The sequence below is a fragment of the Eucyclogobius newberryi genome, unplaced genomic scaffold (assembly GCF_026437365.1).
Source record: "Eucyclogobius newberryi isolate DKJ021-1_F unplaced genomic scaffold, fEucNew1.0.hap1 SCAF_8, whole genome shotgun sequence".
Taxonomy (NCBI): Eukaryota; Metazoa; Chordata; class Actinopteri; order Gobiiformes; family Gobiidae; genus Eucyclogobius; species Eucyclogobius newberryi.
The window spans coordinates 7,731,869-7,803,957 of record NW_027316500.1 but is presented as its reverse complement, the minus strand read 5'-3'; the positions used below and the strand labels follow the sequence as shown (position 1 = coordinate 7,803,957).

General features: G+C 41.7%; 3 protein-coding genes across 3 annotated transcripts; 1 reads left to right on the top strand and 2 right to left on the bottom strand.

The window, feature by feature from the left end:
• The first annotated feature begins 26,160 nt into the window (after nucleotides 1–26,160).
• Nucleotides 26,161–28,897, top strand: nanp (N-acetylneuraminic acid phosphatase). Its single transcript, XM_072437562.1, has 2 exons — nucleotides 26,161–26,297; nucleotides 27,617–28,897. Exons 1-2 carry the CDS (start codon nucleotides 26,208–26,210, stop codon nucleotides 28,253–28,255), a joined length of 729 nt encoding a protein of 242 aa, XP_072293663.1. The 5' UTR covers nucleotides 26,161–26,207; the 3' UTR covers nucleotides 28,256–28,897.
• A 2,882-nt stretch (nucleotides 28,898–31,779) lies between these two features.
• On the bottom strand, nucleotides 31,780–47,108 carry polr1b (RNA polymerase I subunit B). Its single transcript, XM_072436531.1, has 15 exons — nucleotides 46,849–47,108; nucleotides 45,717–45,884; nucleotides 45,433–45,579; nucleotides 43,918–44,050; nucleotides 42,726–42,862; nucleotides 41,254–41,477; nucleotides 39,812–39,983; nucleotides 38,070–38,241; nucleotides 37,207–37,488; nucleotides 36,318–36,451; nucleotides 35,819–35,989; nucleotides 34,735–34,891; nucleotides 34,159–34,355; nucleotides 33,203–33,453; nucleotides 31,780–32,682 (listed from the first exon to the last, which is right to left on the bottom strand). Exons 1-15 carry the CDS (start codon nucleotides 47,023–47,025, stop codon nucleotides 31,800–31,802), a joined length of 3,405 nt encoding a protein of 1,134 aa, XP_072292632.1. The 5' UTR covers nucleotides 47,026–47,108; the 3' UTR covers nucleotides 31,780–31,799.
• Nucleotides 47,109–51,464: 4,356 nt separating this feature from the next.
• On the bottom strand, nucleotides 51,465–62,037 carry LOC140351140 (radial spoke head protein 6 homolog A-like). Its single transcript, XM_072436845.1, has 10 exons — nucleotides 62,005–62,037; nucleotides 61,107–61,237; nucleotides 57,602–57,824; nucleotides 56,771–57,091; nucleotides 56,705–56,707; nucleotides 55,852–56,130; nucleotides 54,756–54,923; nucleotides 54,058–54,196; nucleotides 53,766–53,883; nucleotides 51,465–51,690 (listed from the first exon to the last, which is right to left on the bottom strand). Exons 2-10 carry the CDS (start codon nucleotides 61,226–61,228, stop codon nucleotides 51,465–51,467), a joined length of 1,599 nt encoding a protein of 532 aa, XP_072292946.1. The 5' UTR covers nucleotides 61,229–61,237; nucleotides 62,005–62,037.
• Nucleotides 62,038–72,089: the final 10,052 nt, after the last annotated feature.

Below are 72,089 nucleotides of genomic sequence, written 5' to 3'. Positions count from 1 at the left end.
TGTAGACGTCTATATAAAATGTAAAATAAAATAATAAAATGTAAAATAAAACTCGAACATGCTGTTGTACCTCATGTTTTAAAACTTTAATGTATGTATTGAAAACCACGCATGACAGTCAGGCATTCCCTCATCAGGATGTGTGCTACTGGCAGCCAAGGGAACTGCCGTGGGGAAATAAACAAAAGCTAGTTTGGCTCGATAGTTGTAATGAACATGATCTGAGACAGAAATGCTCAGAACGAGTCTCACGTGGATTTATGGAGTCAAAAACAACAGGGGAACATTTAGCATCACAAATTTAGAACAATTGAAACAAAGTGTTTTTGATGTGAGAATAATGTTATAACATAATATTATTAAAAAGTACATTTTGCCGCACAACATGTGTGGTTTAATTACCGCCGCTCTCCCTGGCCCCCGCTGCGCCGTGTCCCCAAACATGTTGATTGTGTTGATGTTCCTGGTTAATGGTCTGAGACGTTTGTGGACAGGGACCCCAGCGCAGGTCCGGAGCGCAGAGTGGAGTCTCTGAATGGGGTCAGACCTGGAGAGTGTCTGAGTGCGTCCAACGGTCCACACACAAAGACCAGGACATGCTCTATTAATCCCATAATGAGAAGGACTTGTCTCTGTCTCCGCTTCAGGCTCAGGAGGAAGCATGGGCCTTTAGAGGGGACGTCCTCTGATTAATGAAGATGCTTGTTTTTTCTCTTTTCCTTATTCATTGACTTTTATTTGAGCGGGACCTCCCAGTGAAGCCCCAAAGCACCAGATCACGCACAGAACGGGCCCACAAAATCTGGTGATTGAACCATGGACCTTCTTGCTGTGAGGTCTGTGTATTAAGGCGATGTTAAGGTTTAATTCAGCATTGGCCTGAACAGTTCCTGTGTCCTGGTGCGCCATGGAAAGCTTTTTTAACTTCACAATCACATTATTACAGATGAGATGTTCTGTCCTGAACGAGACAGAAGAGACAGATTATACGAAATGAACTTTTATGAGCTTCTAATTATAATAGTGTCCCTTCTTAAAGTAGTATTTTGATTGGTTCCTGCCTGTTTGAGTAATCCTGTTTCTATAATAAAGTCGTTTTAGATCAGTTTTACAGTTTATAACGGACAAAACGCAACCTATAGAAGTCAATGCACCAATCACAGCGTGTGCATCATCAGAACTTTGTCAAAATTAACCTACCGAATATCCCAGATCTACCAAAATGTTTGAAGTCTCAACTAACACTTCAAAACGATGAGTGAGGTCAGCGTCTTTGGGTCACTGAAAAGCGCTATATAAATAAAAGTTATTATTATTATTATTATTATAACTATCTTCTCTCCATGTATACAATCTAATTCCTGCTCCACAATTTGTTTCTTTGTTTGTATTTTAAGACCTGAGCCTGACCTGAGAATACGTTGTGTATTTTATTGATTTACTAATTATATTCATAACTTCATGAACCCAGATTTGGCAAGAGAAGTGCACTTTCCCCTGTTAAAACCCCAGCTGATCCTAACACTCGATTACCTCACAGCGCCCTATGTAAAGACCTGTTTCCTTTTTTCTTTTGTCAATCGCCTCTCTCCACTCTCACCTCCTCAGTATTGTCCCGGTGTTGTGTTTCTATGGCTGTAGTGAGTTTCTGGCTCTGCGGTGTGGACAGGTGAAGTGCCTGTCACGGAGGATTACTGCACTCTCGGTGGGTCTTTGAACTGCACACTGACAGACACACTTCCTCCCTGTGTTCACATTGGCTCAAACAGACATTCTCTTTCCGCCACGTTCACCGCACCGTCCGTCCACTGGGATTCTAAAGATGATTTATTGTTCAGCTTGACTTGTATCATCTGTTTTTCTGTCGAGTTTAGAATTGATTTATAAATCCTTCTCCTGACATATTAAGGTGTAAATGCTCTGGCTCCATCCTCCATGTTCATGAACGTAAATGGTAATAATAATGAACAAATGTAAGTTTTAATGGTATTTACCTTATTTTGCCCTGTTATTTGCCACTTTTTGTAACGGATTGGCACTTGTAATGGCACTTTTGGTTAAGCGGGAACTCCTTTCATTTAAGTGGAGAGGGGAAAGTCTTGCAGCTACTTTTTAGTCTGTGTAGAACTTATTTTTTCTGCAGGTCGGCAGCACTATGTTAACTAATACAACTGGAAGAAGGATTACGTCGGATGGCGGTGTCCAAACGGGCTTCTGGAATAAGGTGAATAGGGTTCCATGTTTACCTGACAACCTGACAAATGTGTTGAATCCAGTTTCCAGAGAAAAGCGCAGACATCTCAGCACTTCCCTTAAAAATACTTGTGTGTCAAGGCAAAATGTCTGCACTACATGTGGCACAGGAGCTGGATTCTTGTTTGTGAAGTGACAAAGATTTTATGAGTGTGGGACTTTTGGACTTCGTGTGCCTTCATTTTCAACTAAAATGACATTGTAAGAGTTGATGCATGAATAAATCAGATGTATTGACCTATGTAAGATTAGACAGCAGCAGCAGCAGCAGCAGCAGCAGCAGCAGCAGCAGCAGCAGCAGCAGCAGCAGCAGCAGCAGCAGCAGACACACCAGATACAGCTGCATTTATGAATGGAATGTGACAGAGCCTCGTCTCATTCACAAATCTCTCTCTCTCACGCTCTCTTGTGTTTCCTTCTATGTTACTTTTGCACAGCACTGAACAAAAATAACATACAACTAATTCATTTTACATGCATACAGCTTATTCACAGCGCTATTGGGATTCGAGAGTTGTTTTAACATATTCGAGCACATTTAAGTTGCTTTTTTGCAGCGTCCGAGGAGCTGCGCAGGCTGTAGTTTACATTCCTCTGCTTCCAGTTAAAGAGAGTCAGTGTTAATGAAACAGACTGAACAGGACGGACAGGAAGAGGAGAGAGCAAGAGACACGCTTAAGGGAGAGTCGCACGCGATCAGACTAAAACACTGAGGACAATAAGTATTTGAACACCCTGTGATTTTGCAAGTTCTCCCACTTCATACAATGTGATTTCCAACTATTTTTTTTATTGTTTTTTTTTTAGATTCTGTCTCTCACAGTGGATATGCACCTACGAGTAAAATGTCGGACCCCTCCATAATTTGTAAGTGGAAGAACTGGCAAAATCGCAGGGTGTTCAAATACTTATTCTCCTCACTTGTGTGTCTCCAAGCCTGGCGCCATGGCAACATGCTGCTTTCAATCAGCTCACGGCAAATAATAAGGCCTTACACTCAAAGCCTATCAAAGAGCTGATGTCATTCATATTCTTTCATTACTCTGTGGCGTTGGTTTGGTCCATACAGATGTTTGACTTCGGCTTAATCAGAGCTAATGTTGAAACTAAATCATACGGACCAAGTTCAAATGTTGTCATTCCTTAACTTCAAATCAAAACTCAAAGGATAAAGGTCCAAACAGTAAAACAGTGACTCTGAATAGGAGTTTCTCAAAAGACTGTTGGCTCTTACTTGAGGCCTTTAATATAATAATAATAATAATAACTTTTATTTATATAGCGCTTTTCAGTGACCCAAAGACGCTGAACATAATAAAAAAGGGGGGGGTATTTACAGACAGGGGGGGACAACACGTACAGAACACATTAATATACAGATAAAATGAACAAGACAGAAGAAGTAGAGAGAAAAAGATGGGGATGTGACAGGGGGTAGAAGTGTAGGCAATGGGGTAGAGGAGGCTACTTGAGTAATATTAACTTGAAGTAACAGACGTAAATGAGTACAATGATCCACCTCTGCTTGACATATCTATTGAGTATCAAGTAAATTGTTATATTTTGTACAAATGAACTGGCACTAGTCCAAAGAAATATTTTTTCGCCCCGATTTAAAAATGGTCGTGCGTATGAGATTTCTGTCAAATTTAGACTGAAAATGTGTAGACTGAAATGACCGTCCCGAATAATAAATCATTTGTAAATCGTAACTTTACTTTGTAGTATTCAAACCAGCAACAGTCCATCCATCCAGTTTCTGAGTAAATGCAGCAAATATAGATTTAGAATTTTTCTGTTATGATTATTGTGAATAAAAACATGACCAAATAAATTTTCTTTCTTTCCCATTATCTACTAATTCAATGTTACTATTCGTCAAATCGGTGAAAAACTGACGGATAAAAACACTTTTGGACGATAGAATTAAAACTACCAAATTTAGCTTTAGTTCTTATACCTGTGCACCTGAATGATCATGATTATCGATGAAGCGAATAATCTGCACATCATTATAATTGGAGCAGTGTTTTGCCGTCTTTCTTTTTTGACTTATGTTGCATGTCAGTTTGACAATAACTTTTTTTTTTGAAAGCCCAAACTCTTTGAAGACTTTTCTCTGTCTCCTGTCACGAAATGCTCTGGAGGAGGATCACTGTGAATTACAGGCTGCTCTTGTCCTGTTTTGACATTCAGTTTAACCTTAAGTGTGATATTTGTATTTTTTTGTGCCTCTGCATTTGACCCATCCCACAATGCCACAGGGGGAGACTGTTTGGAGCCGAGGGCGACCGCAGAGCACCAATGACTGGTCAGGAACACCCTGTTTTACGTTGTTGAAACCAAAGTCCCTGGTTGAAACCCCCTCAGGCACAGGAAGTGTAAACTTCACACGCAAAGGAAGCTGAGAAACATTTTCAATAACCATTTTGTGACACATTGTCTCCTGCGCAATGACTTAACAGTTGACAATGACTAATGCACTTAAGTAAGATTGAGTTAACAGTATAATTTGGATATTAAATGTATTCATGCAGCACCTAGATCAGCCAAAATGTACACTCTTCTACATTATTTATAGTTTTAACTTAAAAAAAATGGGTAAGATCTAGTTTATTCAAGTACTAAATAAGATATCTTCAGTTAATTTCTTCTGTAAATAAAATGAAGCAAGTAAAACTATCCATTTTCAGATTTTTAAAACTATCCATTTTCAGATTTTTAAGGTCCTTAATACTGTATGTGCTATGTTTGTGTATTTATATACTGTATGGAAATGTTACAAGATGGTGCCAATGGTGATTTCCTGCAATGTCCACAGTCTGGTCCCTGTTTCTTGCTTTACTTTCAAGTCCAATAAAGCCAAAAAAGAAAAGAAAACATAAATATGGACATCATACACTACAAAATTCATGTCCTATTAAGAGTTTTTCACATTCACCTGCAGTGTCTCACCTTAAAATCTGATTTATAATTTCAGTTTTTGTAATTGGACGGACAAAACATGATTTTCAAATGAAAGACACAAAAATTAGAAGAACAAAATACTATCAGAAGGAAGAAACACAAAGGATTATCTTATCTTATCTTAATATTCAAATAATTTCATATTGTCAACACAGGTATGTCACTTGTAGATTTACTCACAGGGGGAAAGATGAAACTAAAACTAATGCAAGAGACTGTTACATTGCACTAAGTATCACTCAAGTAAAAGTAGGTTGCCTGGAAACAAGAAGCTGACATTTGCTTCACCCAGATCTACGTGACCTCAGATGTTACGTCTCTCTGGTGTTAAAGTCGACTGGTGGTGTGTTTGTGACGGCTCTCATTGCGTGGCAGGCTCTTCATTCCTCCGTTGTGTTGACATAAGCCTGCAGAACCTCACACTTCAGTCTCAACCTAGTGACAGTCCTTTGTTTTCCTGTGTTTTCTCGTTGCAACAACCGCTTTCCTTCCTCAGGTCTGCTCAGACAAACACAAAAGGATCAAACCGCAAAGTACAGGTGCTCTTTCCAGTTTACTTTGCAATTTAATGTAATTGTGAGAAGGAACATTATTATGGCATTTTAATGTTTAATGCGTGTTTCGAAATGGCACGTAAAAGGAACTTAAACAGCCAAAGAGGTGGAGAAAGGAGGAGCGCACGAGTGAAAGCCGGGACCACCAGGAGGACCCCGGCCACACACACAGGCGACACATCAGCCTGGGACAGCACCGTGATGTCGGGCACGTGCAGCGACTTAGTGGGAATATAAAAAAAAAAAGCTGTAGCCCACTTATTTTCAGTCAAATCAAACATTCTGGGATGAATCAGAATGTTTCATCCCAGAATGTGCTCCAAAAAAACTAAAATGCAGCTAAAATTAAGACACATAAACCATTTATTAGGACGTTTATAGGGATGAAATTCCTGGAATTTTGAACTTTATTACAAGTCCCTAACCCAACAATGAAATTTCCCCATGTGTGGACAATAAAGGATTATCTTATCTTATCTTATCTTAAACTAATTAATTAGTCAAATTAGCTTCAGTTTTGAAAGAGGAATTGTAAAAACCTAACCAATGTATCTGATATTCTTTTGTGCAGAGTTTGTGACCACTTAGGGATCATCTCAAACAAAATGGGTTGAAGCTGAAAAGACAAAAGACGTAATATTTTTCGTCCTGGGGGGGGGGGCGTGCGTTGTGATCATGGCGCGCAGTGGCCCGTGCACGGCACAGCACCCGCCCCGCTCCCCGCTCTGGCCACTGCGCGGACCATGTGGATTGAGTAAACAAACATGTGCAACAGGTGACATTATTTGGAGAATTCATAACTTCTACTGATAAACATACCAAAGGATGTTCAGGGATGTTCATTAGAGGTGAGCAGGGTCTATCAAGCTACTACCGTTTTATCAACGCGTTAACATTTTATGTGAAGCCAGTCTTTCGTCTTTTGAGGGGGGAGGGGGTCCAGAGAGAGACGAAAAAAATTACGTCTTTTCAGCTTCAACCCATTTTGAGATGATCCCTGAGAATAAATCAGACATCCAGGGCCAAAAAAGAGGCCAAAACTACACTTTGAGCTTCACAAAGAGTCAAGTCAAAGGAACAACTTCAGTTTGAAATGGGGTTCAATTTAGTCAGGCGTTTGGGGAAAATAGCCCTCTTGATAGTATGAGGTCTCAAATTGTCCAAGGCTTGATCCATGACGCTGAGGATGATGGAGCTGAAGACCAGACCAAGCACCTGTGATGTGGCCCTGAATTACTTGAGGAAATGGAGAAACTATATCCTTTGTTTGGTCTTTTAACAGACGACGTCAATGTGATGTTTACGTGATAAATAATTGCAGTTGTTGCGATTTGCCAATTACAACCATTCAAATTGCAATTACAGTTCAATTGCGATATAGTTTGTGATATGTGTCATATGTCTCGAGGGATGCGTGTTCTTGGAGTGTGCTGGCCTTGGTGTGCTGTGTGGTGCAAGGATCTGGTGGGAGATCATGAGTGGATGGACTATGAAGACTGGGTGTGGCCTGCCCTGGACGATACCAGTGTTAATGCAGCGTCCCCCCTTGACCGTTCAAACCTGTGTCTCACGTGTAAAAATATGTCACGTTCAAACACTTTCGCATTTACATAGTTTGTCGAATACGTTTCACTCTTGAGAAGCTTCTACGACCACTTCTTCTACTGGAGTGATAATATTTGGAGGTACTTGTGAAAACCTGCTGCTGTGTTTGACTCTACGTGAGGTTGCCATGCCTCTGTTTTGATTATGTCTCCACAGCTCTTATTGTGTATGAAGCACTGAGCTGGAGTCTTCAGACTGAAGTTGGGATGGAAAATTTCACTTCAAACAACAATGAGGTGCCACTTGGTCTGAATGCATTGATGCTTTATTAAACATTCTTTTTTTCCTTTTCCTGTGGAACTGTCAAGACAATTCCCAATTCCCCAGTGGAAAGTACAACTTTGACAAACGCGTACGTGACTGAGATGATAGTCCACTGATGATTACATCTTCCATTGCCTTTTTAGAACGTTCTGCACAGGATATTTGTATAATTTGGAAGGTTTACTCTGACAATGTTCAGTAGGAGTAGGAGAGTAGGAGAATTTGACTTTAATAAACAATTATAGTCGTATTTACTGCAGAGGTGTTGTGGTATATAATTTTCTCCTCTGTATTGGAGCTGCACATGTACAAGAATGTCTGGGATTTGAACCTGATGAGACTGTTTGCATGTTCTCCCTTTGTCTGCGTGAGATTCTTCCTTTTTTGTTTTTTCCCCCATCAACCTAAAACCTTTCTGGAGAATGTTCCAGACAGGTTTAACCCTGCCTGCACTGTTTGAAGTAAGTAAGTTAATAAGGCCGCAGGTATTTTATTACTTGGTTTACGGATTTTTTAATGAAACATATTGAACAGGCGGGCGAAATATAAATATGATTTCAATTTCAAAAGGTTTTTTCTTCCTTGTTTACCCAAAATGCACCACGGGGGGGCGTCTTCTCATGCTCTCCCGGGGCCATGCGCAGGCACGGAGCCGCTTCGTTCCAGACTCACGTAGGATTTTGACGAAAAATTGCTTCACGCGCTCTTGTCTTTTGCCTTGATGCTGCTTTTTATATTTCATTTAAAGCTATTTTGTGTTGACGGCGGTACTTTATTTAAAAAAAAATGATAATAATGTATTTTATTTATATTGCAGAAATCAATAATCTAAGTGCGGCGGATCCGTAAACCAAGTAATAAAATAACTGAGGCCTAAGTAAGTAAGTAAGTACATTTTATTTGTATAGCACGTTTCACAGACAGAAGTCACAAAGAGCTTCAGAAAAACACAGTATAACGCTCTATACACGCTGTAGTTGTTCTCTTCAGTGTAACATTCTTACCTTAGCCCGCCACAGTTTTATACATTCCTTTTGGATTATTACAGGATGAATTCAGGTTTAAAGGGTCAGAAAAATGTCTTTGTTGTAACCTTGTGCTAAACTTTTGGGTGACTTCTCCCTAGTGTGAAATGTTTTAGAACTCTGCCCTTTTACAAACTGCTTGATTCATTTATATTTATCTCACCAAATAAAGTCAAAATGAGAAATTAAACCTCTCATACACACTTTAACCTTAGTTTGACTCATTCTGTCACTGAAGTTTGTATCGCAGTGAAGTGATGGGATAACAATCACTGCAAGTTGTTTTTCAGTGACAACAAATGTAATGATCATTTTTGTCCTTATTATTCAGTGTCGACATCTGTGTTGTGTCATAACACTGCAGAAGTCAATATTTTCTTTAGCCAGAGACATTTTACTATTAAACCTGTTTGCATCATCATCATTTGAACAAAACAAACAGAAGATGGCTGTGGTCAGTGGGTCTGTTGATCAGCTGCAGCCTCACGTTTCTCCAACAACACTTCATCTATTTGCGTTGCTAGTTATGCACCATTTTTCTGTCCATATACTGTAAATTCAGTTAAAGTCTGTTTTTATTTTACACCTTATTTTTTGCATGTCCTTATTTTCATTTCAACTGAAATGATTTTAGTAACACCCAATGAAGAGACTGTGTCGGCCTCTTCAACATAGACAGGAGCTGATTCCATAACACAGGAGCTCGGTGGCTAAACGCTCGACCTCCTACTGTGCTTTTAGAGACTACCAAAGTCAGAGTAGGATTTTTCATTTGATTCTAAACTCGACAGGGAGCCAGTGAAGAGACTTGAGCACCAGCCTAATGGGCTCTCTTCCTTTAGTCCCTGTTAGTAATCTTGTTGCTGCTTTTTTAACCAGTTGCTTTATATGGAGCTTTTTGGACATGTGGCTAGCAGGGAGATGTTACAAATGCATGGAAACGTTTTTCAGCAACACTGACATTGTCCAGTGCGACTACCTGCTCAGATAAAGCTTCTCATAGACGTTTAGGGCCTAGTACAATGACCTCATTTTTTTCAAGGTTAAGAAGATAAATGTCATCCAGGTTTTTATATCCTTCGCTGAAGCACTGTCTCTCTACTTGATTGTTCTAATTGGGTTTCATTGATAAATACAGCTGAGTGTCATGCTTTCTGATAATGTTATCAAGCGGCAGCATATATAGAGTAAACAGAATGTGACCAAGTACTGAACCCTGTGGCACACCGTAGGTTACTTTGGAACAAGGTGATGAGCTCTGGTTTATATTTTTTAAACCAGCTGAACCTCTGACGTCTACATTACATTTGATCATACTTTATATTTTACTTTTTTTTTAAACAGTTGGTTTTACAAGTTTAAACAAGATAGTCTTTAAAGCTAGATATACTCAGTTACATTTTTTCAAAAATAGTTACTATTTATGTTTGATGATGATGATGATGATGATGATGATTATTGACCAATCTCCAGCGGGGCATGAGACATCTAATCCTTCATAATGTTAGGTAAGAGAACCTGACAATAGTTTCACCTCAACCGCGTCATGGCCATTTTGACTAATTTCTTCAGTCACAGAGTTGTCTCATGCACTAAACCCACTGTCCCAAACACGTTATTATCAGATTACTCAGCTCCCTTGACCTGACTCATGGAAAGATCAGCTCGCAAACTCTCAGCGTGCCCCGGAGTCACACAGATTCCACACGCCTTCGATCCCACACGCTGTTCTTATGTGTGCAGCTATTGCAAAACACGGACTGTTGCAACATCGAGGGATAAACCAGGAGTCATTTTTTTCTCTTTGGTTTCATTTTGGTTTTGTGCAGTGATGTCATAATCTGCCATTTATATCCACATAACCAACATTTGTGTCATTAGTCAGAGTCAGAAAAAGCTTTATTACCGTTTTGAGACAATGTCAATAGATGTTTTGGTGCAAATATATAAGTAACTATAATAATAAAACTAAAACAAATACAATACAATAAGAGGCATTCATAGTAAAGCAAAATAATGAAGGATATAATAGATTTAAATATAAAATTGAATATGAATGCAGAAAAAGTATGGAATAAATATGGAAAGTTACAATCACTTATGGAGAGAAAGGAGGAAAGAGAGGAAAGGAATTGGATTTGTTGAGCTTCCGGTTGTTTCTGCTGCATCAAGACACTATTTGTCTAAAATGTGTTCAAAATCCTGAAATAATGCGTTATTTATGGAATTACAACTAGACATTTTTTCCGTGGTACATACTATTAAACTATAACATTCTTATATTAAACTAAATCTTTTAAACAACTTAATAATGTAGAAGATGACGTCAGGTACTTCTCAGACAAACATCCCGACCACACAAACATTGGACAATTAAAAATGATGCTAATAGAAGTTGTCCCTCATGATATCAAAGGCAGTGAGAGGTTAAAAATGAGACACATTCTGGATAGAGGTAATAAACACAACTTAATTCCCTGGTCTTAACAAGGACACACACAAAAACACTTCATTACTTGCCTTTTTTTCTTTTAGCCAAACTGTCCTGCCAACCAATATGTGCAATATTCAAGCAGCAGGTGTTTTTTTCCCTTCACATAGACTTCAGTTCGTTCAAAGATTCCACTGTTCTTGTTATAAAAAGCCAGTCTCAGTCCAGAGGTGGTCCAGGCCCCACCACAACAACCCCCCTGTGTGTGAGGTCAAAGGGCGTCTGATTAAAGTCTGTCAGCGGCTCTTATCACAGCCAGAGCAGAAGAATGTTACTGTTTATCAGGAGAACTGTGCGAGGTGAAGGTTTGTGCGGCTCCATGGTGGGATTTATGACTATGGAAAACACTGGATTCAATGTTATAGAGCTTTTTGAGAGTTCAAATTCAAAGGCACTTGACCAACCTTCATTTAACTATAGGTTAAAAAACAACAACATTGAGAATGAAATTAAGCAGCAAACATGATCGAAAATGACATTCAGACGGGACTAGATTTGAAAGCACAGACGATGTTCGTAGGATTCTTGAATTGAATTTTTTTCATGCAATGTTTTCCTAGAGAAATAAGACTCTTCATATGTAAAAACAGTCAAAACTACATATATATTAAGGAGATATAAATCTGAAATATTGATAGAGCCAAGTTAAAATTGTGTTAACATATTTGACGAGGGGATTTTGGATTTGAGTAATCTAGACTTTACTGAAGATTGGGGTAAAAATTCAGATTTCTCCGTATTGCTTTGTGTATAAATTAAGCCTGCGTAAATTCAACCTGGAAGACCTAACTCCATCCATCTACGTCAAGGCCACCATGGAAGGACCCCTCTCCCCAGCGCATCATTGCACTCAAGCGGCGTCCGCCTGTCCGTCTGTGAGAGTCAGATCCCTCACTTCACCATGGACTCTCCCAGGTTTCTGCGCTTATCCCAAAGAGGTTATGCAGTTTTTCCTGGCCAAAGAAGTAGGGTGTAAGGACAGAAGGAGGGTGAAAGGACAGAAGGAGGGTGTAAGGACAGAAGGAGGGTGTAAGGACAGAAGGAGGGTGGAAGGACAGAAGGAGGGTGAAAGGACAGAAGGAGGGTGGAAGGACAGAAGGAGGGTGTAAGGACAGAAGGAGGGTGGAAGGACAGAAGGAGAGTGTAAGGACAGAAGGAGGGTGGAAGGACAGAAGGAGGGTGGAAGGACAGAAGGAGGGTGGAAGGACAGAAGGAGGGTGAAAGGACAGAAGGAGGGTGGAAGGACAGAAGGAGGGTGGAAGGACAGAAGGAGGGTGAAAGGACAGAAGGAGGGTGAAAGGACAGAAGGAGGGTGTAAGGACAGAAGGAGGGTGGAAGGACAGAAGGAGGGTGAAAGGTCAGGGGGCGTCTGTACCATGGCCCTCGCACCTGCTCCTCATCCCCAATCATCGCTCTCAGTGACTCCTCCCCGCTCCCAATCAGCACCAGGCGGTCACATTTAAGCCCTCAGGCAGATGGCTCGGCCGCTCAAACCGTACTGCGACCCACCACCTCCCCTGTTCCTCCTCTGCACCTCCCCAGCTCCTCCTCTGCATTCCCCTCATTCTCTACCTCCTCTTAACATCTACCACCACCAGTCTCCAGGCTCCGGGGGGGGACATCTAATACAAATAGATCATGGAGTGCCCATGATTGCAACGTCTTCCGCCGGGGTCTGAGCGCCAAACAACTCTCGAATAAAGCTTGCTAAACAGTCCATTCTCGTGGTCTCTTTGTCTCTCCAGGGTGAAATGTATGTAAATCTGGCTTAGAATTAGACATAAAACAAACCCTTTTGTACGATCCATCAAAATCTTGATTTCAGATTGGGCAATGTTGCTGTTTCTAGAGAGGTAATCTTATCGAACGTGCCTTTATTTATTACTAAAAAAAAGTACCTGGAAAAGCATGCATTCTTTCTGTGAGCAGTGTATTTTCACCACATATCTGACCAGTAACTCGACCTGGTACTTGTTTCCATGGAGATAGATAAATGTAATGCCTTAGTGTTGAATCCTCTCACCAAGAGACCAGGAGGAAAGTGCACTTAGCTAAACGAAACGATGCTGTTAGCGCATTATAAACACATCCACTTCTGCTTTACACCAGATTTTGTCGTCTGAACCTTGTGAATCTTGTGAATGAAACTTGCTGAGCTGTTGTGTTGTAGGTGCACCAGTGATTAGCGTGTTAGCGCCGTAGTATGCTACACATTTTTGGCACGCCTGGCTGAAACTCGCTATGTTTGTTTAGTTCAGGAAGTACATGTGCCTGGGAACTACTGTGTGCACCTGCTGCTGTCACGAAAATGTATTCTATAAGATAATGTAGGTCACAAAACTGGGCAGCGACACAGTGATTAACGATCATAACATTTAAATCATAGTGATCGGAATTTTTATATGAATGATATAATGAATGAATGAAGATTAGTCACATCTTATAGTAACTCAAATTAAAGGGGCTAACAGTAAGAATGCATTTATTTATTTATTTATTCTTCAGTTTTGAGAAAAAAAACACAGAAAACAAAAAGAAGACACAGAGTCCAGCGTAATTGTCCAAAATCATCCTTTTGACATGAACGTCAGGTCTAAAGCCAGTTCTCCGTGCATCTGTGAAAGTGGAGCAGCTTCAATGCAATTACATAAAGAGAGAAACTGAGATTATACCAACAGACTAATGCAGGGAGGAGCCGGGACATGGAGCACCAGTAAAACTAACACTGCGCCGCATGCCTTCTGCTCGAGCTATGGAGAGTGAAAGAGAAATAATGAATAGAGATTGTCTTGCTAAAGGGCGGTGCAATTGATGATATTTTTTTTGTCAAATCGTGACTCAGTGGTTAGTGGTTTAAATCATCAACGATCATGTGCTTCTTGGATCTGTAGAAGCCTCAGGGGTCAGAGGGTGTCCGGTTTGGGGACCACAGGATCGCATCTCTGCTTTTTGTTTTGCTGTTTTTAATTCGTTCATTTATATTCTACTTTCACATAAGGGCAATGGGGTCAGTACTTGTACCTTGATATGAATGTATTTTGGCCATAGATTTACATAAACCAATTCAAAATGTACTCATGTGAAGTGTCATTGTTTGTCTAAGCCGTGCTGCCCTTCATGTCAAACCCAGGCCTCTGGTGTTTCTGGCACAAGCCTCGTTCTGTCATCCACACGTGTCCAAAAGGCTCTGGAAAAACATGTGCCAAACAACTTCACGTTGCACCTGACTTTTTACTCATCAAATTCAATGGGGGCAGTTCATATTTTGGCCGCTCCGTCGTGGATAATACAGGCTCCATGTGCAGCCGGTCACTGCATCATCATCTGAATCCAACAGCTAAATGTCCTTCTCTCTCTCATCCTCATTTCAAGTCTGTCCAAAAAAAGCAAAGAGAGCGAGAGAGAGGGAGAGCGAGAGAGAAAGAAAGAGAGCAAGAGCAAGAGAGAGAGAGGGATAAGGAAAGAAAGAATTGCACATATAGTTAGTAGAGTAGTTTAAATCACATAAATCGTTTGTAATTTTACATGAAAATTCTACCGTTTTGAACTACCTTAAAAGCCTCTAATGGACAGTTTTGAGCATTTTAACTGTATCTCGTCCATATAAAATAAATACATAAAAACTATTTGTCATCCGTTTGTGATAAAATTACATCACTGTGTGTTGTCTGCATCTATTTGATTGATAAAACATTTTATCAATTGCAAAACCCAGATGAAGAATAAAGCAATTGGGATGGGAGTGTGTCAGTCACAAAAAAACAGACCAAAGACCAAAAACAGACGCGATGGGATGAAATGTGTAGGCACGTGTGTGATTGGCAAAAGTTCAGGTGCTGATGTTATAACATGAGATATTTACATGTAAATATAGTATACGGTAGTGATGCCCCAGTTGCCTTTTGGTTCTAGTACCCAACACCTCAGCGCTTTCAGAAATGTTGCCAGTATCTTGCATTTTCTTCATGTTTTTGTGTCGATGTTTTGGTGCTGGATGTATTAAAGTTCATTCAAAGTCCAGAACGGTGATTCCCAACCTTTTCCTCCCACGCAAACACCATGTTACCATCAGTAAGTTTGCAACACTAACATCCTTCTCATTGTAGACAAACTGTGTGTTAAAGGAAAATTATTATTAAGATTGATGTTACAAAACTATAATTATTAAGAAATACTTTATTTAACCCTCCATCCCATCAAGAACTCTAATATGGACCTCGTTCCTTTGGGCAATTACTGCCTTATATGGTGTGTAATATTGCCAATATATGAACTTTGCGTTACTTTTAGGTTTACTTTCTGTTGCATTTTTGATTTGCTCTATACATACAATGTCTTCCTCTTTTTAGTATTAGTATTGTGACTTGCAGAAATAGTTTGGTGATGTCATTTCTGCGACGTGCCAGAGATGGAAGTTGTTTCCTTGCAGTAAAAAGTGACACAGTTCTTGTTAAACACATTGACACATCCTCCACGAGTCTGTACTGACTGTTTCAGAACTGTCAAGTGAGTCTTGTCGCACATCACAACACCATAATTAAGCACAAATGAAAGTTAGATGCTTTAAACATGTCTTGTACTTTATAGTCATTCTAAAAGAGTACTTCAAAGAATGCATTTTTATCTTTTCAGTAAAGGTTAAAAAAATGATCTGGGCATTCTGGGAATCTGTGGAACAATCAAGGCAAAAAAACAACATCTCCAGAGACGAGCAGGTGGAGGGCCTCCAAACAACTATTACCTGAAGTAAATGATTTAGTTAGTTTGTTGAATTAGAAGAGTTGATGACAACCTGAGCTGTTCTTAACTTCTCATTTTAGTCTTTGTGGATCAACCAGTCACATGCACGTCACTGTGAGCACTGCAAACGTTCTGATTGGCTGCCATGTGCATTGGAGAGCTTCTGCTTAAACATGCAAGTCTAAACCAGCCTTTAACGACCACTTGAACACACGACAGCCTCATTAGAAAACCTTACCTCATCTAGCAGAGTTTATAATAGTTCATCAACGTTAGCGAACAAGTGCATTCAACAGGTTTTTATGTTTTGAAAATTTTCACTTAGTATGGCGAGGTAGTATCTATGGTAAAAAAAAAAAAAAACATTGTTTAAGATCATTCAAGTTACAGTTTAAGAAGAAAAACTGAATAAAGGTTTTCAGGACAATGAGGAGAGTGAACAGAATCCCTCTGTGATGTCATCAATATGCGACTTCCCGTAAAAAGTGCAAGGAAAATGTACATACAACTACAAATACATTATTATTTTGTTTCACCACGCACCGCAACTCCTACATTAAGTAGTAAACTTTATATAAGAGAGCTGGAAGTTAGATATTGAAATGTAAGAAACATTTATCTGCTCTGTCTACAAATGTCAAAATACAGTTTTTATTATACAGTACTTCCTCATTAAAATGGATAGTGCAGAATGTATATATTAGTAACAGGCTGTGTTCTCATCTATTCTAAATACATGGCATTTGATGTTTTAGTTGCAGGATAAACTGGAGCACTTGGGACACAGAACGAACACCCAAAACTCCACAAAAAGGCCTCAGTTGTTCTGTGAATCTGTGAGTCTCTCTCTGCCTGTTCAGCTCAGGTTCAGGACCACTCAAGAGAATCCAGACTTGGACCTCAGCCCGACCACGCAGTGCTGGGGGGTCCCACGTTTTCGCCGACCCCTTGAACGCTCCTACACACACACAGAATCGATGCATTCACGGCTGGAGCTGGATTGTTTTAGTGCCAGCATGAGGAGCTGACAGAATCAGATGTGGTGTATGAGGGTTGGTGGTTTACATAAGGCTGAGAGGAGCGTATCGAGTTTGATCAGTTGTGTAAGAAGCTTCTCGATGAGTCTGTGTACGTGCAGGGAAGAGATGTTCAGGAATGGGGGTAATTTAAGATATGACCTGGGTTAGGATGGGTTTTAAAGGGAATATTGACACAAAAAAAAAAATTCTATTCACACAAAATAACCATATGTCTTAGATATTGTTCAGAAATCTCTTTTAGTTAGCAATTAATATTAATATTACTTAACCTGATGAGACTGCATTAATATTGCACAGGTGTGCCTTGGGCTGGCCACTGTAAAAGGCCATGCTAAAATGTTCAGTTTTGCTTTATTGGCAGGGTCTGGGGGGTCATAAAATCAGGCAGAACTTCATTTTGCAGCATGATCATGTATTATCATGCTGCAACATGAAGTGATGGTTGAGGATGAATGGCACAACGATGGCTTTATTAGACCGGACAGTAACGTGTGAAACGGGGATGAGACGGGGAAGGACATTGCAGCAAAATGTCAAGAGTCAAATTCAAACTCACAGCGCCGCATGTCACCGAGCAGCATAATAACTGCAGCTCTAATAAGCTTTGAGTTGGCTTATTCTTGCATTTGTTGTGGAAATAAATGTACAAAATATAGTAGGTTAATGGAAGTCCAATGGACCATTATAAAAAATAAGTATCTTTTCTTTGTCCATCCATCCATCCATCTTCTTTCGCTTTATCCAGGGCCGGGTCGCGGGGGCAGCAGTCTGAGTAGGGACACCGATCCGCCTGTCGATCTCAAGCTCCATCCTTCCCTCACTCGTGAACAAGACCCCGAGATACTTGAACTCCTCCACTTGGGGCAAGGACTCCCCACCCACCTGGAGAGGGCAAGCCACCTTTTTCCGGTCGAGAACCATGGCCTCGGATTTGGAGGTGCTGATTCTCATCCCAGCCGCTTCACACTCGGCTGCAAACCGTCCCAGTGCATGTTGCAGGTCCGGGTTTGATGGAGCCATCAGGACAACATCGTCTGCAAACAGCAGAGATGGAATCCTGTGGTCCCCAAACCGGACACCCTCCGACCCCTGACTGCGCCTAGAAATTCTGTCCATAAAAATTATGAACAGAACCGGTGACGAAGGGCAGCCCTGGCGGAGTCCAACATGCACTGGGAACAGGTCTGACTTACTGCCGGCAATGCGAACACAGCTCCTGCTCCGGTCATACAGGGACCGGACAGCCCTGAGCAAAGGGCCTCGGACCCCGTACTCCCGGAGCACCCCCCAAAGGACACCCAGAGGGACACGGTCGAAAACCTTCTCCAGATCCAAAACCACTAATCCTAACCCTAACCCTGAATCCGAGGTTCGACTATCGGTCGGATTCTCCTCTCCAGTACCTTGGAATAAACCTTACCCGGGAGGCTGAGGAGTGTGATCCCTCTGTAGTTGGAACACACCCTCCGGTCCCCCTTCTTGAACAGAGGGACAACCACCCCGGTCTGCCAGTCCAGAGGCACGCTCCCCGACCGCCACGCGATGTTGCAGAGACGTGTCAACCAAGACAGTCCTACAACATCCAGATACTTTAGGTACTCAGGGCGGATCTCATCCACCCCCGGAGCCCAGCCACCGAGGAGTTTGCGAACAACCTCAGTGACTTCAGCTTGGGTGATGGATGAGCCAGCCTCTGAGTCCCCGGTCTCTACTTCCTCTTCGGAAGACGTGACTGAGTGATTAAGGAGGTCCTCAAAGTATTCCTTCCACCGTCCGATGACATCGCCAGTCGAGGTCAGCAGGCCTCCACCTGCACCGTAAACGGTGTTGGCGAGGCACTGCTTCCCCCTCCTGAGGCACCGGATGGTTTGCCAGAATTTCTTTGGGCCGACCAATAGTCCTCCTCCATGGCCTCCCCGAACTCCTCCCAGGCCCGGGTTTTTGCCTCTGCGACAGCACGAGCCACGGCTCGCTTGGCCTGCCGATACCCGTCGATGACCTCCGGAGACCCACAAGCCAGAGTGGCCTGATAGGCCTCCTTCTTCAGTCTGACGGCATCCCTCACTTCCGGTGTCCACCACCGGGTTCGGGGGTTGCCGCCACGACAGGCACCGGAGACCTTGCGACCACAGCTCCGAGCAGCCGCATCAACAATGGAGGCGGAGAACATGGTCCACTCGGACTCAATGTCCCCAACCTCCCCCGGGACATGGGAGAAGCTCTCCCGGAGGTGCGAGTTGAATACCCTACTGACAGAGGGCTCCACTAGACGTTCCCAACAGACCCTCACAATGCGCTTGGGTCTGCCAAGTCTGTCCGGCTTCCTCCTCCACCAGCGGATCCAACTCACCACCAGGTGGTGATCGGTTGACAACTCTGCCCCTCTCTTCACCCGAGTGTCCAAGACACGTGGCCGGAGGTCAGATGACACGACAACAAAGTCGATCATTGATCTCCGGCCTAGGGTGTCCTGGTGCCATGTGCACTGATGGACACCCTTGTGCTTGAACATGGTGTTCGTTATGGACAATCCGTGGCTAGCACAGAAGTCCAATAACTGAACACCGCTCGGGTTCAGATCGGGGAAGCCGTTCTTCCCGATCACCCCTCCCCAGGTGTCACTGTCATTACCCACGTGGGCGTTGAAGTCCCCCAGTAGAACAACGGAGTCCCCGGTCGGTGCACTGTCCAGTACCCCTCCCAAGGACTCCCAAGAAGGCCGGGTACTCTGCACTGCTGTTCGGCCCGTAGGCCGCCACAACAGTGAGAGACCTGTCCCCCACCCGAGGGGCGGAGGGACGCGACCCTCTCGTTCCCTCGGGTAAACTCCAACACGTGGCGGCTGAGCTGAGGGACTATAAGCAAGCTCACACCAGCCCGCCGCCTCTCCCCGCGGGCAACACCAGAGAAGAGGAGCGTCCAGCCCCTCTCGAGGAGATGGTTCCAGAGCCCAAACTGTGCGTGGAGGTGAGGCCGACTATATCTAGTCGGTATCTCTCAACCTCCCGCACAAGCTCAGGCTCTTTCCCCCCCAGCGAGGTGACATTCCATCTCCCCAGAGTTAGTCTCTGTGTCTGGAGATCTGGTCGCCGAGGCCCCTGCCATCGACTGCCGCCCAGATCTCTCTGCACCGGCCCTTATGGATCCTCCTGCGGGTGGTGGGCCCACGGGAGGGCGGCCCCACGTCGCTCTTTCGGGCTGTGCCCGGCCGGGCCCCGTGGGGTAAGACCCGGCCACCAGGCGCTCGCCATCGAGCACTCATCCCAGGCCTGGCTCCAGGATTGGCCCCCGGTAAACGGCCTTGTTCGTGAACTCATCATAAAGGGCTTCTGAACCGATCTTTGTCTGACCCGTCACCTAGGACCTGTTTGCCTTGGGAGACCCTACCAGGGGCATGAAGCCCCCGACAACATAGCTCCCGGGATCATTCGGGCGCTCAAACCCCTCCACCACGTTAAGGTGTCGGTTCAAGGAGATCTTTTCTTTGTCATTTAACATTAATACATTTTACAGTTTGGATTAAGCATGATCAGATTTAATATTTACTATATTTTATTATTTTGATTTTTGAAGCAAAGTTATTAATTACAACACTTCAATACTTCAACTTAAGTACTAATTTAACAGTATTGGAGTAGGAGTATCTTAACTTTGACTCAAGTCATGAAAAGCATGACTTTGACCACTTAGGTCTGCCCTGTCTTTGTTCTCTGTTTGTGTTTGTTTGTCCTGGTATGTGGCAGGTTGCCAGTGTCTCTCTCCGTTACCAGGGCCGTGCCATTTCAAACACTGCACTTTCTCCCTTTAGACTATAGTCCCGACATTTCCCTGGACACGATCAAATCTCACATCTACGTGTGTGTGTGGCCCGCACTCCGTCCGTCCCCATCGCCAGCACAATGACAAACGAAAATCTCCAAAAATGTTCGGCCCAATCTGAATCTATGAAGTATGCAGGCTATTCAGAAGTAAAGTTGGACAGAGAGACACAGAAGCTTGTTCTTATCAGATGAAGGAAATCCGCGTATCTCGATCTGGAGATTAACCCGGGCTGGTCTAAAATCATGTCTGGTGTCACGTATTCCACGATAATCAGAGCAGAACGGAGCTGCAGAAAGAGCAGGGACGAGCTGCGCACTTGAAATATATATGTTATGTCATATTATTGCGGGTGAAAAGGGCAGAGTATCAGCAGAAAAAAAGAGCTGTTATTATTTATGATTATTCAGATCATAATGTAATCAAAAGAGCTAAAAAAAAGAAGGAAAAAAAGAATAATTGTGAGAGTTTTGGATTTTTTATTGGGTTAGGAAGCAAGTAAATTCAGTAATGATTATGTATGTTTTTACTTGTGATTTTATTGTGATTTCACTGTTTTGTAAAACACTTTGAATTACTTTAGTATTTTTCATGTTTTACTTTTACAATTTTGGCAACAGAGTATATTTTTAGCCATGTTACTTGAACTTCTACTTCTGTTTTCAGTAACATAAGTAGAAGTTCTTTCCATCACTTAATTTTCGACTTTCTCCCCTGCTCTTCTCCCTGTACACAAACTGCTGCACCTCCAGCCACGACTCCGTAAAACTGGTTAAGTTTGCGGACGACACCACCCTCATCGGACGGGGATGAGTCTGTCTACAGGAGGGAGGTGGACCGGCTGGTGTCCTGGTGCAGCGGTAACAACCTGGAGTTCAATGCCCAGAAGACGGTGGAGATGATCGTGGACTTCAGGAAAGTCACAGCCCCCCAGCCCCCCCTCACCATCTCAGACTCCACCATCTCCACTGTGGACTCCCTCCGCTCTCTCCGGGACCTCACGTGGGAGTCCACCATCAGCTCCTCATCAAGAAGGCCCAGCAGAGGATGTACTTCCTGCGGCAGGTGAGGAAAGCCAAGCTGACAGTGGAGATGATGGTGCAGTTCTACACGGCCATCATTGAGTCCATCCTCACCTCCTCCATCACCGTGTGGTACGCTGGAGCCACAGCCAGGGACAAACCGAGACTACAGCGCATCGTGTGCTTTGCTGAGAAGGTCATCTGCTGCAGACTTCCATCTCTGCAGGACCTGTACGTCTCCAGGGCTCTGGGACGAGCAGGTCGGATCACACACAAACTATTTGAGCCACTCCCCTCAGGCAGGAGGCCACTCCCCTCAGGCAGGAGGCCACTCCCCTCAGGCAGAAGGCCACTCCCCCTCAGGCAGGAGGCCACTCCCCTCAGGCAGGAGGCTATGAGAACCTCCCGCCATAAGGATAGTTTCTTTCCCTGTTGGCCTCATGAACACTTCTTATACACTGTAACTTTAACTATAATTTAATCACTCACTGCACAACATATGCATATCTGTAAATTTGTGTACAAAGGCTATTTTCTATTTTAATTTGTATTCTTATTTTTAATCTGATAGCTTATTGTTATTCTTATCCCATAGTAGATTTAAATTGTTTCTCTTTTGACTTATTCATCGTTTATTGTTTTATGTTGCACCAAATCACCAAGACAAGTTCCTGTGTTTGTGAATGTTGTTAATTGACATTGGCAATGAACCCTTTCTGATTCTGATTCTGATTCTGATTCTGATTTGTTAAATCAAGACAGTTGCTCATTTCAGTCTGTTGAAAATGAAAGCCTGATATTACCCAATAGCGTCAGGGTCTTGTCATCCTCTTGCCTTATCATCGTTTGTGTTTTAAATATTTGATGACAGCCTGACATGCAGCGTGGCGTGTGAGTCCTGCGCCTCCCACCCAGATAAAAGACACAGGAACACGCAGCTTTGGGCCTAAATGTCGTGCGAATATTAGGGAAGTCATTAGCCGGTTCCTTCCACCGCGCGGATGGGGATTTCCACTTCTTGACACTTACACATTTCTTCTGATTTTACTCGGTTTAAAGTTCAGGAGCAGGAGCGTCTCATCTCTGGAGGCGCGTTTGGTTTTGGTCGGTTGCATGCGAGCGGCAGGTGTTGTTTGTTCCTGAACTTAATGGCACGTTACAACTCCTCGCACCGCTCTGATTTATTGATGTGTCTTTTCAACATACCTGAAGTCGCGTTTTGCTTAATTCATGCTTGCTTTAATGACCCTGTTTATGAGGTCGTGTTCTCTGAGCCTCACAAATCCCACAGGTTGAATTTTCCCTATATTAATGAGCACATGTAAATTCAAGTGTGAATATGAAATGAAATATGAATATTGAAAAATAGATTTGTTAGGTTTGGATGTTGTGCCAACAGAGAGTATTCTTAATGTGAAAATATCATTTTGTGCAAAAACATGTGAGCAGCATTCATGACATTGAAGTTAAATTTAGATCTACGGTCAGGCCTAAGATGCTTAATGCCTAGTTGGATACAGAGATGTTTTTTACACCAAAAGTATGTTTGAAAATCAATTAAAGCCTCAAGAATGCGCTTACTCATGTCCAATTTAATTATAAAGAGGGTTTTTTTCTAAGCTGCTCCTTCAGCTTGGAACTCCCTTCAAGTGGACTGGAGGTTGAAAAAACTGGTCTCGCTTTGGGGTTTTTGATCAATTAAAAAAAAAATGAAAGAAAGAAAGCGAATCCTTTTTATTTTGTAAATGTTTTATGATTTGTGTGCAGTCATATATTTCCTTTAGCCCTAGGTCACTCGAGGTCTGGATCTTAATCAGTTCTCACCTGGTTAAATAAAGGTTGATACAAAATGTATGTATAGTGATCAAAAATATTAATTATATTTATAGTAACACATTCTATTCATTCAGGACTCTCATGATCACCTCACAATAAAAAAGTCGTGGGAGGGGCAGGTTGTTAGCGCAGATCGGCAAACACGTGCATGCAAATTTGCCCTGGGGCAGCTATGACTAAGCAGCCATCGACCTGTGTGTACTCCAAGACCACGTTCAGTTAAACTCTTGTTATGGGTTTCAGCTTCCTGTTATTTTGAGGAGTTTTCACATGTTTTTCCGTGTTTTAAAGGTTTTTATGGGTTTTTTTTTGCCATGGCAACAGTCGGAAACCCATGGATAGAGAAATTATGTGTTTATTGATAATGAAATAGTTGCACAAAGATGAGCTTTGTACATTTTCAATATAAACTTATGCATTCATGTATTCTTTCCTTTCACCCCTTTTGGTGCCACTACTTTTATTCAATTAGAGCGCGGGATCGAACCCCAAATTGTATATTTTGACAAATCTGCCATGTTTAAAAAAAATAATAAAAAAATACACAAATACGCGGTAGAACAACACAATAAACAGCTGCAGGTCACTAATGGTAAACCAGTTTAGCGTTAGATCATTTTAGAGTTAAAATCCCATTAGGCTAATTAGGCTCATGCGACACTCGAGCTCTAAATTTAAATATAACAAGATGAACGACCAAAAAGGATGACAGTTGTATAAAAACGTGTCCGGTCCTCTTCCCCAGACGCGCTCGACGCGTGGGAACGTCGGTCGGTGCAAGTGGCGCTCTGGTTTTGGTCGCTGGCGGCTCCGGGCGTGTTCCTGTCCGAGCACAGCCGCAGACGGAGCTTTACATAAGAGCGCAGGAATGTGAGGATTTTGCTCTTGTCACGAACTTCTGTTTAGCCTGGCATCGCGCGCGGCCGCATGTCACGAACGGGGCAGGTGCGGGCGACACGGTTTCAACACAGGCTCCCGCAGCCGCATCCACTCAATCCGGTTTGTCTGCAGCCTGCAGGTAACTGTGATTCCAGGGGATTAACTGCACCAGAGTCACGTGAAAAGAATTTAATAATTATGTATAAAAAAAAAAAAGAAAATCCACTTTGTTATGTCATGTGCAACAATAAAGACTTTGGGTCTTAGAGTAGGATTCTGTATATTATTTAATTTGTTTTTAAACACCACACTATCGCCACTGTAAAAAAAATACTTGGGATATATTATTTAATTATCAAACGTATAATATGGCACCTCCACCACTCAAAAGGTTTGCCACGTTGACATCTGAACACAACAACAAGGTGTCAACATCAGTCAATCAAGATGTGTTTGTATAGCACCAGTCATACAAAATGAAGCTCAGAGTGCGTTATGCAAACCTATAAAAAATAGGTAAAAACAAAGTGCAAAACTATTTTCTGATGCAAAAAAATAAAAGAAGAAATATAATACCTTAAAATGTATATAAAAATGGTAAAATACAGCTAAAATTCCAGACAACGTCCAATGGCCCAAGCAGCTAAAAGAAAACAGAACACGTGAATCAGCTTTCTCCTGCAAACCTATTACAGAATTAAACAAACAGCAAAAATAAAAAATAGTGAATTTGTCATGTTTCCAAATGTAGAAAATAACTGTACAAAACGCCACTCAGATCTTTACTGTCATTTTATTTCTTATTATCGAATCCCTATTTATGTGCATGCAGTGACTTGTTTTGTGCTGTTTGTCCAGTCTATGTGTTTGTCTATCTCACCAACTGCAGATCTGTGCGTTATAGTCTGGTAAAAAGCATCTCTTCAACGTTTTCTTCGAATAATGTTTGATTTACCGGTAAATATGGTCCCTTCAAAATAAAATAAACACAATCATTATATATTTACTTTCTAAAAAAAATATAATTGTGTAAAGTAAATAACTCCACATAATATTACTGCAAAATTCAATAAAAAGATGATGTTTCGCTTTGCATTTTTGGACACTATCCATCCATCCATCCATTTTCTACCGCTTGTTCCCTTTCGGGGTCGCGGGTGACTGGAGCCTGTCCCAGTGACTTCGGGCCTTAGGCGGGGTACACCCTGGACAGTGGCCAACTTGTCGCAGGGTTAACACAGAGACATAGACATTGCACTATATGCCAAACAATATTAAGAGTCCAACTTGAGGCTCAAAAAGCAAAGTTTTATTTAAGTTTATATTACTGATCACTCTAAACTACTTTTATAAACTTGTTTTTCTTTTCTTTACTTTGTATTAGTATTTAGTATTAGTATTATTATTAGTATTAGTATTTTTTGGACATTTTCAGAAAAAACACGACATTTTATTGCATTTCTGCTCGCGAGTTTTGTTTGTGACATCGTCGATATGAAAGTCGATTAACTGAGCTGTGATTTCGATCAAACTCTTCACAAAGCCAAGGTTCGGTGAGTCGCTGGTTCGTTGTTGAAGCTCCCCCTCTGGCGGCAGTGACCGGGCACCGCATGACGGCTCCTGGACTACATGTCCCACAATGCACCTCACCCTGCTCAGCACTTCCGCGTTTGTAGCTTTCGGCCAGCGTGGATGAAAAGTGAGCCCTAAAAATGGAAAACGGAGGAATAAAAGCGATCATCTTTGACCTGGACAACACTCTGATCGACACGAGCGGCGCAGGAGTCGTGGCGATGCAGAAGGTGAACAAAAAAAGACAAACTAAAGGACAATTAGACACAAATTAAAGGAGAAAGTGGCTCTGAGCTGGTGTGGATTCGTGGTGAAGTCTAATAATGCTTACTTTATTACTCTAATGTCGTAAATCTATTAGACTGAAGGCTATTTAGCAATCGATTAACAATGTAATGTCGTTCTGTGAGCTTATAGCTTGGTTTAACTGTGCAAACAAACTTTATAAAGGGCGTGGAAGCATAAAGTAATTATCTTGTAAATATTTTTCCCACAAATAAAATGCTTACATTTAACAGAATTGTACCATAATGCAGTGAATCTAAACCTTAATTGTCCCTTTATCGTGTATCAATGTTAATATAGTAAATATAAACGAGTTTACTAGTACATAATAAATCATTATGTTCACTTTCTGCTCTACATAAAATAATTATTTTATTTTGTTGTTTTAATTATTGGTATTTTTGCATTTAGTTCCTACAAGTAAAAATAAGTAGTTAAACTACTTTAGTTCCACTGACACAATAAAGGAGGAGGAAATGTATGATATTGTAAAAATAAAAATAAAAACCTGCATTAAATGAATAACACAATTAGAACTGCATCTATTATTTTAGAAGTCAAATAGTCAGCGATTAGTTTTTGTCAAACAATTATTTTGATTGTACTTTGAGACTTTCTGAACATATTTATTACCAAATAAAAGTTGAAATGTGGTGACTGAAGGCTTCTAGAAATCATATTCAATAATTAAATGTATTATTGACCTCAATCAGAAGTTGTATATCCTATTTTACCATTTGGTTTAAAGTTGCCACTCTCTTTTCATAAAACGTCTTTTGGGAGGTTGAATAATTATTACAATGATGATTATTACTTCACAAATCTTTACATACAACAAAAATATTACAAAAGGCATACACACAATTTAAGTGTTACAATTATTGTGAGAAAAAAAACATGATTTAATGATTATTCACAATTATTAAGACCAAACTAACCAAAACTACTATTCCTCAAGTTGTGACCAGTTTATGAACTTGAATATTCTGAATGACAAAATAATGTAAATGTGATTTTAAAAAAAACATAGTAAATAGTTTGAATGGTCACAATTATTATTCTTACGATTATAATGTGACCCAAATAATCCTATTTATCAATTAAACCAAATAATCTTGACATCACTCAACAAACACTGAGAAATACCACAGTTCTTTCAATCTTAATTATCATGACCGGCCTTATAATTCTGCAATGATTTCCCCAATTTTAGACAAACATTTTTGATCTTTATCTCATCATTAACCTCTCGGTTTTCGTCCAGGTCAGTGAACTTCTCAAATCCAGCTTGAATCTCGATGACGCTTCCATCAAAACCATTTGCAACCAATTCAAGCAAAAACTTTACGCCGAAGTGTACGACGCCGCGACGGGAAAACCCATTGACGAAATCCGCACCCTGCACTGGGAGGAAAGCCTTCGAGAGACGCTCGGCGACCGTCCCGTCGAGACGCTCGGCTCCGACTGCTACAAACTGTGGAAATCGAGCCGCCTGCGACTTCTCACCATGTCTCCGGAGGTGCGAGCGCTCCTCAAAGATCTGAGAACGAAATACAAGCTGCTCCTTCTGACCAACGGCGAGGCCCAAACGCAAAGGGAGAAGGTGGAGGTCTCGGACTGCGGGGCGTATTTCGACGAGGTGGTGGTGGGCGGGGAGCAGGACGAGCAGAAGCCGTGCGCCTCCGTCTTCAGGTTGTGTTTCGAGATGTTGGGAGTGGAGGCGCAGGATTGTGTCATGGTGGGAGACTCGCTGGATACGGACGTCCAGGGGGGGCTGAAGGCGGGCGTCAGAGCCACCGTTTGGGTCAAATGTTCGGGCGCGACCGAATGCGACGCCATAAAACCACACTACACCGTATCAAATGTGCTGGAGCTGCCGAGAGTACTGACTGAAATGAACTAGACTTGACGTTTCTGTGGCACACGTTTGGCCCTGAAGATTCTAAACTATACATTATGGTAATTTAACTGTGTTGGGGCTGCAACTGTTGTTTTTGCAATCGCTTTGTTTAGTAATTATTGTTTCAAGTAATTGATAACCGTTGTTTTGTTTCTGAAAGGCCCCGTGAATGAGGTTTTTGACTAAATTAGACCCAGGGAAAGCTAATCCTTAGAGTATCTTCACACATTTTTCATTGCAAACACTAATTTCACATGCTTATTATGTTGATTCGCGCTGTGTTCGAGTGATAAACCCTCTTCTCTCAGCACGTGACACGTTTTTAAGTCTTTGTGGTGGAAAGTAATGAATTTTTACCAGATTGTAAAAGAAAATCAGATGAAAAGCTTTGATATGTTGAATATCCTCCTTTGGCTTGAAGAAACAGGACTTTTAGATACTATTTTATCATCAAGAAATAAAACAAAGCAACAATTATTAGAACCCTTTGACTGAAATATTAATTAATGGATGTAGAGCAGAACGTTCAATGGGAATAATATCTAAAGTATATACCGTATTTTCCCGTAAGTCGCTTTTTTCATAGTTTTGGCAGGGATGCGACTTATACTTATATTTATACTTATATACTCATATACTTACACTCCGGAGCGACTTATAAATGTTTTTTTTTTTTTTTAATCATCTCTATTATGCATTTTTAGGGCTGGTTCGACTTATAGTCCGGAGACTACGGTAAATTAATTAATGGACAACCAATCTACAGAAAAAAGGGGGTAATTTTGTTTTGACGGATGAGGATTGGAAAATGTGTGTACTTTACAATGAAGGACCACAAAATCTCATGTTTGGAAGAAATTCTTTTGGAATTACTCACAGGGAGGGGCTGTATGTCGGAGAAATTGTGGTTTACCATGTGTTCTGGGACTGTCCTGTTACACAAAAATACTGGACAGAAATGAACAAGGCCCAGCGGACTGTTTTTGACACCACCATCCCACTCAATTTCAGAACTATGCATTTGGGCCTCAAAACCCCTGCCATGGACAATATAGATGGATACCTTTGGAACATACTTCTGGAACAGCCGGGAAAAAGGCCATCACAAAAAATGGATGACACAAACTGCACCGACGACTAAGGACTGTGTGCCCTAACCTTTCTTCTGTGTTTGGATAACTTACTTTTCCTTAATTCTACTCGACTTGTGGGTTTTTATTTTATTTCTTATTTTGAAAAAGTGCTGTACTTCAATCAAATTTCTAGGTCTCTGTACTTTACTTACGTACATTTTACAGTGAAGGTTTTTTAATTCACTCCATTCGAGAGCAAGTAAAAAGTACTTTTTGTCTTACTCAATGGGTTATATTTTAGCACATTCATGGTGACATTCAGTTTAAAGGTTTAGAGTTTAATTTATGGCCTAGAGCAGAGCTATTCAACTTAGGTGCACAACACGTCACTGTAACAAATGTTGGGTCTATTTCAATAGTGAATATAATAAAATAACTGCTGATAGATTTTGTGTGTGAAAAATAACATACAAAATTGTCCATCCAGTTCTGAACCAGAATTAAACAAGGACTAAACCAGAACCAACCAGGTCTGAACCAGGACTAACCCAGATTCAAAACGGATCTAAAGAAGTAAACAAGGACTAAACTAGTACTAACCCAGACCAGAATTATACCGATAAACGATAAAAACAAATATTTGTAAAATGGGTTGTGGGCCGGATTATAGCGCTTGGAGGGCCTGATTGGGTCCCTGGGCCTGACGTTGAATAGAGAAACAAAAATATCCAGAAAAACAGAACAATTCTTTATTGAGACGACCACATTCCTCTCTTTAATAGTAAAATCTGTGTGGAATACTTCTTTTTACTCTAAAAGTAAAAAACATGTACTTAAATACTTTTACTTACATTTTATGTGATATTCAAGTTAATTTTTGCTCCTGTATGTGTACTTAAGTAACTGTACTTCACCTCTGTGTATAGCTCAAAAAAGTAAATGTTTTTTTCATCAAACTTTGAAACGTGAAACTACATTTGAATAATTTCTGTAATGAACACTGAATGCTGTATTTTATGTCAGATGCCCTTCCTGGTCCAATCTTTGTTAAATGTATATGTTATTATTGTGAGAAAACAATAATTAACGATTATTCCACAATTACTGAAATCATGACAGTGAAATCTTTCATTATCTTTGATTCCCATTGTCCAACATGTTTGTGCTGCTCAAGTTTGTGACAGCTGTACGGAAATCAAACTTTAATGACAAAATAAAGTGAATGTGACACAAACAGTCCTTTATGTCTAGATATATATTTTCTGACTATATATTGAATGAAAAATACTTAATTTAGGTTCTAAAATCAATTATTGCCTTATTATTACCTAATAATCCTGACATCCCTAATTCTTTTTATTTATAAAAAGGGAAACGGCTCCCTCGTTGGTACGATGTTAAAACAAAGTACAGATTAAACGCAGGACACAGGAGCACAGTAGTTAGTGCCCTCGTTTCACAGTTGTCCCAGTTTTAAACTTGACATGTCCCAGTTGTCCCCGTTTGTGAGACCTTGAGACCTGACAACAGTAAAGACGGGGATGTTTTGTTGTTTCTTTAGCCAAAATAGAGAACATCTTTAGAAAAAACAGAAAATTAAAATGCCCTCAATTCCACTGATAGAAGTCTCTCAGATTTTAAATTGAGTTGGTAAACCGAGAATGAGACAGAAGGTGTAAAAATAATACGCTCTGAAAAATGTATTATTACCTCCCACCCCAGTAATGTCCCAATTATTAAAAGGCATACAATAACTTTTGTTCCAGACGGGGAGTAAAGTTACATCTATCCAAGTTTATCAAATTAAACCACTGGTCATCCATGGCTGCTTAAAACCGTTATCAAATGTACATTGATTAATGATTAATAAATATAAATATAGAGGGAGAATGAGTGAGAGATAGTTGTGTGAAATAACAAGGTCATAATAAAGTCATCTTTTATATATCATTTTTTAATAAAATATAAAGATGAAATCCAGAAGCTGGAAATCATATATACACATTCAATCTCTGGGGTCAACTCTTCAATCAATTCTCAAACAATTGCATATGCACAACACATTTGTCCCAGAAAAGTAAAACAAAAATAACAATTAGTCGTCTCGAGGAGGTAAACATCTGCTGTTCCTCTGTCATAAGGAGGCCGCTCACAATAATTATTGACTTTATGTTCCATAAATAAATGCTGGAACAATATTATTTAAGACTCAATATTTGAGTGTAAAAATGTGCAAAAGTGGGGAATTTTTGGCTGTTTTCTTCTTTTGACATGAGCTGTAGAAGGTCAAACTTTAATACGTTTCATTCCGTTATTTGTTGTGTAGCAATAAGTCACACTTTTGTTATTGTGACGGGCCTCGTTACTCATCTTGTTCTGTATTTTCAAAAGAAATTCTCCCCACAGTTTATACACGGTATATTAGTGACAAGAACGACACCTTAAATCTGTCCGTGGCACATAAAACACGTATTTTATTTGACTTCTAATTTGACTTTTATATTCATCGCCGCCAACTCTGCCACAAAATACCTGAAGACAAACGGTACGGACACGGTTTCGATGGATTCGCCCTTTCCACACAGCGTGCACGTCGTTGTCCTGTGCCTCAGCGTTGACCAAAGCGGAGGCGGCTTTTCCAGCAGCGGCGACAGCATGCTCCCGCAATCGACGCAGACCTGGGTCGACGAGCGATCCGAGCAGTTGAACAACCGGTCGTGCAGCAGGAACGACGAACCGTGAGCCAGCAACGCGTCCCGCTCCATCTCACCGAACCGGATGCCTCCTTGGATGTTCCTGCCGCCGACCGGCTGGTTCGTAACCCTGTCCCTCGTCCCCGTCGTCCGGACTTGAAACTTGTCGGAGACCATGTGGCGCAGCCTTTGGTAGTACACGACGCCGATAAAAATGTCAGCCTCCAATTCCAGACCGCTCAGGCCGCTGTAAAGCCGCTCGGTGCCGTAGTAGTTGTAGCCGCCGGCTTTCAACATCTCCCCGAAATACTCCAGCGCCGAGTTCTCCTCCGAAAAGGTGAAAGGCGTCGCGTCGTGGCTCAGGCCGTGCAAGGCGCCGGATTTCCCCGCCATGCTCTCGATCAGCATGCCGATGGTCATTCTGGACGGGAAGCCGTGCGGGTTGAAGAGGATGTCGGGGGTCATGCCGCTCTCGGTGAAAGGCATGTCCTCGGTGGGCCACAGGCGGCTGAGGATGCCCTTCTGCCCGTGGCGGCTGGCGAACTTGTCGCCGATGGTCGGGTTTCGGGGGATGCGCATGGTGATGCAGACGCGTTTGAAGCGACTCGAGCCGATGTCGTTACTGCAGACTTTGATGTTGTCCACCACGCACGACTCCTGGTTTCTGGAAATGGAGAAAAACGGGTAAAATACTGTATTTTCTGGACTATAAGTTGCACTGGAGTATAAGTCGCACCAGCCAAAAAATGCATAATACAGAAGAAAACATATATAAGTTGCATTGGAGTATGAAATGCGGTCGCAAGTGAGAAAATAACAAATAATATCACATATAAGTCGATCCGGAGAATAAGTATAAAAGGTATACAAGTATAAATATAAGTATAAGTCGCACCCCGGCCAAAACTATGAAAAAAGGTGCGACTTATGGTATAATATAAGTCGCACCTTTTTTCGCCACAGTACAACAACAAAATGTTCTGTAGCTTTATCAATGCATAGAAACTGTAATAAATGTTTGGATGAACTGCCATGTCATCTTAATATTGTCATTGAGATAAAAAATAAAAAAATCTCTATGTAATGTTTACTTTGAATGAACAAAAGCAGTCGGCCAAACTTATAAACCTTGTACTTTGCTCTGGTCCTGAAAGTATTTAAAGACAGAACGAATCAACTCTTACCTGTAGGATCTGATGAAATTCTGTCCGGTGTTGAGGTTGATGAAGCCGTAGAACGGGTCACCGGATCGAAGCGTGGACCCGATGAAGGGCAGGCCGTCTGAGTCCAGTTTGTCCATGTTTCTGGGGTCTCCATGTTTGATCCCGAACACCACAGCCTCGTCGCCTGGGCATTTTTCACCCAAATCCACCAGCTCCGTTTTATAGATGCAGCCGTGTGCAAAGCCTCGCTCCCAGGACGACTTGTTCACAATCTGGAAAGACAGGAATTAGTTTGTCAATAAAACATCCTAAAAAAAGACAGAAGAAATATAATCATTGTGGAGCCCCATTTGTCATCTTGTTTCCAGTCCCATTGTGGTCCAGCAAGTAACTTACTCGATGGTGTAATGTGTAGCAGGTTGATATTCAAGTTTATTAAATATTTGTTTTGTTTTCGAGAAGGAGCTTGAGAAATATTTATTTTGGCAATTTAGGTTAGGTTTCATTAGAGAGCTCAAGAATTAATATTCATAATTATCATAACAAATTGTTTTGGAATATAATGCATAAGAAATATGTTATGATACAAAAGGCACATGCATTTGAATAAAAAGTAAATGTATTTATAGTAAAAAATGTTTAATGCATAAAAGCGTAATCTTGTGTGAAAAACTTTTCCACATGTGATATCCATCAGTAACTCTGTCCAGTACAAAATTAATTGATAAGTTAAAAAAACATTATGCAGAATTAACTTTTTTGAGCTTTTAACCATGTTATAACATTGTTTCTTCATCAAAAAACATAACTGGAGTATTTAAATTCAGACAGACAGACACAGACAGACAGAGGCAAGCTAGGTTTGTTTATTTCCCATGGTGATGCCCACTGCTGCCAGAAGGGAAACACCAGACTAATATGAAGTTATGTTTTGTGGACCAAACATTGACCAAATCCAAAGTTCTAAAACAACCCACCATGGCGTCCTCCATGTCATAGCCAGTGTAGGAGATGACGGCCACGATGGCATTGGTGCCGCTTGGGTAGTTGTCTAGGCTGTAACGGTCGTACATGGAGGGCCGCACCAGAGGGCTCTGAGGAGTCTGCAGTCTGTACAGTTTATTATCGGAGCGATTCAGGAAGGAGTGAAGAGGGAAGCCCATGGTCTGCTTACCTACAGAGGGAATATATACGGGACAGACGTGAGATATGCATCACGAAGTACAACAAGTAAGTACAACACCACGAATCGCTCACTCAAAGCTGGAATTTATTGAAATTTGTATCCCTACATGTAACACGTGACTTCAGTCATTCTGCCACTGGTAATTTATCATCTCGGCTTATGCATAAACCTCACCCGAGAGAAAGAGTGTGAGGGAGAAGCAAAAAAAGAGTGAGCGTGTGTGTTTGGAGCTTTTGCCATTGACAGTTTTGAGAATGCGTTTGCCGTGTATGTGGAGGAGCTGGACTTTGGCGGCAGGAGTCCTTCTCTGCACCGCACTGGGGACATTCAAATATAGCGGAGCGATGTTGGCCGCAGACAGACGTACCCATCTGACACTGGTACATGTTGCGCGGGCTCTGGTTGTGGTCGGAGTACGGGATGAAGTTGGCCACGACGCTGAGCATAGAGTGAGGGAAGAGCTCCTGATGAGAGGTCACTCCAGCCTCGATCTCACCCTCCAGGATGCCCACGTTTATGTACAGCTAAAACAGACAATAAACAAGTCATACATAAACTCTTCAATCTCTGACACAAAGGTTTTGAGCAAATAACTACCACTGGAAAAAGTAACAGGATTTCACAGGTTCAAATGTTGAGATTTATTTTAATGATGGTTTATATTAGATTTCTGACCAATAAAAGTACAAATAGTCATGATAATAATTTGGTGCAACCACAGCTTTTACTAAAAGTGAATGATGCACATCTACTGGACCTCCCAAACACAGAGACTGAATTATTGTAAAATGGTACTCTTATGTGATATGTTGTGTTTGTGACCAAGTTACAGACAAAGCAAGTGTTAGCATTAGTATTGTTGATACCAGTTTTGGTGCCGATTGATTAAAAAGGAAAGAAAAGTTGAATTACAGGACGACCCATGAAAACCAAACCCAAAACGTGCAACAGGTAAAATCCTCCAGCTCCAGACCAAGAGACGGATCCCTGAGCACTGCACTGCTTCTGAGAAGACGCCCCAGCGACAGTGAAGGATGGGTCAAATGCAGTGTACCTTAACCTGAATGTACATTTGCACTTTTACAAATGACCCACTGATTTACAGTTAGTTTCCAACTTCTGGAAACTTGACTTGTGCATTCCGTTTAAATTGACCTCAGGTCAAAGTATTGCAGTTTCTTATAATATTGAACAATAATACTATAATACACTGAACTGTATTGCACAACATATTGTATCGGGCCCTGTGTATTGAGCCGAAAGTACATCATCCCAACGCTAGAAGGGTGCATTCATATCATCCTGTTTTTGTCTTGTAAAGCCCAGTTTAGCGCCGATATATACTTGGTTTCCTCCTGTTCCATTACCGTTTTTTTTTTTCTTGGTCTAGTCCAGGTTTAGTTCTAGTTCAGTCTAATATGGATGTAGTTTTTATGCGAGCGTCATCGCACCTGTTCAAATGCGCCGATGAGCTCCTCCTTCCCGACAGCGAGGTTCCTGACGGGCCGCACCAATCGACTGGGCGTCGTGAACAGGAACAGCCCCGGGTAAAGGCTGGCTTTCCCCGTCCGAGGAACCAGCACGATCTCAGTCCAGGCCGGGATCCTCTTCTCCTTCAACACCTGGAGAAAAAAGGTAATCATTCCTCATACTCCTCAAATCTAACGTTTAATAGAGGCAGGGGATATACTGAAAGTTTGATAATATCGCAAATTGACAGTTGATTGACAATACAAATGAAATACTTGAATTGCAATCGTATAAGGTGATATTTCTGCACATTTGTAGTCCAGTCACAGCCTTTTTGCCATTTCTGGACCTCAACAAAGACATTTACAGGCCTGTTTTGGCACAATTTTTATGGACTGACGTCTCTCCATCTGAAAAATAACTAGATATTCCCTTCGCCAATCCCTAGTGTGTCTAAGAAAACTATCGCAATGCCGTTACCTTGAACCGTCTCAGGGATTCGACCAGGACTGGAGCGAGTTTGGCCTCCACCCAACCGACCATGGCCCCGTCCAGAAGCACGGGGAAACAGTCCGAGTACGCCTGACACCCGCATCCATCCACCGGAGTCATACCTGAAGCAGAAGAAGAGGAGAAAACAAAAATGTATTCAGTCACACTCATTCCATTAGCGGCATGGTCAGATTACAAAGGTTGAACTGACAACAATTTACTTAGCGACAAATTTCAATCACTTACGATATTATTGGATGTCAAGAAAAAAATATTCAACGCCTTTAGACAAGGTGCTGAAGACTAAAGGTGTTTCGCTCTAATGTAGATTTGGTTTGAACAGATTGATTACTCAAACCGGCATGAAAATATCCAACACCAAACTTTGAACAAACAACGTGCTTTTTCGGAGATGGTGAACCTCTCGAATTTTATCTGCCGCTTTATCGATCTATTTCTAAACCCAATGAGACGTAGTTTGGCAGAAACATTGGAATGGAAAATGGTTTTAATCTAACGGTTATTTTAGCAGTCGACTAATCAGCGGTTATATTTTTATGTTAAATGATTATTTCTATTGGACAATAATTAGATACTTAAATACATTATCAACCAAATAAAGGTTGAATTATGGTGACTGAAGGCTTCTGGATAAATAATATTTACTAATAAATTAATAGTTATTGATGAAAATCAGAACATTCTTTTTTTTGGACACTTTGTTTTCATAATGGAACTGTCTTCTTAATAAAAAAAGGTATTTTCGTATGCGTTTTAGAGTCTGTATAATCTTGATAATGATCAATAACAACTTTTAATAGTCGACTAGTCATGATTAGTTGAATTGCAGTCCTAGAATCAGCCGGACAAAACATACCGAGTGAGCAGAGCAGCGCCTGCAGGCCTGTGGATGGCTGACTATGGGACACGATGGTGCAGCTGGCCGTCATGTGGTTCATGAGCCCACACGGTTCTCCATCAGGAGTGTGCACGGGGCAGAGGAAGCCCCACGACTCGGGCAGCAGCTTTCGGACCGTGGTGGTTCTCATTTTGGCAAAGGCCGCTCCTCTGTGCACCACGCGGAAGTGAGACAGGTAACGGATAAAGTTAAGTTTGTCGGCCACAACGCAGAGGCCGGTATTCTGAAGTATCCCAAGACCTTTAGGAACAGATTCAAGAGCATATAGTCAGTCGTTACTGTGCAGGTTTTTGTGTCGTACTGACAATTACATTTTCTTTCTAAAAAATACAGTGTAATAGATCATTAAAAAGCTGCTCCAGACCGTTATTATAGAGTCTAAAAAATTCCATGATAAAATCTTAAAAATCTGATTATATTGTTTTGAATTTTGCCATTGATTCATACATATTTTATGTTTGACCTTTTTTTTTGGGCTTAAATTAGTCAATTATAGTCTTGATGAAACGATTGAAAAATCTTTGCACTTAAATCAATCTTAAACATTTACAGTAAAACGTGAAAAACAGAACTAGTTACATGTAAATAAGTAAAATCTGATCAATGCCATAAATTGAAACAGGATGGAAAGTCTACTGTATATTATAAATTATCTTTTCTGATCATTTCTAGGTAATGAATGAGCTTCATCTCCATAAACGTAGGCCTAACAACATCAAATCCAGTGCATTATTTCATTGAAGATGTGCTGACTTTGCAAACAAAAAGCCCAAATACTTCAAAAGGTTTATATTACCGGTTGACTTGGGTGCAGCTCTTACCCGTCTTGGAGAGCAGGTTTCCCGTAGCGAGCAGATACTCAAAGGACTTGGTGACGTCGGTTCCCATGCTGAGGATCCTCATCATGTTTTCATTGGTCCAGGACGCGTTCAGTTTGTGGCCTCTTTTTTCCATGGACATCTTCACTGTCACCATCCACGCACTCAGACGCTCCTGACGATGAGAACCAGACAATGAAGAACAAGAAAGTGTAATATAATGACACACCATGGTTACTAGGGCTGTACTCAACATATCGATATCGTGATATAGCATGGCAGACTTCTTGACAATACATGTATCAATACAGAGATGTGTATCGTGACACTTTTAATTAAACATTGAGTAATAATAAATCGCAGAGTTCTACACTTCTTAACCTGTTGACAGCTGAATCCGATGAGCTGAAAATGTGACTTAATAAGATAAAGATAAGATATTCCTTTATTGTTCACACATGGGGAAATTTCGTTGTTACAATGCAGTAGATACAGGGGGAAAGGACAGATAACTTATAGGAAGTTTAAAAAACACTCTTAATAGAAGAGCTCTTATAAACAAAACAAAAAACTCTTATTAACAAAACTCCTCTCATAGCTTAATAGGGAATGGAGGAAAAAAGATAAATAAAATTAAATAAAAAGATTAAAATAAAATAAAATAATAATAATGAAATAAAGTAAAGTAAAACATTGCTAGCATAAGACTAAATAATACTAATACTAATGGTAAGTAAGTAAACAAAACAAAACACTCTTATTTACATCAGTTGTAATCATAGGACCGTTGTATCCCGATATTGGGAACATAATTTTAGTAAACTTTAAATCCCTGTTTTAAGGGATATCCATGCATTAGGACAAATATCACATCAAGTTCTGAGTATTGGGATTTGTTTTGTCGCTGTAAGCACTCCATCTACTGGCAGCAGAGGGAATTGCCACCACACATAAAACAACTTCGCCAACTTGCTTGTAATGAACATGATGACCAGAACAAGCAATTATTGAAGGACTTAAAAAGCTGGATCTCTGGATTTCTACTGTGACGTTACAAAACTGGGAAATTGTAAAGAGTGTTTTTGTGAGGCTCGGAGAAGGAGCAGAGAAGATGAGCTTATATATATTTGTCTTATTTTAGTTAACAGATTTTATACCACAGTATCTGATTTTTGGCGTCCAAGGGAAAACCGATAATCACAAAACAGAGTAATATGTGTCAGAGTGCAATACAATTTTAAATAACTTTAACATTTGTCTTTCATTTGAGTCTTTGCCATATGAGGTTCTAATTTATTGGAATAACTTTCTCTAAAAGTAAAGTAATCCGATTACTCACATCAGATTTAACAGTTTACATGACATTTCAATAATAACTGCAGACATTAGAAAACATGTAAAATAGGCCACAATAATCACTGTATCGAGTCATTGTTCCATAAATAATAAACATATTTTGAGTCATAATGTTTATCATGCAGACAATTTCTATAGATTTTGGTTCAAAATATTCGAGCTGTAGAAGGTTGAATCAGTAACTTCTATGGCTTACTAAAGTTTAATTCTGCTATTAATGCTTTGCAACAACCATACCAGTACTGTACTGTATTTAAAAAAACAAGCTCTTAGAAAGTATAAGATGTGTTTATTGCTACAAACCATATCACAACATATTGTGCTTCAAAATGTGTTATTGTGACATGTGGCCTACACAAAAACATTATCCACAGCTGGTCTTGCCTCACCTTCATGAACATGAGGAAGAGCTGCCCCGGCGTCATCACCTCCTGACACATCAGACTGTCCGGGTTCTCCTCCATGCACTCTTGTTTGGCAAACCTGAACAGTTTCCGGGTCATGAGGCACAGCAGGTAGAACTTCTCCACGTCAGACTTCAGGTGGATGCACACGCACTCACTGGGGACGACATGGTTTCAGATAAAAGAGCGTTCCTGTCCAGGCCTTCACGTGCAGCAGATTTGTGCAACAGTGTCCACAAATAACTATGACAACGCTCTGTAAAGCTATTTATTTTGTATGCAACTTTCACATTATGCTCGACCCGCGACCAGCCCTGAGCATTGACATTTTGCCTCGTAGCCCTTTCCAGCCTTGTGGAGGTCTACAGTTTTGTTTCTGGGGTCTTTTGACAGCTCTTTCGTCTGGCCCATAGAAGTTGGAGCCTGACTGATTGTGGCTGGACAAGTGTCTTTATGTAGCCAACAAGCTCAAAAAGGTGCTACTAGATTAATGAAATAGAGGTGGACTTTTTAAAGGCAGACTTGTCTTTGAGAGCCAGAATTCTTGGTGATTGGCAAGTGTTTAAATACTTATTTGCAGCAATAATATAAGAAATAAATTATTTAAAAATCATACAATGTGATTTACGGATTATTTTTTTTATTTTAGATTTTGTCTCTCACAGTGGAACTGCACCTCCAATGAACATTTCAGACCCCTCCTTAAGTGTTCAAATACGTTTTCCCAAAATTGTGCTGCCCCAGTAGAAACAGAGGGTAAATGATCAGACCTCTATGTTTTGGCTTGGTCTATTATCTCTGGAATTACTTATTATCAACATGAAACTAAAACAACAATTAAAGTGAAACAAAAAAACAAAAACAAATTTATTGCGGCAAGCTATTGGAAATTATTGCAAAATTTGAATATGCATTTTGACTCATATTCCAGTTATATTAAAACAAATACATCCATGGCTTAATGTATTAGTCTGATTGTGTCAAAATCAAAAATGAGACAAAACTGAGACTAAATCAAGGCCAATTTAGACTGAATTAGGAAAATGCTGAAAAGAAGATTTTAAAAACAGTACATTTCTGTCAGATGGAGGACCTTGGTGTTATTGAAATACATTTCTTATGCTGCGATATATATTGTGACATCAATACTTTTGGGATAAGTTGTGCAGGCCTAATGAACAAATAAGGTTCAAAGGAAAAAACATTGGACCCAACATAGTTTTATATTCCCCTTGTTTTGTCTTTGTGAGTATATTAGTTCATTACAGCTGGATAGAAAAACTTGAACTAAATATAATACTATGAGCTATTACACTGATTTAAGAAACTGATCGGACAATTACTTTCCAAGTGAACGTCTGTTACCGCCACATTTTCTTTGACTTGAGCGCACAAATGCTAACTGCATGAATGATAAAATTCCTTACTTGAGCAAGTACGCTGCACACTGCTGGTTGGTGTACCACTCCGGCAGCATCATCTTCACCCTGAATCTCTCGCCCAGATAGTACAGCACTTTGCTCTGACTGGTGCAGCCCTGCTCCGTCACAATCCTCAGCATCTCGCTCACGCAGCTTTGATAAAAGGTGTTGTCCTCATGGCCCTTCATCAGCTCCTGGAAAATCTGGTAATCTGAGAAATTCACCATGGCCTGATGGAGGAAAACACATGGTTAATAAGCAGTGTATCGATTTATTGTTCAATATTTAACAGATACACAATATTTTTGGGCTCAATATTAATATTCTGTACATTTTATGCTTAAAAAAAAAAGGTAAAATAATGACATATCCTTGACTTGTTATTGATATTATTTACCTACTAGCAGGCTGAGAAATAGATTTTCAAAGTTAGGGGCCAGGGGGGCCCCTATCTAAAAAAGTTAGGGGCCCCCAGAAATTTCAGGGGCCCACAAGCGCGCGCAGCATCGCGGCGTCATAAAAACAAGATACGTGTTGTTTTAAACCTCTTTATTCGCATGTAAAACAATTTAAAGTACTTTTATCTTTTATTTGATATGAAGAGCACAAATACTGAATTCCTATAAACCAGAGATCATGATCTTTAAAACTGTTTAATTTAATATAATAATGTTTCTTAGATACAAAATAAATACTGTTTACAGCATTTGACACAAGGAGAGCTTGTGGAATATATAAAATCACAGCCTACAAAATAAACTACTAACATACATTGCCCCGATGCTAACAACTCCAAAGGGCGGGGCCCTTGGATACTTCCACATTGATACAGCTTTTGTTGCAAAACAACTTTAAAAAGACTGAATTGTGGACTGAGAAGAGATTGACGCCGCCAACCTAGAAATAACTTTTGGCGCAAAATTAGACCGGGCATTTCCGAGTACAACCGAAAGCGACCAAACGCAGCGGCCAATCAGATGCCCGCTTTCATCGAAATCAGATCACGGACACCGCTCGGCCAATGAGAAGCAAGAAGACTGCGAAGTGGCATTTCTGTCAAAACAAAACTTAAGCGATGAAAATGCCCCAAATATGGCCAAATTGCTAGTTAAAGCTTGATTTTTTTCGAGGAATTTCGATACAGGGGCACGGCGGCCCCCCTCCTAATTCAAACCCCGGGCCCGCCGGAGATTTGAGGACTTACGGGCCCCCGTCGTTTTCCCAGCCTGACTAGTGTATTGCATTATGCTCTTTTATTATTTTAGATCATATTATTCTCCACGCGATGATTCAAAACAGTTCACTGTCAATCAAAAATAGACTTCGATATTACCATTTATCACAACACACATATCAAACTAGACTAAACTTTAATTGTGACAAGCCTATCACCAGTAAATAAATATTGAATGATATTTTATTTAGCACACACGCTAAGCATTTGTGAGCCTCATTTCAGGTGTTAAAAGTGTCTGTACCTTTAGTGCAAAGCCAATGGGGAGGAAGAAGAGCTCTTTGTGGTAGATGAAGTTCAACATGACAGTCCCGTTCTCCATATAATGCAGGTTCATGTTGATGGCCGTGTGCTCCTCCTTCACACAGCGGATTGAAATACCTGAAAAGAACAATCCAACATCATTCAGTCATTAGTATAATTTACTTAGTGACCTAATTTGAGGTAAAGGTAAACCACTGATCTGATTACCGTGAACTATTTAACCTACAACGTGGACTAAAACTGAAAGGATTTCATCAGCATTTTTCTCTTGTAAAGTAAATTTTGTAATTATTTTTTAAATTTACGTTTTTATTTATTTGGATTTTAATGCATTCAAGTAGGGCTGCAACTATTAATTGACTAATTGTGATAAGTTGACTATAGAAAAAATTGTCAGCCATTTTTTGATAATCGTTATTGTTATTTGGACTAAAATATATTCAAAAAGATCTTTTACAACAAAGACAGTGGCGTTGTCAAAGAAGAATAAACTAATTTCAATCAATAAATTTATTTGTACAAAAAAAAAGAAGAAATAATTGTTTGACTTATATATATATATATATATATATATATATATATATATACACATACATACACATACACACACACACACACACACACACACACACACTTATAAATAATCACAAGCTTGTCAACTACTAAAACAATAGTTGCAGCTCTTGTGTAAAGTGTCGAAGTTTAGTCTATACAGACTGCGAGAGGCGAAGATCGTTCTCAAAGTCTTTATTTGATGAAAACAGGGAAAAACAGGCAAAACAGCGGCATGTTGTTCGTCTTGCAGCTGAGATTCCACTCCTCACAAGATTTAGCTGTGTTTTATAAAGCTGTTGCTTGGGTCTGATAAAATGGCCTGACGTTGATATGACGTCCGCTTTAAGATTGTTTAGACTAGTCCACAGATAATCAGAAAATACACAGAAAGTTCATCGTGACCCATATGCCGTAAGATCATCGTGACTCATGATAAATAGGACACAGACATGACAATAATTTGATCAATATCCACAAAAGCACTAAGGCAGATTTAGTGCAGATTGCTTACAGCCATAAAATGTGGGAAGTGAATGAATAATGCAATGTAAAATGACCAAAAAAGGTGCAACACAAGACAAATACAGAAGTATAGACTTTTACTGTCATGAACTCACCGTACTGAGTATAGCCCGGTCCTCTGCCCTTCCACTTGGGTCTGGACAAGGCAATGGGGTAGTTCCTCCTCGGCATGATCAGCATCCGGATCACCTTCTCTATGCCATTCACAACAAAATAACCTCCCATTTCCTAACAGAGAAAACAGAGCATTTTAACTTAGTAGGATTTCCAAGTAGGGCTGAAACGATTTATCAGGTAAATTGAGTAATTTGAACACAAAAAAAGCTTTGATTTTATGTATTTATTGTTTTATTGGTTTAATGTGTGAATCTGTGGTACGCAGCGTTTAGAAATACTTGTGGAGCTTGTTTCTGCATTTGCCTGCAGCAACTTAAGCACAACAGAGAAGAAAGCGGTCTGTTTTAAACTCACACGTGTGTCTATGGAGCGGAGTTATGTTGTATGAAAAAGCACTGAGGACCCGATCATGAAACCACGGCAAGAGGGCGAAGACAGAGGCTAAACTGAACGGCTTACAGAGCGAATGCTGCAAAATGACTCGATCTCAGTGAAGAATCATCTGCAGAGCTGCAGTTACAGCTCAAAACACAACAAGGTAAACCAACACTGGCCCCAGGTAACAAAGTCTTACAAACACGTAGATGTTTCTTATTTTAAGTGATGTGACATGAAATGCAAATTAATTCATAGCTACTGTTGTTCAAATTGAATCTGGCCCGTTTCCAAACACAGTCTGGTGACAAGTTAAACATTCAGAAAGATTTTAGAAAAAAATCAATGAAGTGCAGTTTATTCTTTCTTTTCTAACTGTGAAGTTTCAGTAGAAGAACATGGATCCTTATTTCATCTCTGTAGATTGAAATAAAAATGAGTTAATTCAAGCAGAAACTCCTCATTTGTTATTTGTTTATTACTATGAACTATAATTGTTATTTAAAAATATGTAATATGCTTTTAGGAGCTTTTTATGGATTACTCACTTACTAAAATACTTGCTAGCCGCAGCTCTGTTACTGAGACACAGTAATCAAAACAAGACTCAATGACACATACGTATATTATCATTATTGAGCTACCATATTTATTATACTGCAGCTAAGTGTAAATTCATTTTGTGGCTATCCGGCATTTCCCCCCTTGTCCAGCCTTTTTGTTTTGTTTTTGGTATGTTCTAATTGTTGTCTAGTTCCAGTTCTAGTTTATATCAACCAGAAATAAACTAGACAAAATTACCTTCTCCCATTAGGATTATGTGAATTAATATGGACAAGAGCAGAGAAAAGAAAGCCTGGAGTGAGTCATCTGGAGGTTTGGAAGTTAATGTACAGCAGTTTAATCTGCCTTTTCACTGTATCTAATTTATTCTATTCTATTTTTATTTCACAAGCTGTATAAGAGTGTTACTGTTTAAACATAGCAGTTTTTCTGCGGGATCATTATTTTTTTCCATTGTCAGTGCCTTCACCTCTTTTAGTCAACCAATCGATCTACAAAAACCAAAGCATAAAAATGAATATAGTATAAACATTAGGTCAACGTTTTAACCTCACCTCTGCTTCTTCGTGGTGCTCGACCAGTTCTTTGGGCGTCATGCCGTGGAGGTTACACATTTTAGACTTGACCATGATGGGAACCAGACCCAGGGACTGTTTGATGATCCCTTTGGGGACACCATTGATGGACCACGACACGTCCGCCTGGAATAAAACATCTCAGGCAATCAGAGACACAAATGATGAAGCATATTTAAAACAAAATTCTACAATGTGATACAACTAATCAGTCTTGCTGCACCACATCTTTATTAAACCGTGATATGTATTTCTGCTCTTACCACCACTCTTCCTCTGTAAGTGCATCTGCGGCCTCTGCACTCGGCCGGAAACACTCGCATCTCTTTGCACACGCTTCCTTTGGCCACTGAGGGAGGAAAGATGACCGCTTCTGCAAACGCCAAACTGACCCGGTCATTTCTGAAGGTGAACTCCAGAGGAGGAATGGACTGAAAAAGACAAGGGCCAAGGAGGATACCAGGGATGAAGGAGGATACCAGGGATGAAGGACAAGATTGAAGAACGCTCCCTCAGTCAGACACAAAAGGAATTCAAACAGCAAAATATAATGATCAGACAAAGGCAAGTTCAAACTATGCAACTAGCACAATGTTGATGTTTTTTTTTTTTTTTAAGCTTTCTATAAGTTCTGTTCTTTTACTTCTGTACCTACCTGCGTTGCAACACCAAAATTTCCCCATTGTGTGGACAAATAAAGGCTCATCTTATCTTATCTGAAAACAATCACTGAATTATTTGGATAAAAATCATATTTAAAGAACCACCCATAAGAATTTAGCCCACAAATATAAAGTAGTAAAGTAATGCATGTTTTTAAATCACAAAAAATCTATCTATAGACAATGAACCCTTCCTTTGGGGCTCGATCTGTAACTTTTTCTGGTGAAGCGCACAGACACCACCTGCTTTGTCCAAGGAGATCTTCTTACTTTGAACATTCCACAGAATCATGGCATAAATCTGATCCATCTCAAAGAAGGATGCTCCAAAGTATGATTTCAGCCTTCTATTTCCATGGAGTCATTAAGGTCGAGTGCCCATCACCAGGTGCTGCTTTAATTTTTGTTATGTTTTATTTGTGTATAAGTGTTTAGAACAATAGAGAAACGAAGATCCTCCACCCAACGGAACACTGACATAGACAGAACTAGCTCTGAAGTGGAAGAGGTGACAGGTGTACAATAACATACATTCACTATTAAGACACATGTTCTTTATGTACACATGTTAGTGGTCGTTTATTTATTTTCTCTCTTTGTTTTTCATAATTCCATGTCCAATTCAAACTGAATGCAACTTCCCCCACGTGTTGACTCAGTATTATTCACTGCTTTACAGGCACATACAACAGTAAAAGTATACAAACACCCCGGGGCAGAGCACGTTCCACACCTGCACTACGCGGCTGAGTCCGTCCGTCACCGCGTGGTTAAAAGACTCGATGTGGGCTCGGGTCAGGTCCTGGATCGCGGGCTCCTGAGTCTCTTTCAGGGCCCCGAAGCCTCCGTCCGTCAGGTTCTTGAGACTCGGGGCTGTGGGTAAATCCGTCCACTGTAAAGAGAAGTCCATGTCTGCGCAGTGAAGAGACGGGAATCACGGGGCTTACAGCGGCTGCATGCTTGTTTACCATGTGCACGCTGAACCCGGAAGTACAGGCCGAAGTACCCGGAAGTTTTTTTTTTTGAGAAACTAAAGGTCAGTGGATTGTTTACTGACACCTGCTGGTTCAAAACGTAACTACATTTTAGCACTACGACCATGGATCTATATTATCGGTAGCGACCTGCAGATGACCTCCGAGCGTTGCCATGGTGACAGGAAATGCCTTTTTTAGTGCGTAATTGCAATATAACAAACATGGTTGCATGTTGACAATAATACAAGTTTGATGATAATACAACAATTGATAAAATTTTGTATTTCCAACCAGAAATAATGGATTGCAGCACAATAGAATAAAAGATGATCAGTGTTTTCAATATCTTTTCACAGAACGTGTTTTCTTGAATTGTGAATAGTAATTGAAGTGATACTTTGGATGGGTAGATATTGTTCATTATTTTGTAATGTGTTTCTTTCACTTTAGGAGCGTGAGGAAATGCCATGTTCATAAAGTGAGGAAAATAACCCTGCAACTTTGTAAGTTCTTCTACTTAAAAATTATGAAGTGGTCATCATTTCCATCCTAGTTGCATTTCAACTGTGAGAGACAGAATCTAAAAAAATCCAGATATCACATTATATGATTTTTAAATAATATATTTGTATGTTATTGCCGCAAATAAGTATTTGACACCTGCCAATCTGCAAGAATTCTGGCTCTCAAAGACCTGTTAATCTGCCTTTAAAAAGTCCACCTCGACTCCCCTTACTAATCTAAATTAGTAGCACCTGTTTGAGCTTGTTAGTTGCATAAAGGCAAGTTTATTTGTAGAGCACATTTCATACACAAGGCAATTCAAAGTGCTTCACACAGCAGGAAAAAATACATTCAAATCACAAAGAAATTACAGAAAGTTTAAGAAATAAAAGAGAAGAGTGCAAAGAAAATCCTTTCAGTCATATGGGCAGCTAATCAAAACAGTTTTTAGCTGTTAGATTTTAGCTGCATAAAACTGAAACGCAGATTCCCCATGTTTAGTCCTGACTCTGGCACCAGCAGGAGGCCGGTCCATGTTTAGTCCTGACTCTGGCACCAGCAGGAGGCCGGTCCATGTTTAGTCCTGACTCTGGGCACCAGCAGGAGGCCGGTCCATGTTTAGTCCTGACTCTGGCACCAGCAGGAGGCCGGTCCATGTTTAGTCCTGACTCTGGCACCAGCAGGAGGCCGGTCCATGTTTAGTCCTGACTCTGGGCACCAGCAGGAGGCCGGTCCATGTTTAGTCTTGACTCTGGGCACCAGCAGGAGGCCGGTCCATGTTTAGTCCTGACTCTGGCACCAGCAGGAGGCCGGTCCATGTTTAGTCCTGACTCTGGCACCAGCAGGAGGCCGGTCCATGTTTAGTCCTGACTCTGGCACCAGCAGGAGGCCGGTCCATGTTTAGTCCTGACTCTGGGCACCAGCAGGAGGCCGGTCCATGTTTAGTCCTGACTCTGGCACCAGCAGGAGGCCGGTCCATGTTTAGTCCTGACTCTGGCACCAGCAGGAGGCCGGTCCATGTTTAGTCCTGACTCTGGCACCAGCAGGAGGCCGGTCCATGTTTAGTCCTGACTCTGGCACCAGCAGGAGGCCGGTCCATGTTTAGTCCTGACTCTGGCACCAGCAGGAGGCCGGTCCATGTTTAGTCCTGACTCTGGCACCAGCAGGAGGCCGGTCCATGTTTAGTCCTGACTCTGGGCACCAGCAGGAGGCCGGTCCATGTTTAGTCCTGACTCTGGCACCAGCAGGAGGCCGGTCCCTGAGGTCTTCAGAGTCCGAGGTGGTTCATATGGCACTAACATGTCCAAGATGTACTTTGGTGCTAGGCCATGGAGAGACTTGTACACAAGCAGAGCTGCTTTAAAGTCTCTTCTCTGAGCCACAGGAGCCAGTGCAGAGACCTGAGAACAGGACTAATGTGATGGTACTTCCTGGTTATAGTCAGGACCCGAGCAGCAGCGTTCTGGATGTACTGCAGCTGTTTTACAGCTCGTTTGGAGAGGCCAGTGAGCAGGCCGTTACAGTAGTCAAATCTACTGGAGACAAACGCATGGATAAGTCTCTCCAAATTATTACCCCCAGATTTCTAACTTGATTTGTAAGTTTTAAAATAGCTCCCTTAACCAGCATACATCTGCCCTCCTGGTCTCCACATTCAAAGCCATGCTCAAAAGCTATTTGCCTTGAAATCAACAATGCAACTCCCCTTATGTTTGCCCCAGTAGGATGAATGACACCAACACTTCTGTGTTGGTCCCATGGATCTATTGCTCCACATCGCTCCTCTGTCCAGGTATCTTAACGTTAGCAACATCTGGATGAGACCATTGTGTATGAAATTAATTGCTGTAAAATTGAGTGTGCTATCATGGGCCAGTGCTACCATGGGCCCGCGTAGTGTGCAACCTCCAGGATGTATGGCCTGCTGTTTGCCAGGCATCTACCTGCGGTGTAGAGCCTTGCTGTCCAAGCCCTAACTGAGTCATTTCAGATGCCCCGGAGGAGATCCTGACTTGCCTTAACTATTACAGTTGGCACCAAATCTGAGTCTCATTTCCTCGTGGCGTGAACAGCCGAGTAGTTCATTCACATGTCAATCATAGGACGCACCTACTGCACACCTGAAAGCTTGTTGTGGCTCGTCTCCAGGAGAGCAGCACAGTTCCCTGGCTGCGAATGCGTGGTTGACATGCCGGTGTGTTTAGTGAATTTCTTCAGTGTACAGAACAAAAATGACCACAGAGAAAGACTGTTCGACCACAGAGAAAGACAGTCGCTAGAGTTCTCAAATCGGCGAAAAATTCTCTATTATTCCTTTAATACAACGAACTGGTAAACCATTTATGATTGTGTGAATAAATGATCACTACTATAACTTTTCCTCTGTCGTTCCAACAACAACCATGCGTGCCAGTCCACGCATGGTTGTAATGGCAGTTGGCTTTTAATGGCCAACTGCCATTAAAAGTAACAGAAGATTGACAGCAGATAAAAATTGATAGATGTTCTTTTAGTCTTTAAGCTATTGAGAACTAGCGATCAGAAGCAAAGGAAAACAGCCGTTTGAAAATAAATAACGTAAATATTCAATCTGGCACGTGTTTGATTAAGGGATTCAAAATGTATTTTGTTATTCATGTATGTTAGCAATAAAGCAGCAGTTAGCATGCTAAATTTAGCTTCTGATAAATGAACCCAGACATGCAGTTATAGTTTTATAATTTGTTCCTGAACCAAACAGTTAAACTGTATGAAGTCCAACACAATACTGAACTAAAATCACCCCCGAAAATTAAAATGACAAAGTAATGTCAAGGAAACATACTGTGGATTCGTATTTTCTTTTGATTGCCAGCTCATTCATCATAAAAGATTGAGATTGTGAGACACCTGTTAAGAAAGATTAACAGGTGTTTGATATGAAAACACATGCATCTGATACACATAATTAGCTTAAGGTCCAGTCGGTCAGTTTAAAACATTGAAGAAGGGGGGAGAAGTCTAAAGCGTGAGGTCTAAAGAATAAAGACTAAAGGAGATGTCCTCCATCTAAGACCGCCATTGAGCGCCGAAGAAGTAGAAGAGAAGTCAGAACCGTGCAGAAATCCTGGACGCCCCGGACATGTGTCCAACAATAAAATCACTAGCAGACGCATCCGAGGCGTCCAGCGCACATGCGCAGTGGAGGAGCTGTTGTCTTTCCCCGTGTAGCTGTGCGATGGCAGAACAGGTGGAGAAAGTGGCTCTGGTGTATTAACTTTACAAAGTCCAAAAACGGCGACGCGATGGACTCCGGGGCTTGTCTGGGACACGCAGATACTTCAGAGGTGAGCAGAGTTTAGTGAATATCATTATTTGCTCCAAGAGTCTGCTGCGTCTTGAGGATTTTTTTTATCGTTGTGGGGTTTGTTTTGGGTCTTCTCCCGGGTCGACACTTTGGACGCTCAAACGCCCCGGACGCTCCGCGTCAAACACTCGAAACGCAGGATTTGCGCTGCAAAAACAGGATTCGTACCGCTGGGCGTCCAAGACGCACGTCCACATAGACTTTGAATGCAAAATGGACGCTTTGGACGCAGCAGTGTGAACCTAGCTTAAGATGTAGGAAAAATTGCTTTTACGACGAATCCTTAAAAAAAGGACAAGACTGAGGAATAATAAAAAATAGCAAAAATCAAACAAAAAATATTTACTGAAAGAACTTTGAATTGGAACCAAAACAATGTAACCTGTGAAACATGAAAAATGAAAACCGTGAAAAAACGAAAATAAAAAACAACGAGAACAAATATTGACCATGTATTATGAAGTGACTATTTGAGTGACTGGGTTATCGTCACTCAATAAGACAGTCTTTATAGAGTTCCTCTCAGTCGTCCTCATCCTCCTCTTCGTCTGAATCATCCTTCTCCTCTTTGGCCGCCTCCTGCTCCTCCAACTCCTTGAGTTCCTGCTCCTTCTCCACAGTGGGGTCCAGGGCTTCTGTGATCTCAGGGCCGCTCGGGTACTCAGTCTGAGGCGGAGGTGGCACAGGTGGGCTGTAACCTTCGCCTGCATACTTCAGGCCCCAGCCGATGTAGATGTTTTCAAACTTTCTGCAAATGGTTTAGCAGCGCAAGAGTCAAGCAAATAAGACTAATATAATTTGCACTTGAAATCTGAATTTGTCAGTTAAACAGTTCATTATTCATTCTTTAATTCTCCTGGACCTACGTCGATGTAATCCCTCATTCGTCCAGGAACTATTGAAAATAAGTGAGCTGAATATGGATTAAACCATAAATAATCATCTAAATGGCTCGATGAGCCAGAGAACTGCAATTTTTACATGTTGCATTGAACTGTTAAACTAACATGATATTTTATACAAAATAAGATTAGACATTACAACACTGTGTGTTCTCTGCAGACAGAGAAAAGTTGAAAAGAAAACCAAAACATTTATTTATTTAAAGAATAGTGAAAAGTTAATCTTTTTTTGGCTGGTACAATGTATCTCCTGATAAGGTTAATGTATGCTGTGCACTGCCCCTGTCTCAAATAAATACACTAACTTAACTTGTAACATATTGTTGCAGAGTCCAATCAGAGTACTGTATTCTGAATGCTGAGAATACTTTTACAGGTGTATTTTATAGTGTAAAAAACACAACATAGGTATAAGCAGCTGTATGCTCTTTTTAATGGCGGTTGGCAGCCAACTGACAAGGTGCATTTACCGCCACCAACTGGATTGAGTGTGGACAGGAGATGAACGGAAACCATTTGAGTTATCACTAATTAGAGAATGATATGACACAAATGCACACACTGCAAAAAATGTACTATTACACCGTGCAGATCCGACTGACTTGCACAATGAAGAGTTGTGATGAATGCCTCCAAATGAAAGTGTACCGTATTTTCCGGACTATAAGTCGCAACATTTCATAGTTTTGGCAGGGGTTCAACTTATGCTCCAGAGCGACTTATATGTGATATTATTCGCTATTTTCCCACTGGCAACTGCATTTCACATGAGGGCACTCTAGGGAGCTCTAGGCTCTAAGCGACACAGAAGAAGAATCTGCACTTCCTCTACCTCCGGAGTTTGCCGAGTTGTTTAGAAGTGACACCGAGGAAGAAGAATTTTATGGATTTAGTGATTTGGGGTAAAATTGATGCTTTGGTAAACTTGTTAGCATGTTCTTTATGCTATAGTTATCTGAATAACTGTTCATATGTTACGTTAACATACCAGACACTTATGACACACTTAGTCTGTTACAGTTCGTTGTCTATGGGTCATGTAGCTGAATTTCAAGATGAAATGTCTGTTCTTGGTTTTGGATTTTATTTAATACATTTTCCCCAAAAATGCGACTTACTAATACTCCAGTGAGACATGTTTTTTTCCTCTCTATTATGCATTTTTGGCTGGTGCGACTTCTACTCCGGAGCGATTTATAATCCGGAAAATATGGGAACTGTACTGAAACTAATTATTAATAACATAACATTAATAACATATTTTGGTACATGCTTTTAGGTACTTCCCAACACTGTCTCCAGAGGACATTATAGCATGTGATTGCCTCCATAATAATAGAGACCATGTGCATGATGATTCTGTTTCACTTGTGTTTAAACTCTCTGCTCTTAAAGGTTGAATGGACGATTTTTTCGGCATAAATTTGAGTCTTATTTCCTCGTGGCGTGGACTGTCGATTAGTCCTGCCACGTATCAATCATAAAACGCACCTACCGCTCACCTGCAGCCGCGTGCGGCTCGTCCCACATTTCTGCGTGTCTAAGCACATTGATCTATCATAATATAGTTCCCTCAGTGTATGGGGCAAAATGAAGACGGAGAAGGACAGTTCGAGTTGACTCAGAAGAGACGGAAATCTACGGGAGACGAGAGATGCGATGTGATCCGTTGCGCTAATAAACAAACGCACGTGTGTGTTGTATCGGTCCGCACGGGGGAGTGCACATGCGCACTTCCGCCTGCGTTCTCAAATCGCCAAAAAATCGTCCATTGCGCCTTTAAGCTAACATTTGGAAACGAAGGACAACTAAAATAGTAATTTAATTCACCCTATTTTTTGTTGCAAGACTGAATTTCATTGTTAATTTTATCCGACAATAACAAAGAAATTCTATTGTACAGTAAAAATTACAGTCTTACTTTCCAGTGGCGTAAGCGTAAGCCCCGGGCCACAGATTGGAGCGGACATAGGCCACAGCATTTTCTGGAACCAGATAGGACGATAACCTCAGAGACCACGGAGGTGTGTGGAACAGCTCTACAACACAGACATTCATCCACAGATTCTTAATGGTCGATGAAACATTTACTTTGAATTATATTTACATAGAATTAAAACTTTGTATGGATATATCTTGTTTGGATATAATTATGGAATAAGTTCTTGATTTATTGAGACAAAATAATAATCTAAAGGCAAATGCCCGTGTACCTGCGTCTTGGGACAGTGTTGTGAGCAGCGGAGGCCCTATCTCAGGCTCAGCTTCCTCCGGCTCCTCCTCTTTCTCCTCCTCCTCCTCATCGTTCAACTCCTCAGCTTTAATTGTGAGGTTCACCCACGTACAGCGACCCTGCAGCATCAGCAAGAATACAATACATCATTAACAACTGCAGATTAGAGATCAGGAGTTACAGGACGTCACTGCAGGAGACACGGCAGGTGAATAGGAACAAATATTAATTTCATAGATGTGTTTGATAATTCCTCTGTTTATGGTCAAAGATGTAAGAAAAACATTTATTCAAGTTTTTCATTATGTAATGTTTTTTTTTTTTTTTTTTTAATAAGGCACTTTGTGTAAAAACAACCAAAATTCCAACAACCAAGATTTAGTATTTGAGTAAGCTCAATGTTACTAAAAATTGGTGTAAAAATTTGGTGACAAGCCGGGCCTTTCTGTCTGGAGTTTGCATGTTTCTCCCTGTGTCTGGGTGGGATTCAGGCTCTGGTTTCCCCCAACAACCCAAAACATGCACCAGGTAAAATCCTCCGGCTACAGCAGTCCTGACCAAATCTACCAGAGATGTGGATCTGGTTCTGCTCCTCCTGACAGTTTCCCCAGCGGCATTGAAGAATGGGTCGAATGGGACAATAAAGTGTAGGCAGGTGTCGTTCAAATGTTGCCTGACCTGCACCAGAATGTGCTGCGTGTGGTGAACCCAAGAGGACAGAGACTTGGACAGTTTGGCAGCAGAGATGCCCTCAAACTCTGGGTTGACCTCGTAACTGTCCGGGGGCAGCTCATCCTCCTCGAATCCCTCCTCTTCTTTGAACTGGTAAAAACCCAGTGGACTCACCTGCAGAGAGGAGCAAGAAATTAAGCTCAAGATGATGCTATGAAATTAAAACTACTGTAGGTGGCAGTAATGTAACACTATGGGTACCAATCAACATAAAACACCAAAGGAAGACGACGTACTACTGTAAGTGGCGGCAAATGCACCTTTTCAGTTGACTGCCAACCGCCAGTTAACTGGCAGTCGCTAAATTTGCATTTATCGGAGCCTGCAATTCATTCGACTTAAAACCTGCTAAACTTAATAGAAGTGGGAAATATCTGTCAACAATTTTAAAATATCCATCCATTCATCATCTTCCAGTTATCCGGGGCCGGGTCGTGGGGGCAGCAGTCTAAGCAGGGACTCCCAGACACCTCCCCAGGGAGGCGCCATCCAGAAGCTGGCTCCTCTAGACGTGGAGGAGCAGCGGCTCTACTCCGAGCTCCTCCCGTGTGACTGAGCTCCTCACCCTATCTCTAAGGGAGCGCCCAGCAACCCTGCGGAGGAAACTCATTTCAACCTGATAAATTGAGAGCTTTGTCTTTCGACTCAGCTCCTTCTTCAACACAACAGTCCGATGCAGCGACCGGATCACTGCAGATGCCGCACCGATTCCGCCTGTCAATCTCACTCTATTTAGAATATGCAAAATTAATTAGAATTTGTTCCACTTTTATGGTATAATTAAGATTTACTTGTCATTTTGAATTTCTGGTGGAATACAAAAATACATTTTGATTGTTTTCTGGATTTTCTTGTTAAGATATCTTTATCGTCAATATTTTTTATCTCATAGTGTGGATCTCTACATATTCTGAAATCAATATTAGTAAAAGTTTATCAGAAATTGTTCAGTCTTTCCACAAATGTCAAACCTTTCTGGGCACATAAAAAGGTACAGTCTTGATTAGAAAAAAAAAAAACACATATAATTGATCCCTCTCACCTGCGTCCCCGCGGAGATTCGAGCGATCTGAGCCCTGAGGTAGTTTGCTTCGTTGCCGGGGAAAGGCGGGTAGCTCATGATGGGAGCGTCAAGTCGCCCAGTGAAGAACTTCCTGATCTGCCGCGCGCAGGTGATCTGTGCCGGAGTCACCGATGGAAGCTTGGTCCACGGGAAACCTGGCTCTTTACTGACATAGTACACACATTTGTTTGTGCCCGTACCAGGCGCCTCTACAGGGACGACCGGAGGTGGTTTGTAGGTCGACTGAGGAGGTTCAATCTAAAACAACAAATTAGACATGTTATCTTCTCAAACTTTACCAGATCTGAGAGCCAAGAGCCAAAAAATAATTGTGATATGACTGGTAAGTATTTGGGAATTATTGCATTGTTTATATCATTTTTGACACTATAATTTGTATTATATTAAATAAAAAATTAACATGCCAGAATTTATTAGTCAAATTGCGTCCAGACTACATCAAGACTAATCAAGAACAATCAGACTTTTAAAACATTTTTATTTATTTTCTAAAAAAGGGGAGAAAATGATAGAGAAATTTGGTGTTATTACGATTATTTAGTTTGTATTGATATTGATATTGACTATTGCATTAGATAACATTGTGATCATTGTGTCATATTTTTACGATATATTTCACAGCCTTATTAGAAATATATCTGCACAAAAAACTATTCTACATCAAACCCAATAAAAAAAACAGCTAATCTAGTGCTAATAAAAATGTGCATTCTTCACTGTCATTATTACTGGGTCTATTAATGTGAAACAGAACTGAAAAAGAATCAAATGTCCAGTTTCATGATGTGTAAGTGGCTCTCAAGAGTAAGACCCCCTCATTCTCAACATTCATAAACCCATGGATAAAGAAGTGGACTCTCACCTAAGTGTCTCTCACCTCAGTCTCCTCTTTCTCTTCGTCTCTCTCTCCATATGCCTCTCCCTTGCTCTGCTCCTGCTCCTCCTCCTCCTCCTCCTCCTCCTCCTCGCTCCGCTCGTCCTCCTCCTCCTCTCCCTCTCTGTACTCCACCTCTGCGATGATGTAGTTGCTCTCCATTCCCAGGATCTTGCCCCAGAATCGACAGCGGGGCAGAGCGTTTGTTTTCACCAGCTGCCTCAGAGCCAGATACACTTTCAGCAGCTCCCCGCGGCCCGGGCCCACACCGATCTGCTCCAGGTAATGGCCCACCTCAGTCAAATTGGGCAGTGCTGGCTCCAGCTGCAAAGAGTTTATATGTGGTAAACATTTGTGTGAACATAACCACTCTTCCCCTAAAACACAGACAAACATTCCCTCTCACATTCATTTGCAAGGACCAATTTAGAGTTTTGCCTAACACATGCATGTCTTTGGTAACACGGGGAGGACATACAGACTCCACCCAGAGAGATCATGTGATGTTGGTCTGGCCAAGTTCCTAGTTTGTGAATATCTGTCAATAGCTCTAGTTTCTGATTCCGATTGATTGTAATATGTTTACGCCATATCTGAGAACACAGAAAAGAGTGAAATGCTACATACAACATGTAAAACGTCCTGTTAGTAAAGTAGAAGACTAAACTATAAACCCATAATCACTATAAAAGAGGAAAACATAATCAGGACTCACAGAATGAACTACCTAGAATGAACTGGCTCAAACAAAGATGAATAATAGTTTCATGCAGTTATTAAATAGTGACTAAACCTAAATATTAAAGCAGTCTTTAGCTGTGGATATTTATATACCAGCTCGTCTTCCTGGTCCTGTTCCTCAGGGAAGATGAACAGTGATCGCTGTTGTTCGGCGAGTGTCACAGCAGGGTCATCTTCGCTCATGTCCCTCAGCGTGCTCTGTTTGTTCACAAACTGGGCACGCTTCACTTCGCGACTGATGTCCTCAAACACGTCCACGACATCAGGAGGACGCTCATCCATGATCTTCAACAGCACCTGCGTCAAGTGGTCATAACTGCAACATAAAACCAGATTATATGTGACGATAAGGAGGAAAATATTACAGAGAACTGTGTTTTTATTGAGTGACTGTGTAATGCATTACACTGTGTAATGCATTACACAGTCACTATTAGTTCTTGTAACTCATTATTATTAGGCCCGAGCGCCACAAGCTGGCGAGAGGCCTATTAATCTCGTAAGGCCGTGCGAAGCACGGCTGCGAAAGTGCGCACGTAGTGCGCACGAAATCGAGCGCGAAGCGCTCGCCCACTTCCAAACACTCACTAACGCACTCCTCCACTCATGCACGCCCCGTGCATACTAATTAGTTGTAGGAAAATGGAACATTACCGTTGTAAACGGGCGAAGCCCGTGCAAAAGTTCGCACTAAACGAGCACTTTACATTGGGATGACGAGCTCACGAATACGTTCCCCATCTCTTGCATGTTCCGTGCATATAAGCATGTAATGCAAAAATTGAACATTATTACTGTATAGAGGGCCAAAAACACAAAGTGGGCGGAGCCCACTCAAAATTATCGAAAGTACCCGTCAGTGACCAGGGACCCACACCATGAGGTAGGAAAGCGCGAGCGCTTTCCGAAAATGTATAGTTTATGATATTTGAAAAATGGGAAACATTGTTTTCGCATCGGAATATTATTCTTTCTTTCTTTCTTTCTTCTTCTCGGGACCAACCCCCCTATTTTTCACCCAGTGAACATTGACGAAAAGTCACAAAAATTTGCACACCTCTAAAAATCGTGCCTCTCTACATTCTGGCTATTTCCCTTTTCTAAAATAAAAAAAATTGGCGCGTCAGCGCCACCAAATGTACCAAAAATGCATTGAGAGATGGGAAATGACCCAAAAAAAATCTGATCGTAGAATCATGAAATTTGGCGCAGAGGTAGATGGTGACAAGAGAAGTAAAAAATATTATTACGGCAATGCCGTCCGCCCAACCAAATGTCGGCCATATTGCTTCAAAAATGGCTAAACATGACTTCGGAGTTTTTCCAAACGTCGTACTTTTACGAACTCCTCCCAGGGCGTTGGCCCTAAAAAGCTGAAATTTGGTGAAAATGCTACTGAGGAGTGGGACATCAAAAGTTATCCAAATTACATTGATACCTCTCACGGTCTCTGAGCGGCGAAGCCGCAAACTGTAGCTAGAATTTCAGAAATCTCCCATATTTAAAATTTCTGCCGTTTGCGCAGATAAAGTCCGAATTGCGTCAAATTAGAATCAGTTGTTAAACTCTTTGCCCTAAACCTACTTGAAGTGAAATAAATTCATTTGGCGCCACAGCGCCCCCTACAGATTTTATATGGAGGTTAAATGTTTAGTTTTGCGAAATTATATGAAATTTGACACACAACTCAATTTTAGCATCCCCATCAAAAAAGTCAATGAGACCCATGTCATAATTGTTATGGCGTTGCCGTAACGATGACCGAAACCTTTCATGTTTACACTTTAGACTTTCACAAACTCCTCCCAGGGCGTCAGCCCTATTAACCTGAAATTTGGTGAGACTCATCTTCAAGACCATCAAAAGTTATCCACATTTTCATTCAAAGAGTCACGGTGTCTGTGCGGCAAAGCCGCACATTTTGCCAAGAATTCAAAATAAAATAGCTTTTTGATGGTAAAACAAAGGGGAGAAGATGTGACAGCGTCACAGATTCAGCAGTAGGCGTAATAAAAGGACAATTGGGGCTCCTCTTGCGGCGTGGCGGCGGCGTGGCGGCGGCGTGGCGGCGGCGTGGCGGCGGCGTGGCGGCGGCGTGGCGGCGGCGTGGCGAGGGCCGATCATTGCCGCTTGCGGCTATATTTATTATTATTATTACAATTATTAGGCCAGAGCGCCACAAGCTGGCGAGAGGCCTATTAGTTTCACGGCAGCGAAAGTGCGCACGAAATCGAGCGCGAAGCGCTCGCCCACTTCCAAACACTCACTAACGCACTCCTTCACTCATGCACGCCCCGTGCATACTAATTAGTAGTAGGAAAATGGAACATTACCATTGTAAAAGGGCGAAGCCCGTGCAAAAGTGCGCACTAAACGAGCACTTTACATTGGGATGACGACCGCGAAGCCAACGCCTTTTTAGGCGTGGAAGATGTGACAGCGTCACAGATTCAGATTCCTCTTGCTGATTCTTGCTGTTACTTTCTTTTTGCTTCGATCTTATAGTTTTTACGGGATCCGTCGTCAACTTTTCGTTGATTTTTCCCTATCTCGTAGAGAGAGGGAATGTTTGGTAATTGGTGACATCATCGTTGGTGACATCAACGTCATAGCGTGACATCATCGTATGGCCATGCAATGCAGACACTCGCAATGGCTTCTTGCAATGGCTTCTTGCCATTGCACAGCGTCTAGTTATAAAGCATTTTGTTGAGCCTTTTAAATAGATCGATCACCAAATTAAGTTAAGTTAGTTAAGTAAATATAGTGACTAAAGACTTCTAGATCAGGGGTGGGAAATTATTTTCCTCCGAGGGCCATAATCGAATCCAGGCAAGTAGCGGAGGGCCGGCCCGCGATCATTGGTGTATATATATATATATATATATATATATATATATATATATATAAATAAAATAAATATCAAATCAAATATCACTTTTCTGTCAAATATAGGCTATTGAATCTACTATTTAATACATTTCATGTCATCTTTATTAAGGATATAAGTTCAGACAGATGTTACAGACAGTTAAAAAATAGAAACTAAAATCTTTCTTGGGGCCAGATTAAAACATGCCGTGGGCCACATCTGGCCCCTGGGGCCACAAATGCCCAGGTCTGTTCTAGATAGACAACTTTTACTGTATTTCCGGACTATAAGTTGCACCTTTTTTCATAGTTTTTGCCGGGGTGCGACTTATACTTATATTTATACTTATACTCCGGAGCGATTTACATGTGATAATATTTGTTATTTTCACACTTGCAACCACATTTCATACTCTAGTGCAACTTATGTTTTTTTACTTCTCTATTATGCATTTTTTGGCTGGTGCGACTTATACTCTGGTGCGACTTATAGTCCGGAAAATACGATACAAACGATTTGTGTTATTGAGACAATTTTTCTCTTTTTTGACTTTTTGATTTGATAATGCCACTGTCTTTGTCATAAAATGGTCTTTTTGTATGTGTTTTAAAGGCTGTATACGCCCACATGAAATATAAATTGTGTTTTTTAGTCAAAAAGTCACAATTAGCAGTCAAATTAATCCCTGTTGCCCTCTTGATAAAACGTGTTAGCTGTTCCACTCACAGGTTGGTGTTTGTTTTGGTGCTGGACTTCATAAGAAAAGCCTTTAACGCCATAGCAAAGTCTCGTGTCTGCGGGTTGTTCTGGTCCTGGTCCTGGTTCTGGTTTGTTTCCACCGCAGACATTCTTCCTTTCTGTGAAAAGAAACAACACTGCTTAACACATTTTAACTGCTTTTAGATTTGGAAGTCTTTTTACTCTGCTAAGGCAGATTTTTGATGTTCCTCACTTTTTTACTTTTACTGTAGCGGTATATATTTAATTAGTATGTTATGAGTTTCAGAACATTTTCAAATTTAAGTGAGATTTGAGAAGTTCTACCTTTAACTACCAGCTCCATTCATTTCAGTGCTCTCGTTGGGCTGAGGTTTGAGGATGGCGGTGGGACACCAAAACATTTCCCTCGATATAGAAAGCCAATATGATCACACTCCTCCATGCGTATCGCAGCGCTCGGTGCCCACTCGGCCGCTCAGCGCTCAGTTCCCGCGCAGCGCTCGGGATATATATAAAATATATGGACCCTAAAAACATATATTTTATATATATATATATATATATATATATATATATATATATATATATATATATATAATCCAGAAGGATCCCTCAAAGGGCACAGTCCCTCCCGTCCAACTATCGGCCAATAACCTGTCTCTCCTTAAGGTGGAAGCTCCTGTCGGGCATAATGGCGGCTAAGATAAGTGGGCACATGGATCAATACATGAGCACTGCTCAGAAAGGCATCGGCAAAAATACCAGAGATGCAAAAAATCAGCTCCTGGTAGACAGAATAGTCGCACGGGACTGCAGAACCCGACACATCAACCTGAGCGCTGTCATTTTGCTTTGAAATATACCCTAAAACACTAGTCAGTGTCCAAAGAAAAGAGTTTCTTACCTTGATTGGTCGGTGAAGACCCTTGATTTGATCATAAAAGACTAGAACTATTGTTGTTGTTGTTGTTGTTGTTGATGATGATGTTACTTTCAATGGCAGTTGGCAGCAAACTGAAAAGGGGCATTTACCGACACCTACTGTAGTTGTTTGTCTTCAAAGTATGTGTTTTACCCTACACAGTTAAAAATAAATTATAATTTTAAAAAAGGAGAGAGAGAGAGAGAATCAGGTGAACTCAACTCAACTCGCTGCTGTTGTTGTTGTTGTTGTTGTTGTTGTTGTTGTTGCTTTTAATGGTGGGTGGCATGCCAACTTCTTCTTTTTCTTCTATGGTGTTTTATGGTGGCTGGTATCCAAGTGTTACATTACCGCCAGACTTTATTCTTTAGACTTTATCCTTTAGACCTTATTCAGTTCAAAGTTCAAAGCCCATGAGCTCAAGGTGTTTAGCCCAGTTTTGTTGTCCTTTGGTGTTTTATGGCGGCTGGTATCCAAGTGCATCAACAGCATTTGCCGCCATTTACTTTAAAGTGATGTTCTAGAGTCTTGGCTTTAAATCACTGAATCCTGACATCACAGTTACGGTTGTTATGCAATTGCTTGGATGTAACAATTGGATACCAACCGCCATAAAACACCACAGAAGAAGAAGAGGAAGCGACCACTATCTCATACGCACTAAGGTTTGTATTGAAAACTGTGTGGACAGAGGGACAAAGATCCAAAGGTGGAAATTGGCAGGTGCAGACTGGGAGACTTTGCAAAGGAAAGCTGATAGCGGTCGTATGGTTTTGCGTGAAGGAGAATTGACTCAAGTGGATGAACTAAACAGTGCAATAGTCTCACCTATCACACAGTCAGCGGAAGGCACGATTCCGAAGAGTAAAGGTGATGGCCATAAGAAACAAGTGCCATGGTGGAATGCAGCATGTGGTAAAGCTATTAGGGCAAGAAATTACACGTTTGAGAAGGTAAAGGGTCTTCACACTATGGATGCCCTCATTAAATACAAGCTCATGCAGTTGTGCGAAGAACTGTAAGAACGGCCAAAAGAACCTATTGGAGGCAGTGCTGTTCCAAAATTGGAAGAGAAACGTGACTTGGAGATGTCTGGGGGAGAATTAAACATACAAATGGAGTTAAGCGCAGTTATGAGATGCCAGTTCTAATAAAGAATGGTGTTGAAGCAGTCAGCAATGTTGATAAAGCTGAACTGTTGGCTAGTACTGTGTCTGTGCACAGCTCTGATGATCTCTCACCTGCGGCAAAGCAATGCAGAGATAATACTCTGGTGCAGAACGTTGAATTGCTTTAACACCAGGCTTCAACTCAAGATAATCTTGACCTCCCGTTCAGTTTATTTGAGTTAAGAAGTGCGCTTTCTAAGGCGAGAAAAACAAATCCAGGTGAAGATGAGGTGTGCTATGATATGCTCTCTCATTTAACTGATTTCATGTCTATTCAATCGCATCTGGGAGTCAGGATGTATTCCATTAGCATGGAAACAATCTATTGTAGTATCGGTCCTGAAACCAGATAAACCCCCGTCTGACCCAGGCCAATTGCCTTGACGTCGCAGCTAGGGAAAACCATGGAATGCATGGTTACCGAGCGGTTGGAAGACTAAGTCAGAGTTTGCTTTCCACGCACCAGAGTGGCTTCCATAAGGGCAGAAATACCATGGATTCTGTGTTATGTTTGGAATCTGAAATCCAAATGACCAAGACTTATGGGGAAAGGTTATCGCAGTACTCTTTGATGTGGAGAAAGCATACAATATGGATAGAAAGGATGGGCTCCTTATCAAGTTGCGTAAGTGTGGTGTGAAGGGAAAGTTGTTTAACTGGGTGAGGAGTTTCTTGTCTTGCCAGAGAATTCAAACCAGAGTGGGCACAGTTTACGCTGAGGTTTATGAGGTAGAAAATTCCAAAAGGAAGTGTGTGCAGCCCTATCTTGTTCAATGTCATGATTAATGACAACTTTAAAGATGCAGATCAATCTGGTGTAAAAAAGCCTTTATGCTGACGATGACACATTGTGGGTGAGAGGCAGAAATCTCAAATTAAAAAAAAAAAAAGAAAATGCAAAGAACTATACATTAGGTGGAGCAGTGGGCTCTGAATTGGGGATTTAAGCTGTCCATACAGAAATCTGAAGTGAATTCTTTAATGGGCATAGGGACGTCTCCCTCAAACTGCATGGGCAGGTACTCGAACAGGTCAGGGAAGTGAGATTCTTAGGAGTCATCTTTGACGAGAAGCTCAATTGGCAACAGCACATTGATAAGTTTAGGGATAAGTGCAAAAAGGTGAATAATCTGCTGCGTTGTCTGTCTGGCCAGGACTGGGGAGCAAGCAGAAGTGCACTCCTGAATATTTATTGGGCTATTGTGAAGGCAACTATTGATTATGGCTGTATTGCTTGCATGTCTTCAGCTGAAACTAACTTAAAGAAACTTGATGTAGAGCAAGCCCAAGCATTGCATATCTGCTGTAAGGCTTTTAGGCTTTATGAAATTTCCCCATGTGGGACAATAAAGGAATATCTTTAGGACTTTCCCTGTCTCTGCAATGCAGGTTGAATTGGGAGAAATGCCACTACAGATCCAGAGGTTAAAGCTTATGTTTACCGGGTAAATGTGCAAGGTCATACAAGCACACACCCAGTGAAGACATTTTCGTAGAGGACATCATGAGGCTGACGATCGGTGTTTTAGCTGGGTATGAAATGCAAAAGAGCAACTTAAAGTGAACCCTTCGGTGGCTTTGTCAACTGTAGCTCCTTGGAGGTTTATTCCGGCTCCTGTTGATACTAGTTTGCATCGCAAACTTAAAGGAAACACTAACAAGGCGCCACAGCTTATTGTTCAAGAGCTCATCAATATGCATTCAGATGATGATTTTATTCATACCGATGGGCAATGTTCCCTATAATTTTTCATGTGTCTGGGCAAACACACAAGCTTCTGAGGACCACTGTGAGCAACATCAAATGTGCCCCCTGTGGCCACACACCAGTATCACACGGCACGCCTGTTCAAAACCTTGCATCATAGCAAGTTACATTAAAATAATCAAATTACAGAAGCAATTTTCATTAGTTCACTTTTATTACAAGCAATTTGGCCCACTTAAAATGAAAACTACAAAAATCATGTTGTTCATGAGATGTATAGTATGTTATGTGAGAGTCCTGCTTTGGCCTGGCTGTGGTCCAGTTGAGGCCTGGCTGTGGTCTTGTTCTGGATCAAATGAGACGTATACACCTTTCAGACATAACATTTTGTCCAAATTAAAACATTCATGTGCAGTAGCTTGTGATATATATATTGTGTCAATTCCTGACTCTTTGTACATAAAATATTGAACATATATTAGTTTTTTATTAGCATTTCTTCTACCCATAAATTATCTAGAAGTAACAGCATGGAATGATTAATATCCATAAATAAAAATCTTCATAAATATCACTAGAATATGCACAAAGTTTGACTTTAGTTTGACCTTTTTTCATGTCTGTCCTTCTCACTTCTCCAATGGTTGGACACTTTGTCCATGTTGATGGCTTCGTCTGCTGCTGAAGGAGAAGAAGAGAGCCTTCAGGTCAGGGAACATGGAGGAGCTGAGGACTGTGCAGAAGGAGCTGAGGAGGAAGATCAGGCAGGCTGAGGCCGGCTACAAGAGGAGGATGGAGGAGCAGCTGCAGCAGAAGAACATTCAGGGAGTGTGGAGGAGCCTGAAAACCATCTCGGGCTTCAAAATCCCCCCTGCCCAGACAGAGGGGGATCTACAGTGGGTGAATGATTTAAATGCTCACTTCTTGAGGTTTGATCGGTCACCCGCCCCTCCCCCTGCACGGCTGCATGCTTCCTCTTCCACAGCTGGACAATGCCCTGCATCTGTTCCTCTTCGCTTATTTGCCCCGGACCATCAGCTCCCCACTTCGCCTGGACTCACCCAGCCCCCCAGCACACGGTCCCCCTGCCAACCACTGACTGTCACAGCAGCACAGGTGAGGAGTGAGCTGAAGAGGATTAAAGTGAGGAAGGCAGCAGGACCTGATGGCATCAGCCCCAGGCTCCTTAAGTCCTGCGCAGATGAACTGTGTGGAGTTATGGAGCATGTCTTCAACATGAGCCTGAAGCTGAGGGTGGTACCACAGGTCTGGAAGACCTCCTGTCTGGTACCTGTGCCTAAGACACCGCGCCCCAAAGACCTCAACAGCTTCAGGCCAGTGGCTCTCACGTCCCACCTGATGAAGACACTGGAGCGGCTGGTCCTGGACCACCTCCGCTCCACCGTGAGCTCAGCCATGGACCCGCTGCAGTTTGCATATCGGTCTGGCATCGGAGTGGAGGACGCCGTCATCTCCCTGCTGCACCGCTCTCTCTCTCACCTGGAAAAGCCTGGCAGCTCTGTGCGGATTCTGTTCTTCGATCTTTCCAGCGCCTTCAACACCATCCAGCCGCTGCTCCTGAGGGACAAGCTGGAGACGGCTGGTGTGGAGTATGACCTGGCAGAGTGGATCCTGGACTACCTCACAGACCGACCCCAGTTTGTGAGAGCCCGGAACTGTGTGTCTGACACTCGGACCTGCAATGTGGGGGCGCCCCAGGGCACTGTCCTCGCGCCCTTTCTCTTCACCCTCTACTCTGCAGACTTCAGACATGACACGGACAGCTGTGTCCTGCAGAAGTTCTCTGACGACTCTGCCATCATTGGACTCATCACGGACGACGATGATGCGGAGTACAGAGGACTGGCGCAGGACTTTGTGGACTGGTGTCAGCGGAACCACCTCCTCATCAACGCGGGGAAGACCAAGGAGATGGTGGTGGATTTCCGCAGACGCCACCCCACTGCCCCCTCACCAGTGAACATCCAGGGACGGGACATTGAGAGAGTGGACTCATACAAGTACCTGGGTGTTCATCTGAACCACAAACTGGACTGGACTCATAACACAGACGCACTGTACAGGAAGAGCCAGAGTCGGCTCTACCTCCTGAGGAGCCTCAGGTCTTTTGGAGTGACAGGGCCACTCCTGGAGACCTTCTACGACTCTGTGGTGGTATCAGCCTTCCTGTACGGTGTGGCCTGCTGGAGCAGCAGCATCACAGAGAGGGAGAGGAGGAAGCTGGACAGAGTCATCAAGAAGTCCAGCTCCGTCCTGGGCTGTGCTCTGGACTCGGTGCAGGAGGTGGGGGACAGGAGGGTCCTGGCTAGATTCACATCTATGCTGGACCATGAGTGTCGCCCCCTGCAGGACACTCTCTCCGCTCTGGAGAGCAGCTTCAGTGAGAGACTGATCCACCCTCGATGTGTGAAGGAAAGGTTCCGTAGGTCTTTCCTTCCTGCTGCTGTCAGACTTTATAACAAAAACTGTTAGTACTGAACACTCGCAATACTGACCTAACCATGTGCAATTCTGTCATATGTGCAATTGCTGTTGGAATTCATGTGCAATTCATGTGCAATTACTATGAAATTCATGTGCAATCTATGTGCTGTCGTGACACATATTCATGTGCAATTACTGTCGTGATCACATGCAATGGTATTTATGTATTTATTTATTCATTTGTCTATGGGAGTTTTTATTTAAAATATGTCCAGAGTTATGATGTCATGATTGTCTTTTAACTCGTGAGTTAGGTCTGGCCAAGAAAGTTTCATTTACACAATAGTGACACGCCAGTTGTCTTTTGAACGCGCCCGCGGTCCGCGCTGCGCTGCGGGACTAATTAGACACATTTCTCCCTGAATATGATTCTGATTGTAATAAAACACACGTTTTGAAACAAAAAAATAGAGAACACGACATGTCCCCTGGACAGTGCTTCTACTGTCCACTAGATCTAGAGTGTGTCAAACGCTTGCGCTTCTTGCTAGATTGCCCCTGGTGGGCGTTTGTGGTGAATTTTATTTTCTGCGCTCCATAGATTTTCTTGTGCACTATGTGTGAGGAATGCGCAATTGCGCATGCGCGCAGCTTAGAGGGAACAGTGCCGATGGGTCTAGGATCCTGAGAGTGGGTGAACAGCTGCTGCTTTTTTCATACCTGACCTGGAGATAGCGGTCAAGTTAACTGATCATCTCTCTGTCTTCACTACAGAAATCATAGCGATACGATTAGCGATAGAATGGGCTGAATCTACTTTACATTGCAACATTGTGGTAGCCTCTGACAACCTTTTTGCACTGCAAAGCATTAAATCTGATAAATAAGATTGCAGACAGGAAATTCTATATAGCTTTTTCTATCTGATACTCTCTCTGTCCAGAAAGGATGTGAGGGACACCTTCATTTGGGTTCCTGCACATGTTGGGGTGGATGGTAATGAAATGGCTGATTCGCTGGCTAAATAATCTCTTCGACAGCCATCAATTGTTGTGGTAGTTGAAATAAGCAAACCTGAAATAGTTAAAAAAAACTATTATTAAGAGTCATGTGTAAAAACTTTGGCAGGACTATTGGAATTGTTGAGATACTGGACAGCATTTGTATCAGATACAAAGTAGTGTTGGTCCATGCAAATCCATGCAGATCCATGGGCAGAAACGCAGGGGAAGAAAGGGCATTTGCTCGCATGAGAATGGGCCACACTGGACTCAATTGGTCGCTGAGTAGGATAGGCAAACATCCTTCTGGTTTGTGTAGTCACTGTCAAGAGCCAGAAACTGTTGAGCATGTGCTGAGTCGCTGTACGGCATATGAAAGAGAGAGAACTGGGTTGGCTTTATGGTGTCAGAATAATAGGCAGGAATTCAATCTGCGAAATATTCTTACAATCCAGGCACAAGGATTGTGTAAGGCTGTAGTTACTTGCTTATAACACAGGATTAAGTGGAAGATTTTAGAGTTTGGTGCGTCGTTGTAGTGTTACAATACAATCTGACATGGAGGGGAGGTGGCATCAACGCAGGACACCCCGTGAGGCGCTGCTGCAGTGGGTGGTGGTGGTGGTGTGGCACTATGGATGCCGGCCACCGTGGAGCATCAAAGAAGAAGAGGATGCCAACCGCCGTGGAACACCAAAGAACAAGAGAACAACAACTATAGAAGAAGAATAAAATAATAAAATCGAAAGTCTAGAAAGTCTAGACATAGAACTGTAAAGGGTGGCGGTAATGTAAAACTTGGATACCAACCGCCATAAAACACCAAAGAAGAAGAAGAAGAAAATAGTTGTTGTGTTACTTTTAATGGCGGTTGGGAGGCAACTGAAAAGGTGCATTTACCGCCACCTACTGTAGTTTTACGTCTGTGTTTTACGCTATACGTATAAAAAAGGAGAGGGAAAGAGAGAGAGAAGGAGAAAGAGTCAGTGTACCGCCTATATGTGTACTACGTCTGTAAAGAGCCAGGTTTCCCATGGACCAAGCACCAAGGCACAGATCAGGAAGTTCTTCAATGGCGTCCAGTGTCCTTCCTGCTCTTTGTGCTTATCACAGTCTACAGGGATAGGACGGCACTCTGGTTCTGTGTACTCCAGGCCAAACCTATCCCCTGTGTCTTCTGCTGAAAGACATAGAGAAAGGTACTTTTCTTCTCCCAGGACACACTTGGACACTGTGTTCAGAGCCTGCATCAGTGCAGGGTCAAACACAGACGGAAGACACAGACCGGGCTGCTTCAGGTTTACCAGGCGCTAGAAGTTCCAGCGGCACACTCCTGTAGGTCCCCGGGCCTGGAACAGCTCTGGAGACACCTTTGTGCCTGGTGAAAGTGGTTGCCCTCCTGCTCAGAGGCACCTTCACCCAGAACATGATTGGGCTGCAGAGTTCCTCCATGGCGGTAAAGTATGCCCCCCTCTACCTCAGGATCCCTGAGGCCGCCAAGCATGATGTGGACTCACTGGATCCTCCAACACTGCAGAATGGAGGGACCCCAGACTTTATCTTCGCAAACGGCAGCAAATTTTAAATTTGGGAGATTTCTAAAATTCTAGCGGCAAAAGACCGTGACAGGTATCAAAGTAATTTTAATAACTTTTGATGTCCCACTCCTCAGTACCATTTTCACCAAATTTCAGCTTTTTAGGGCCAGTTTGGAAAAGTACGACGTTTGGAAAAACTCCCGAGTCATGCTTAGCCATTTTTGAACCAATTTGGCCGACATTTGGTTGGGCGGACGGCGTTGCCGTAATAATATTTTTTACTTCTCTTGTCACATCTACCTCTGCGCCAAATTTCATGATCTACGATCAGATTTCTTTGGGGTCATTTAAGACAAGATAAGATAAGATAATCCTTTATTGTCCACACATGGGGAAATCTCTAAATGCATTTTTGGTTCATTTGGGGGCACTGACGTGCCAATTTTTTAATTTTAGAGAAGGGAGATAGCCAGAATGTAGAAAGGCACGATATTTAGAGGTGTGCAAATTTTTGTGACTTTTTGTCAATGTTCACTGGGTGAAAAATAGGGGGGTTGGTCCCGAGAAGAAGAAAGAAAGAAGAAGAAGAACAATATTCCGATGCGAAAACAATGTTTCCCATTTGTCAAATATCATAAACTATACATTTTCGGAAAGCGGGTACTTTCGTTAATTTTGAGTGGGCTCCGCCTACTTTGTGTTTTTGGCCCTCTATACAGTACTAATGTTCAATTTTTGCATTACATGCTTATATGCACGGAACATGCAAGATATGGGTAACGTAGTCGTGAGCTACTCAGCGCAAATGAGTGCTTTATATGTAAAGCGCTCGTTTAGTGCGCACTTTTGCTCGGGCTTCGCCCGTTTACAACGGTAATGTTCCCTTTTTCTACTACTAATTAATATGCACGGGGCGTGCATGAGTGGAGGAGTGTGTTAGTGAGTGTTTGGAAGTAGGCGAGCGCTTTGCGCTCGATTTCGTGCGCACTTTCGCAGCCGTGTTTTGCACGGCCTTACGGAACTAATAGGCCTCTCGCCAGCTTGTGGCGCTCGGGCCTAATAAGAAACAAGGGGAAGAACAAGACTACGAAACGTCTGAGGAATAAAGTCTGGCGGTAATGCAACACTCGGATGCCAACCGCCATAAAACAACAACAACAACAACAACAAGACTCGAGCATTCCATGGAATGAACATTCCATTCCATGGCTCGAGCCTAACAAGAATAAAGTCTTTACTACACACATGTAGTACTTTTGCGCAAGAATGCAGACACTCACAATGGCTTCAGCCATTGCACATTATCTAGTTGTAAATGTCCTCGCCTGTCGACCCACTTAAAGCAGGCATTCTCAATGCAGCACTGCTGTAGCGGGTTGAGAGGCCCTCATACATCGACAGCTGACTTTTACCCACCTCAGACTGCACCATGACCCACGACAGGATCATCCAGTTCTCTTTCATCATGACAGACGATGACATGTCGCTAGATGAGAACGTGACTGTCCTGGCCACTTTGCAGGTGTGGTCTGCGCCTGTCCAAATGTCCCCTGCAGCAACCTCTGTATGGGGCACCTCTGGTACTGGAACTCATGCAGCAGGCGATGAGGTAGTGGGAGGACAGAGAGACACCATTCCAGCCCTCAGTAATGTTTTCATATAAAAAATATAGTATTTTTTAAGCCCCCCCCCCCCAAAAAAAAGCCAGAACCAGGTTTAAATGTCTTGCTATCTTAGTATTTGAGTAAACTGGAGCTTTGCAAATTAGTACTACAAAATTAGTTTTGCCTGTAATGTCTCACCTTAAACTTTTCACTTATGGTAATTAAAATATTAAATGAGATAAAAGGCCTTTGAAGTTATATATTTCTAAACACAGTGTGGTTATTGGTCTGTAGTGGCAAAAATCTCTCGATAAGACAAAGAAGCAGGTTGTCTCGTTTCAAAAGTAAACTGTTTAATCTTGTGGCTGAATCAGAAAGAAACTCGTGTGGACTCGGCCATTCTCATAGAAGGCCGAGTCCACGCGTCTGTCTCTTGCCTGCTTCGCAAAATGTGTGTCTCCCAAATCCTCCCTTCCCACGTCTGTCCCCTGCCTTAAATCACAGATAGTCACATGACCACACACACACAGAAGGAGCAAATGGGACATCAAAGAAACAGTGGTTTCAGGAAGGAGACAGTACATAACATTTGCATTAATTCA

Bases quoted from the DNA above. Each gene is read 5' to 3' on its own strand.
- LOC140351140 (XM_072436845.1), bottom strand. From the start codon at position 61,228: ATGTCTGCGGTGGAAACAAACCAGAACCAGGACCAGGACCAGAACAAC. The intron at 57,092-57,601 runs GTATATAAATAT...AACTCTTTGCAG, and splicing joins AGGACCAGGAAGACGAGCTG to CTGGAGCCAGCACTGCCCAA. The intron at 53,884-54,057 runs GTACACGGGCAT...TCTGTGTTGTAG, and splicing joins AACACTGTCCCAAGACGCAG to AGCTGTTCCACACACCTCCG.
- nanp (XM_072437562.1), top strand. From the start codon at position 26,208: ATGGAAAACGGAGGAATAAAAGCGATCATCTTTGACCTGGACAACACT. The intron at 26,298-27,616 runs GTGAACAAAAAA...GTTTTCGTCCAG, and splicing joins GAGTCGTGGCGATGCAGAAG to GTCAGTGAACTTCTCAAATC.
- polr1b (XM_072436531.1), bottom strand. From the start codon at position 47,025: ATGGACTTCTCTTTACAGTGGACGGATTTACCCACAGCCCCGAGTCTC. The intron at 45,580-45,716 runs GTAAGAGCAGAA...GTTTTATTCCAG, and splicing joins CTTACAGAGGAAGAGTGGTG to GCGGACGTGTCGTGGTCCAT. The intron at 38,242-39,811 runs GTGAGGCAAGAC...TCTCATCGTCAG, and splicing joins TCTTCCTCATGTTCATGAAG to GAGCGTCTGAGTGCGTGGAT.